This window comes from Mytilus californianus, unplaced genomic scaffold (genome assembly GCF_021869535.1).
Source record: "Mytilus californianus isolate M0D057914Y unplaced genomic scaffold, xbMytCali1.0.p SCAF_4, whole genome shotgun sequence".
Classification (NCBI taxonomy): domain Eukaryota; kingdom Metazoa; phylum Mollusca; class Bivalvia; order Mytilida; family Mytilidae; genus Mytilus; species Mytilus californianus.
Window position 1 is genome coordinate 121918153 of NW_026262690.1, and position 72089 is coordinate 121990241.

General features: G+C 32.6%; 4 protein-coding genes across 7 annotated transcripts; 2 read left to right on the forward strand and 2 right to left on the reverse strand.

Annotated features, from left to right (window-relative positions):
* Positions 1-6180: 6180 nt before the first annotated feature.
* On the reverse strand, positions 6181-21320 carry LOC127739279 (zinc finger protein 830-like). Its single transcript, XM_052250936.1, has 9 exons — positions 21199-21320; positions 15475-15574; positions 14860-14947; positions 12932-12959; positions 12145-12302; positions 9611-9720; positions 8874-8951; positions 7273-7349; positions 6181-6348 (listed from the first exon to the last, which is right to left on the reverse strand). Exons 1-9 carry the CDS (start codon positions 21312-21314, stop codon positions 6186-6188), a joined length of 918 nt encoding a protein of 305 aa, XP_052106896.1. The 5' UTR covers positions 21315-21320; the 3' UTR covers positions 6181-6185.
* A 208-nt stretch (positions 21321-21528) lies between these two features.
* On the forward strand, positions 21529-30188 carry LOC127739278 (mitochondrial genome maintenance exonuclease 1-like). 3 transcript variants are annotated; one of them, XM_052250934.1, is made up of 5 exons: positions 21529-21651; positions 24649-25274; positions 25783-25999; positions 28304-28439; positions 29739-30188. In XM_052250934.1, the coding sequence occupies exons 2-5, from the start codon at positions 24659-24661 to the stop codon at positions 29931-29933; spliced, it is 1164 nt and encodes a 387-aa protein (XP_052106894.1). In that variant the 5' UTR covers positions 21529-21651; positions 24649-24658; the 3' UTR covers positions 29934-30188. The 3 variants fall into 3 exon arrangements, with proteins under 3 accessions (XP_052106894.1, XP_052106893.1, XP_052106895.1); XM_052250933.1 differs by having other exon boundaries at positions 21529-21631; XM_052250935.1 differs by lacking the exon at positions 21529-21651 and adding an exon at positions 23121-23139.
* A 9193-nt stretch (positions 30189-39381) lies between these two features.
* On the reverse strand, positions 39382-50716 carry LOC127739281 (protein max-like). 2 transcript variants are annotated; one of them, XM_052250942.1, is made up of 5 exons: positions 50582-50716; positions 50393-50443; positions 48740-48847; positions 46539-46662; positions 39382-42067 (listed from the first exon to the last, which is right to left on the reverse strand). In XM_052250942.1, exons 1-5 carry the CDS (start codon positions 50618-50620, stop codon positions 41931-41933), a joined length of 459 nt encoding a protein of 152 aa, XP_052106902.1. In that variant the 5' UTR covers positions 50621-50716; the 3' UTR covers positions 39382-41930. The 2 variants fall into 2 exon arrangements, with proteins under 2 accessions (XP_052106902.1, XP_052106901.1); XM_052250941.1 differs by having other exon boundaries at positions 48725-48847.
* An 8503-nt stretch (positions 50717-59219) lies between these two features.
* On the forward strand, positions 59220-63378 carry LOC127739283 (uncharacterized). The gene is made up of 2 exons (XM_052250943.1): positions 59220-59366; positions 60615-63378. Exon 2 carries the CDS (start codon positions 60760-60762, stop codon positions 62125-62127), a length of 1368 nt encoding a protein of 455 aa, XP_052106903.1. The 5' UTR covers positions 59220-59366; positions 60615-60759; the 3' UTR covers positions 62128-63378.
* The last annotated feature ends 8711 nt before the right edge of the window (positions 63379-72089 follow it).

Here is a 72089-nt window from a genome sequence, read left to right on the forward strand (position 1 = left end):
TATTTGGCAATCGCCCATGGCAGTCAGCAGGGTTTAAGAACATCAGTTGTTCGACCTGCTAGTCAAATGCGTTTTGTTAAAATATACTTTTTCACTCATTTGGTCTTTTGGAAAATGTTGTTTGTGCTGTATTTAGACCCCTCTACCAAGAAATTTGTTTTGCATGCACACGTATAAAAATTGCGGTTTTTATTCAACACAATCATAGGTTTGAACGTTGTTTTCAATTTAGACTTGTTTATATATATATTCAACACAATCATAGGTTTGAACGTTGTTTTCAATTTAGACTTGTTTATATATATATATATATATAAACAAGTCTAAATTGAAAACAACGTTCAAACCTATGATTGTGTTGAATAAAAACCGCAATTTTTATACGTGTGCATGCAAAACAAATTTCTTGGTAGAGGGGTCTAATTACAGCACAAACAACATTTTCCAAAAGACAAAAAAAGTGAAAAAGTATATGTAAACAAAACGCATTTGACTAGCAGGTCGAACAACGGATGTTCTTAAGCCCTACTGACTGCCATTGGCGATTGCCAAATAAACGGATCATTAGATGTAACAAAATGGATCTTTATTATTAATTTAATACCAAACAGAAAACAATAAACTTGCGGAAAAGACGGTATACCGCAAACATGAGGTGCAAAAATTGGTTCACCATATCCGGATTTCGACAATTAATTTTAATGTGCGTATTGTTATGCGTTTACTTTTCTACATTGGCTAGAGGTATAGGAGGAGGGTTAAGATCTCATAAACATGTTTAACCCCGCCGCATTTTTGCGCCTGTCCCAAGTCAGGAGCCTCTAGCCTTTGTTAGTCTTGTATTATTTTTAATTTTAGTTTCTTGTGTACAATTTGGAGTTTAGTATGGCGTTCATTATCACTGAACTAGTATATATATTTGTTTAGGGGCCAGCTGAAGGACGCCTCCGGGTGTGGGAATTTCTCGCTGCATTGAAGACCTGTTGGTGACCTTCTGCTGTTGTCTGTTCTATGGTCGGGTTGTTGTCTCTTTGACACATTCCCCATTTCCATTCTCAATTTTAATGTCTCTTCAGTGATGTTAGAAATCGAAACGATTAGATATATATAAACAGAAATCTTTAAATGACAACATAAATTATTGCAGAATTATTTGTTTTTCAAATGATTAAATGTTTGTAAGTCATTTATTTCAAATAATTAACCCGTACTAAAATAAGGAGATGTGGTTACCAATGAGATAACAGTCTAAATAGTGTGGCTGTTGGCAGTTATAAGTCACTTTCCAGACCTCAACAATGAACTAAACCGGTTCATTGTTTTCATGCACCATAGGGAAAAATAGGATTTGTGGCTTGGTGGCTAACAAGAAAATATAAGAAATATAATAATAATATTAATAAGGAAAAAAAAGACAGGACTAAGCCACTGGACTATATATAAAGTGTTCCATTACTAATCCTCAGAGGAGCTGCTGATCTATACTAGTACTAAGAAAAGAAAGATGTTGAGTTCTTAGCCAGGGCAAGCTGAATTTTGAGACTTAGGAACATCAGAGTAGATGTGGGACACCACATATATAAGCCAATCTGCCCTATTTGCTGCCACCTATTAAAATTAATGCCTAGGGTGGTAATCAAACCCATGTGCATTTAATCTTGTTCTCTATGTACATATATGATATATAAAATTAAATGCAAAAAATGCAGCGGTAATGTAAATATGTTAATTTACATCATTATAGCCTCATTTTTTATAAGGACCTAGCTAGACCTTTTTCTTAGGCAAGGTGTATTATATAACTCTGAAAGCAATACAATCCAGTGTTCTCCCCAGGATTTATTTTATAGCACTGTGGTATTTAGCGCCCGATTTAAGATTGATTCACCTTAAGTTTCGTGTTTGTGACTTGATGTTACATTTATTTATAACTACCATGTTAGTTATATTATATTAAATAGACAAAAACCTGGATTTTCTATACATGTGCCATGTGCATTAACAGAAATGCAAATAAGTGACATTTTAAATATTAATTAAACTTTAAAAATTAAAATGACTAGATAACTTAAATAATTTGATTTTATTTCCACCCATCCCCAAATGTAGCACAGTAGGTATATCTTTTTTTTCTCATTTTCAGTTGTTTGACTTATAAACTTGTTATATATCCTTTACAGCTTCATAATTTACTTACACATATTAAGGAGGTTTTCAATGACAAAATTGGAATTTCTTCATTTGTTTTTTATTTACATTTATCAAATTACAATTTTGCAATTAAAATTGGTATATCCTTTAATATCAAAGGAAGAAATGGAATAACTCTTTCCATAAGTACTGAAATATTATTAAAGACATGTTTAAAACAGGCTAACATATTTGATCATATTCCAAGATGAATATGATAGAAATCTTTTTTTTTAAGAAGTTTTTTTTATTATTAAAGGTGGATTATCAATAAATAAATGTGTCCAATTGAAACATTACAACCGCCGTTAAAAGTTGTGTTTGGTAATTTTATGAAATTCATTGAATATGTGAATTATTGCCACTAGAAATATTTTACAAGATTTGACAATACTGGTTTTAGCACTTTTGCCCACTGAAATTGTCTCCCTTCACAACTTCCTGTTTACACATTATTTGCTGTATCTCTAGGAATCATTAAATGCCATTCCTTATCCAAGCCATCCACTGTTAACATTGATTTTAAAATAATATTTAATTAATAGTTATTGAAAAGTGGATGGCATATCTAAATATTTTTTATTTATTTTCAAGTAATTTTCGTATCCGATTTTGAAAATAGCGATGCAAGTACAAGTAATCGTAAAATACGGGCTTGTAATGAACACCTGGACAATGGGAATGCTTTTCTCAAAACAATACAGGTTCAATAGTTTAGTTGTTAACTCGAAAAAGTAATGAAATAATCGTAGATGTTTCAAAAATGGACAAGACCACGATGTCAGAGAAAAGGGTAAAACTTTCCTTAAATACTTTTGGTATGATTTATTGAGCACTGCCTACTCCTTTCATAAAGTTTCTGCATCTTTTAATTCTTTTTAAAGTGAAAAAATCCAGAAAGAAATAAAGTCTTTTTGACAGAAAAACTTCTGCAAACTGACCTCTGTTTGATATTTGACCTATATTATGTCTGCAGCAGTAACTTTGTAAACAAAATACATACGCACCGCGTGGATATAACCGTATTACTAATTTTCGATTCTTAAAAACTTCTTAGATCTTGATAAAGACCACTATCTTTCGTATGATTTCAAGATGATTCCGATTATTATTTTTTGAATGATTTTAAAGTTCAGCTGACAAGAAAGGTTGACATTCTTTCAAGAACTAATTTGTCTAGCGATAGCGATTTGTTATCATTGGTATGTAAAAAGTCCAAAACCATAACAATACGGATCTATTCAGATCTATTTATATTCTGATTTTTTTACGGATTATAAAGATATGCACATAAAAGAGAAAGCTCATATAAATATGATAAATATACCAAAGGGATAGCTCAAAATACCATTTAATAACAATAAACGTATGGACAGGTTAAGAATGAAATTCTGTACAGTACATAGGTATGTAAAAATACGGAACCGAGTTCGGAAGGCGGCTTGGACGCGATAAAATGACATCTGGACAATGGTATAGGAAAATTGACGCTTTGACAACGTCATTTTCCAAAAATCGAAACATTTAAAGAGCTATATAACCAAAAAGGACCTAATAAAATAACCAATTACATGTACATCTAAGGTCAAATTTACCTGAGGAGTTGAAATCTGTTTCTTTACAAAATCAAAATTTATAAACGGTCAATTTAAGAAAGATCTGTTATTAATCATGTCAACACAGAAGTACTGACTGCTGAGTTGATGATACCCTCAGGGATTGTCTACCAGCAGAGGTATCGATCCATTGCTGTAAAAAATGGAAACATCAGGTTATAAATTTTATGCATCCGATTCGCTCTTCTGGATCTTAAATTTATCAGGAACCCTATCTATTTTTTCATCTAAAAATCTAAATTTCTGAAAACGCTTGCACCTCATTAATCCCAGTGAACTTGAAATAAAGGTCAGGAAACTACTGAAAATAGGTCCGATTCATAAGTACATCATTTCGTTATAATGGCAAAAACTTCTAAACTCGGATCTATAACAAACGTGTCGATTTCATTTTCCACATTTCTAATAGTGACATTCACTCCTCCCAATTAGGTGGCGTGTCTATATCTCAATTGACATATTACGTAAAGGCATGTTTCCATTATAAGGAAGTCATTAGCAGAGGATTACTCCTAATGCAAAGTCTCAATTAGCAGATTTATCAGATAAAAACAACTGAAATCGACCAACACAACTCCAGGTCAACATCTATTATATGTGTTCAAAAATATCATCAAAGATCTGTGGTGTGGGATATAGTGGTTAATAAAAGTGAGGATGTGGGATATGAATGGGGCAAAAAAGTGGGAATGTGAAATATAGGTTGTTAAAGAAAGTCGGCATGTGGAAAAGAAAGAAAAAAGTGGGAAGTAGGATAACAATTCCAAAAAAAGAGGGATTTTGGAATGGGGTGGGGGTATATGCAAAATAGACTTAAAAGAGTTTAGAACATTGGTATACTATATGTTGCCTCTAATTAGATAAACATTTTTTTTTACATTATACTGAAGTCACGAGATAGTTTACACCTTATATAAATATTATGTGCAAGTTATTCTCTACCTTTTATTGTATTAACAAAAATCAAAATGAAAAATTCCTCAACAATTTCAGTTGATTTGAAATTCATTGTCATGGACCTATAACTTTATTTCGAATTTCTAGGTCTTTCCAATAAACTCATCACAGATAACAGAATTATAATTTTGTACGCCAGGTGCATGTTCAGTCTAGAAAAGACTAAACAGTGATGCAGGCTCAAAAAGATAAAAAGGCAAAATAAAGTATAAAGTTGAAGAGCATTGAGGATCCAAAATTTCGAAAGGTTTTGCCAAATACAGGTAAGGTAATCTATTCCCGAGATAGAAAAACTTTAGTATTTAAAAAAAATTAGAGTTTTGTAAACAGTTAATTTATAATTATGACCATACCAATGATATTTCATGTCAACACAGACAGAAGTCCTGACAACTGGGCCGGTGATACCCTTGGGGAGGAAACCTCCACTAGCAGTGGCATCTTCATTCAGATATAAGAATAAGTATAAGAAAACTGACAATGTCATTAATGAAAGAGCTGAAAGACAAACTAAAAAACTGAGCAACACAAATTCCACCAAAAATGGTGATGAACTCTGGTGTTTTGGAAGGGTTAGCAGTTCCTGCTTAATATTTGTTATACAGCTCAGGTTGATATATTCATGCTAATTAAATCATGGTGTGAAATTCCTTTATTTTTTTTGTCCTTAGTTGTTAATTTTTGTAGTTCACAAATTAATAGCTGATAAATGTACTTGCACAAATGTAATGTAATGACAACAGTAACATACTTTGAGCTATTCCATTATCATATGAGTGGACTTTGAGCTATTCCATTATCATATGAGTGGACTTCGAATATTCCACAACAACCATACTTTCTTTAATTTTGAGTACATCAAATAAACATTCTTTTCTGTATTTTTTGCTGTGCAGGTACTAATTTTGTGTCATGGATGGTTTACCTATATCTGTAGTTTTTATATTCTTAGTCTGGGATACTATGAATTGTTTATTAGTTGTTATTTACTTTGAACTAACTTTCAAAAACTGTGAGTACTCATAGATTAGCGCTTAGAGTCTTTTGTCTGAGTTTTTTTGGGGGACATTTGTGCCAATCCAAGTCACAATGTAAAACTTCCTTTCCTTGCTAGCCCCATAAATGACTGTATTTATGACTCTGTAGAAATAAAAATGAAATTCATTAGTTTTCTCGTTTCTCATTTTTTATATAGATTAGACCGTTGGTTTTGCTGTTTTAATGGTTTTACACTAGTCATTTTGGGGCCCTTTATAGCTTGCTGTCAGTGTGAGCAAAGGCTCTGTGTTGAAGACCGTACTTTGACCTATAATTGTTTACTTTTACATATTGTGCCTTGGATGGAGAGTTGTCTCATTGGCACTCATACCACATCTTCTTATATCTACAGACAGTTTGATAATAACAACAAAAGTGATCTTGTCATTTCTTTATTTTGACTTTTTTCGCCCGCCAATCTAACAAATCCTCCATATTATCAATGTCTATATCACTATCATTATCACTATCAGAGGATTTATTGTCACATTTATGAGGCATTTCTTCCTTTTTTATTGTTAAATCGTTCACTTCTTTCCAACGATTTCTGCAAAGAAAAAAATATTGGTATTATCATAAGATTTTTTTTTAATTTCATTTCAGATAATATGTACAACTAGAGAAAGGATTATTTTGTTTCTGTAGCAGCACACTGTACACCAAATATAGTAAGCCTATTGCTTATAGTATATGAGAAACAAATTTTTATTATGAAAACTAACCATTAACCAATGAACTATTAAAATGAGGTTAAGGTCAGATGAACCCTGCCAGAAAACTTGTTCACCATGCTATCATTCCATACACTAAATACAGGTGACCTATTGCTTATAGTATCTGAGAAGTATACCTAACTATGGAAACTTAATATTGACCAATGAACCATGAAAATGAAGTCAAGGTTAGATGAACCCTATCAGACAGACATGTACAATGAAGTCTTAATTTGACCAGGGAAGTATTTTGTCATTTTCCCAACATCCAGAGTGGCAATACTTCTAGATCCCTATGTTCACTTTATGCAGGGGCCTTAGTGACCGTGGTCTAAGTAGTTGAACTACTGTATCACTAGCCTGTCAACATTGAGGTTTTGAGTTCGAATTCTGCAGATGGCAGGTGCACTCCACTCAAATCTCAATTGACTAGGATTATCAGTTTTCCTATCCAAGGTCCAAGGTTTTCTCCGGCCACTCTGGCTTCCTCCACCAAAAAACCAGACCATGACGAAATTGAAAATTAGTGCTAAAGATGGATTTAACACCAAATAAACACTTTATGGATTGAACATGACTTGTTTTTAATCATTATGAGACTTGCACGTAAAATGCGATGAATAAAAATATTAAACTTTCGTATTCAATTTTTTTTCAAAATATGAGTTAAATAACACTGGACAGATGTGGGTGCCCACGGCAGGCAAACAAATCAACAAAATCCTCCTTAGCTGAAGTTGTGTTTTAAGTGTATTTACATTTGATCATCTATTTCCTCTATATTTCTGTCTACGTTAATCTGCTCATCTTCTTCTTCTACTATGGCTTCAGATACCTGACAATCATAAAGGAAAATGTGTCAGGGTTATTGTATTTCAAAAATAACATGCCAACATGAAAAAACCAACTAAAGCTAGTTCTTTTCTAGGCTACCGGTACCTAAAAAAATTGATCTTTACATATTAGAAGTCTACATAAATTTGTTGATAACTGAAGAAATGGACTTTGTTTTCCCTGGGTAAAAGTAAGTTTCAATAAAAAATCTGCAAGATAATAAAATGAAAATTAAATCATCATAAACTATAGTTTATTAACATTCACAAAGCTGATTGTAGTCGGTATATAAATAATAAGTAACGATATAAAATTTAGCTATTATCAATTAAATTTCAATCATTAATCTATTCTATTTCACTATCTTCATTCCATTAAATTAAAGAAGATATATTTCTACAATTTAAAATGATCTGAAACAATGCATTTGGTGTCTGAGATATGTCTGTTGTTCTCCTATAGTTCATGTAGCTAGGGATTCTGTGACCCTTTCTCACAAAAACTGATTATTTATTGTTAGTTTTGCCAAAATATTCATTATCTATGAGTATTTTTACTCTGAGTTTTTCCCTGTAAAAGAGCAGCTGGTCATTGCCAGAACCTAACACCTACCCATTTTTTTTTCAAAAGGCAAATGACAATTAAACTGTACACACTGGTAATCAATCTTGGACATACGAATTTAAAGGGAATGAGTGCTAAATTTTAAGTAAAAACTATTTTAAACAAGGTTTAATGAAGAAATTCTTTTTTTTTTTTTCATTGAAAATTCTAAATCATTTAATGTTGGTTTCAAGTAAAAAGAGAAATAAAACAGAAAGGTTGGTAAGCACAAAACCATGTTCCCTTGAATCAAAATAAGTTCAATCTGCAACATCAATGATTTCACATCCTTGTATCAGTGTTCTCCATTTTTCACTAAGGTAAGGTGGGTGTTTTGAAAAAATCACTTGCAACCGGGTGGTTTTTTTTTGTTTTAACATTTCCAAACCAGGTTTTTTTACTGTTGGAGGGGTCACACCCAGCTTAAATGCTGAATGGAAAACACTGCTTGTATAATAAGTAAGTCCTATCTATCTTAAAGAATTTTTTTTTAAATCAACACTGAATGTTTTTCTTGCATTAGAACAGATATTTCTTTTGACAACTGAAAAAAGAAAACTCATGGATAGTTTTCTACAAAGCCACTTTGTAGGCTGGGCCCTACAAACTGTTAATAAAATATCACTTAGCAAGGTTTGAAAGTTATGATATATTTGATTAACATGCCTCCTAAATTCAACTCTTGACTGAAACCAATGACAATGCTGGGTAATGTATAATTCTCTTTTTTGTGCAGTGGAATTCTGTTTGCTAAACTAATAATATAATTTTTTTTTTATTAAAATGCAGCATTTTCTCATAATCATCAAAGTTAAACAATTACTAACATGAATTCTTCCGTCAATGCTTTTCTTCAAAAATGATTAAAATTCAGCATTTTTACAAGTCCACTGATAATTATCATAGATAAACAATTACTAACATGAGTTTCTTCCTTCATTGCTTTCTGAAACATTTCCCATTCTTCTTCCATCTTGTCTTTATATTCCACTTTTCTAACCTGTAAAACAAAAAGTGGTATAATTTACACATTTCTACCATGTGATGTTTTTCACCGTAATGAACATATCATTCTATTTTACTCATACTGATATAAACATCAGATCTAATACATACTTTACAGAAAAAAATATTTTACATTTAGTCTGGAAGATTGCCTTATAAGTCTTACGAACTAAATTGCTTAATAAATTCATAACTGACTGGATAATCTATTTGAAACATAACATACCAATTTTAGATTTAGAAAGGGCAAATTTATAACCAAGGAACGATAATGTCCAATACCGAAAACAATCTGCAGCTTTTTTTTTATGTCCATAACTTTATCCTAAAACTTCAAAACTTCAAAAGATTTGGTTTTAACTAATTTGTTAAAAAGAGAAATAACTCAGATAATCAGACATGGATACTAGTCTGGTATCAAAAAGAAACACAACTATGAAAGAGATCCCATTGTATATCATATATTGTTTGTATGGTAAAGTGTTGATTGTATGCCATACACAGGAAAAATGCCACTTAATTTTTGTAATAATTTTATGGTCACATAGAGCCTTATAACTACCTGTTCTTGTTATGGACAGGCATACAAAACATTAGGAAAAGGCCCACAGGCTGCATGCACTCTTAAAGCCTTATAAATCTAGAATCACTGACCTTGGCGTCCTGTTTTGGGTTATCAAAGAATCCCTCAGGAAGAACATCAGCCATGACCTTTTCTTTGGGTTCATCTTCTACTTCAGGTTTATTACCACTGTCAAAAAAGTCTGAAAAAAAAAATATTGATTGCTGAAAACCCCTGCTGATTTTTCCTGACAAATTATGACTTTGATGGACCTAAAGCAATACCAGTATATAAATAACACAAAGCTGAGAGAGAGATAGAGCAGATTGGTACCCTGAGAAAACATTGTCAACCGAGGCAAAACATTTTATACTAAATGTTCTTTTATTACTGTCTATCTAATTTCAAATTCAAAGTAATAAACTGTGCTTTCTTTACCTATATATAACAATCATCCATATTTAAAAAAGGGCACAAGCCATCAAGTGTCAATAATGCCAACCTTTGTAGGTAGAAATTTTTTTGTTATTGTCAACTTGTCGACCTTTGTAGGTAAACAATTTTTTTTAATTGCAGAGCTTAGGATAATATCAACCATATCACTTATATATTTAGAAAACGAAAAAAAGTCTGCAAGTGACTATATCAATTTGTCCGTATACTCCAGTTGACTCAGAAGTAGTTCTAATTTATATGTTGGAAATGAAAAGTTATGAAGATTTGTTGTTAGTCAAAAGAAAAGGGAGGCAATCCTTATTTCATAAAGTAATCATCAGAGATAATCCAGCTTTATTGATGGTACATGTATATTTAGGTAACTTATAATTCTACGTCGAGGGATGTCATGATTGTGCCGTAAATTGGGTTATTTTGGTTGTAGTTTTATTTTGGTTTATTTGGTGCCTCCAATGAAAGTGCCAAAATTAAACACACGAAAATAAAGCAAACACTAAACACTAAAACACCAAAATCGCGTACCGGTACGACAATATCGTTATGTTAATTGTTGGGGAAAATATTTCCTACAATTCTATTCATAGCCAAATCTGCAAATAAATACCTGATATAAATGACAACAACACTATACATTTATCCTTAATTGTCAATATTCTAAATTTGTTAAGAAAACACAACATGAATTTTTATTCACACATTTCATAAATCTGCCAGGCTGTTGCTGATTAGACGCCGTTATTGGTAATTTGAATATCAAAACTGCTTGTAATCCTTTATCTTCAATTAGTTAACATGTACTGCCGGAGGCATAAGGATTAAAATTTAAATCCTTGATCGTCAATAGATTAACATGTACTGCAATAGAGATGATTAAAATTTATTTCATATGATATTTGTAAAAAATAAACAGTGATCTCCTCGGAAATTTCTTATATCATCCTGGTAAACAGGAATTTATGAAATACCATCTTGTTTCTAGAAACTATAGCATCACATCCATAACACTATCTATAAGAAACTAGTTTCAGATAACATCACATTCTAGCAATATAGCATCACATTACCATAATGCTAAAAGGCCCTGGGGAGAACACTGAATAAATAATCTATTTAAAAAGTGATTTTAATGTTAAAAATTTGATTTCATATTTTCTTTCAGTTTTGAATCACGGTATATGGAATTATTTGCAATTGCATCCATATCCGATTCCTTCATTAAGTTAACTTTGTCAAGTTTCTAGTTTAAGAAATTCAATGATATTTTGTCAATAAACGAGTAAAAAAAAGCAAATATGAATGAGCTTGCTCACTACTGATGTTCCAAAATTAAACATATCAATTGGACGAAGCACCAAAATTACACACACCAAAATAAAACACATGCCTTTTAAGAGAAAACCGCCAAAATATCCTGAAGCCAAAATTTCCCAATTTACGGTAGTTTAGAAACAAAGTATGAGAAGTGATCATCCTGCTAATTAGAGCTAACTAGGTATCCAAGAATGACTTGAAGCTTTTTATTTAAGGGAGATAATCATAATCAATAACTACTTGGTACTAAGGAAAGTTTTACAATTTGTATTGCATCTCAAGTTATGGCAGGTAATTCATACCTAGTTTACCTGGTGGTAAACTGAAGGGTCTGTGAGATTCGATGTTGTTGTTATTGATATTTTTGCTTCAGATTATTTGTAAAGGGAGATAATTATAATCTAAAGCAACCTGTATCTAAAGTAATGGGAGGTAATTAAAGTCTAGTTTACCTGGTGGTAAAATTAAGATCAGGTTTGATGTTGTTGTTGTTTTTTCTACAGATGATTTGTAAAGGGAGATAGTCCTAATCAATAGCAACCTGTGTATAAAGTGATGGGAGTAATTATAGCCTAGTTTACCTGGTGGTAATGAAGGATGACCAAGGTTGGATGTTGTTGTTGTTGATGTTTTTTCTACAGATGATTTGTAAAGGGAGATAATCCTATTCTATAGCAACCTGTGTCTACAGTGAACGGAGGAAATTCAAGCCTAGTTTACCTGGTGGTAATGAAGGATGACCCAGGTTTTATGTTGTTGTTGTTGATGTTTTTTCTACAGATGATTTGTAAAGGGAGATAATCCTATTCTATAGCAACCTGTGTCTACAGTGAACGGAGGAAATTCAAGCCTAGTTTACCTGGTGGTAATGAAGGATGACCCAGGTTTGATGTTGTTGTTGTTGTTGTTGTTTTTGTTACAGTTGATTCATCTTCTTCACTTTCTTCATCAGACGAGTAATCAGCCAAACTTAAAGCTGTTTTCTTTGTAGTATTATCGTAAAAATCAGCTGGTAATCTAAAATTAAGTTCATCAAACATATTATTTAGGCAAACTGGCATAGAAAACATTATTGAGGAATATTTCAGATTTTTATGATTTTTTTTTATTCATTTAGAACAGGTGATGTGCATCTGAATTATGGAAAAAATTGATTCATGCAGCATTAATATTTCCAGTGATACAATCAAATAAGTATTTGTGAAACAGATAAATTGTACAGAATGTGCTCTTAACTTTATCTTACATGTTTGATTTAGGCAATTAAACTTATGGAAAAACTGCACAAATGGCCTCTGAAATAGACCTAAGGGTCAATGACATTTTTGTAAGAAACAGAGACAAGTGTAACAAATGTAAATTCTGCATTAAGTGTGAAAAGGTAGACCATCATATTTATTCATAATGTTATTGAATCGTCTATAATCTTGATATTACTGAATTGAGTTCAGCATGGTTCAGTGCAGTATATCTACATCAAGTTAAAATTTGTAATAGAAAAACAAAGGATATGGGGTATCTATCCATGACACAAAATCAGTACATGCACAACAACAAAAAAAACATACAAAAGGCAAAGGAACAGCACTTTTATAATGAGAACTAAATCTTTCTACAAACTACCGGTACCACACATAAAATCTTACCCAGCAGTCCCCTTCGTCTTTCCATTATCTGTAAAATTGAAGTAAGCGATTTGACATTTATAAGTTTTTGTTCAGAACAATTGTGGTATATCTGACATCAATAATTTTAATTCTAATGCAACAATTCATGTAATGCAAATTTTGATATGAGTAAAAGTCATTGTTCACAACATATAGTGCAATCACATTTCATATTTCTGACATATTCGAATTGTTAAATTTTGAGTATAGAATAGGAATAACAGTGCAGAATTTAAAAAGTTGTAACTGTCGATTTTAGGATTTGACAGTCACAAATACAAATTTTACTAGATCCACTCTTTATCCCTAGTTAAACTGCATTTGCAACTATGAAATCTTCAATTGATGCCAATGATGGCCAGTGTGACTACTCTTCAAAATACAGTACAATGTACTACATTTATTCCTCAAATTGAAGTTGTGATTCAATGTTCATAAATACGTATGTTTCAAATGATTCTCGAAAGGCCTGATGGGGGGTCTCATCACGATTCACGAGTTGATTTTTTTGTCAATCGCGATTCACAGAAAATAAATTTCCATGATCACGGATCACGAAAATATAAAAAAAAAAAACTGTAGAAAAACGGATCACGATAGCGAAAATGCGCCGATCACGAAGAACGAAAATATCCCATCAGGCCCCTCATTCTCATGTTATAAATGCAAATGTCCAAAACTAAAAGTGTATCAATTTAAAATTGACAAGACATACCTTATAAATTAACTTAAGTATCACATAATAAGGCATAATTGTAAAAGATATATAATTCCCTCCACAAAAGCTTAGAATGAAAAAAAAAAACATCAACCAAGTATAAATATGTCAAAGAATTGTTTCTTTTTGATCCCCATACTGAATGAAAGAATTGCCAACCCTAATTAAAGAACCTTAGTGAGCACGCTCACATACCCCACGTCCCCACATTGTCACTGGAGAAATAAAATAACTGTAAGAAAAAAAAAATTGTATAAGAAAAAAAAATTGAATCATAATTTCCTGTCGATATGCACATCTACATAGTATGTCCTTATTATCTACAAAGTTTCATGAAATTCTGTTGTGTGGTTTCAGAGGAGTTGGGATGACAAACTGTTGCAGAGGTATATTGAAGCAAATAAGTTAAAAAGGGGCGTAACTCCAAGAAATAAAATTGAATCGTAATTTCCTGTCGATATGCACATCTACGTAGTATGTCCTTATTATCTGAAAAGGTTTCATGAAATTCTATTGTGTGGTTTGAGAGGAGTTGCAATGACAAAAGGTTGCAGTAGTATATTAGGCAAATAAGTTCAAAGGGGCGTAACTCCTGGAAAAAAAATTGAATCGTAATTTCCTGTCGATATGCACATCTACGTAGTATGTCCTTATTATCTACAAAGTTTCATGAAATTTTGTTGTGTGGTTTCAGAGGAGTTGAGATGACAAACTGTTGCAGTAGTACATTAAAGTAAATAAGTTCAAAGGGGCGTAACTCCTAGAAAAAAAAATTAAATCGTAATTTCCTGTCGATATGCACAACTACATAGTATGTCCTTATTATCTAAAAAGGTTTCGTGAAATTCTGTTGTGTGGTTTGAGAGGAGTTGTGACGACAAGAAACAGGACTGATGGACAGACAGACGGACAGACGGACGGGTCAAAAACATTATACCCTCCGCAACTCGTTGCGTGGGGTATAATAAAATTGAGAATGGAAATGGGGAATATGTTAAAGAGAAAAAAAAACAACCCGACCAAAGAGCAGATAACAGCCAAAGGATACCAATGGGTTTTTATACTGTTTTACAATAAATGAATGAATGAACATCAGTTCACGGTATTGAATGACAGAGTATTCATATATCAGTACACAGGATTTTGTTATATTTGATGTATTGTAATGATCCAGCAAATATCAGCCTACCTTTCTGTTTTTTACTAGGTATATCAGGTTCTGGGGGAAGTTTTCTCTTCTGCACTGCTGGACCGGGTGCTTTTACAAGTTCAACTGTCTGTAAACAAATCATTAATGATTATAATTAACTTCGAGAGCACTCCTTTAGTTCAATTCAGGCAAAAAAATAGAAGCAGTATTTTACTTGACTGTAGAACTTGCAATTTTTACTAGACATCTTGTCAGGTCTAACAGTCACTTTTACTACAAGTACACACATAAATGTTCAAATAACTTCCATACAATGGGCTGAAAAAAAATCTGCTCAAAATTAATTCTCAAAGAAAATTTGAGAAAATAAATATGATTAAAAGTTCAGAGGCAATATTAATAAATGAACAGATGTTCATCCTCTAAACCAGGTCTCTCTGTGATCTTTGGTGGGTAACTGTCTTACTTACAATGACATATCACCTTACATTCATATCTAAATCTGTTTTGTTTGTTTAATAGAGATTTAAACTTTACTAGTCTTCATATCATCAAATGTCAATAAACAAAATTAATTAATTAGTTGGACCTTTCTTTACTACATGTGGTAATAGTTAAAACTAAATCAAATTTTTAATATTGTGAAATCTTTACCTCTTTGTGTTGACGGCTTTGTAAATGGGGTACCCACAATGCATCAGACTTAACAACTATATTACACAAAGCACATGTTAATTGGTCCAAACTGTTATACCTAAAATGATAATGTTAGAATTATAACTGTGTACATATATGTATTCCAACTACAATGAAGTGATAATTTTTTTTGCTATATTCATTCCAGTACAGAAATGATTCAAGTGAACTTATAACTTTAAATACAATGTACTACATGTATGTCTAATAGACACCCAGTCTTATACCATTTATACCGGTATATATCTTTCATCATGGTGATATTTGTTAATTAATCACTGAATCTTCAATGAGATTCTGTCTAGTATTTTATATTAACACCCAGTATTGCCCAGTATCACAAGGTACATATAAAACCCAGTATGTCCCACTAGGCTGAGCAATACTCAGAAAACCCAGGTTTTTGCCTTTATCCAACCCTGAATTCATTTCTGTACTGGAATGAAAATTTCCCCCAAGACAACACAGACACTTTTGAAGGAAATACAGAAAATTTAAAAGACTACTTGGAGCACTTTTCATATATTATAGCTAACAATGTAAAGATATATTAGTAATTTTATTCATTTTATTAATGTATCTTTTCATGTGACTGTTTTCTAATTAACGTAAAACATATTATTTAGCAACCAGGTTAAATTTGTAAAAATCATCAAATTAGTTATTGATTATGCAATGATCATCCTTATTTATCTTGTTAGGCATAAAATAATTAATAGTACATGTTCAAGATATAACAATCAAATGCATCAATGGAACTCAAATCAAAGGAGGTGTCATCATTTGAATGTGACCAAGCCGTCTGAATTAGTATTCCCTACCGAATTCGGACGAGTATTTTTGGTCAATGTTATGTTCGACAAATATAGTCACTTTGGGAAAACTGAGAAGGTACCATAAAAAGAAGACCTGATCAACCAAAGATATGATATAACATTAAATCTCCATGGGGGCTTTAGTGAGTGACCAGATTTTTAAGAGTTACTATTTTTGCAGCGTTTCTCTTGTAATAGTCTAATATCTCTTCTTTTCTCTTTTGGTATAATGATGATAAGATAATAAGCCTTGATTTTTTTATTTGCATGATTCTTGTACTTATTAATTGGCAAAATAATTTAAGAATTGAGATAAATGGCCTAAAAAAATAAAGGATAAAAAGTGAAGTCCCCTCTTTCCCAATCCAAATACCTTCTTATCTTTGCACCATGACTCAAAAGACCTTAACCTAAATGTCCTTTAGTTAAAAGTATGAAGACAGATCTTGAGTTAGTCTATCAGTATTAATGAGAAAATGAATAAAATTAGATCTATCTTTCTTTGAGTTCAGAGGTGCTCTTACCGGCTGACGCTTATACACAGTAGAAGTGAATACAAAATGGCATCAATTTTAAATCAGAACTGGACAGAAACATGTCTTATATATTATTTCAAAAATGTTCACGGATTTTAAGATAAACGCTGTTTACTAATGAGTTCATTACAGTTTTCGTCTTTCGGTTAATTACGATTTTGTCCTGAGACTACAGTAAACGTTGCAAATTGTGATCATATGATAAATTGTTTAAAATTGAAATGCTGACTGACCGATTCTGTTAACAAATGAATTAATTTTGAGGATCGTTATGACCCATCAGAGAAGCAAATCAGGATTTTGACTTGTTTTCCGTTTCCAATATCAGGTTGAGGCATTAACAGAATGATACTGCCAAAATTGGAGTAGTTGGCCATTGCCAGTCTGCATTAAGTAACTTTAAGAATTAGGTAGGGATATGACTTTTTTTTGTTAGTGGGGTGATTTGGTAGGTTTAAATTCAGCGGGAACCTTTTTAACAGTCATGACAGTGGGGCAACTACAAGTTTGTAAACATGAGTAGGGTGTATTGGTAGAAAGCAGGGCAGGTTGATAGAAAGTTGGTCGAGTTTGTCTTGGACGAGTTGTCTTGCTTCCGACCTAGACTGTGACAGTAGACTGTACAGTAGCCAATTGTTTAAGGTTCAACATAACAAATGGACAATAAATAATATTTGAAGAATTTTTCTTTTTAATTTCTGAAATCTGAAATGAGAAAAAATTGACCCCCCACAATTTCTTTTTACCCCCGCCCCCCCCCTTTTTCCCCAAAAAAAATTCTTTCCCTCAAGATATGGTCATAATCTCAATTCAAATTTCCAATGGAGTTTGCAACCATAATTACCCATTTAAATTTACCATAGTGCTAACTTAATCTATTTCATAATAGAATTTAAAATATGGTGTCAAATCTTTCATATGGATTTTTTGGTAAAAAAAAAAAGATGCAACATTTGCAGATATTTTTACTGGTCTTCCTTTATAAATATGCATTTCTTTTTGAATTACCTCCCTTACACTGCTTTAAATTATGTTTTGTACTAATGTATTTGTCCATTAACCAGGACACCCTTGTTTTTCCCCTTTTTTGCCCCTTATTCCTAAACAGTTTGAGCCATAACCCCCCAAAGCAAATCCTAACCATCCCTTTGTGGTATGGAAACTTGTGGTATAATTTCAGAGAGATCCATACACTTAAACACAAGTTATTGTCTGGAAACTAGAAAAATGCTTATTTTTGGCCCCTAATTCCTTAACTGTTGGTACCATAACCCCCAAAATCAATTCCAACCTTCCTTTTGTGGTATTGAACCTTATGGTAAAATTTCATAGAGATCCATTCACTTAAACTAAAGTTATTGTGCGAAAACCAATATGTCTTCATACGACGACGAAGACGACGATGCCAGCGTCATACAAATATACGACCACAAAACTTTTTGCGGTCGTATAAAAATGGCTGTATTTACACCTCTAAAACTACTCTTAGTACAGACTTACCTGTTCAGTCGGAAAAGTTTTAAGGCCTGGCATCCACTAGATATATAAAAGTTAAATGCATTTTGCATTTCAGAAAGATAAAATCTTTTTTGGATTTTACTGGGCATTTTTTTTTTTCCTGCAGAAGGTGTAAAAATAAACTAAGTTGGGATACAACTTTGAGATTGTCCCTCTCACTCTCAGGTAACACCTGTTTTGTATTGTATTGATTGTCCTTGATTGGCATGGACAATAGATATCTACACATCTATACATAATAACATTGTAGGTGTGTTAAAGGGTGCAACTGAGTGGACAGTATCAAATGCAATTCAGGTGTTTGTTTATTTTTACGGGTCTCACTAATTAGAAACAAGAAGTGTCAAAAAGCATCAAGAAGCGACAAGATGAAACAAATTAGTGACAAGAAGAATAATATAGCGACAAGAAGTATAATTTATTGACAAGAAAACAAATTTAGAGTAAAAAATCTAAATGTCAATTATTCAAAATAAATAATTTTTTTAATTTTTTTTACATGCGAGAAACAAGAGAATAAACTTTTTTTTTTCATTAATACATGTATATGCTGGGAACAGTATATCAATATATATGTTCTTGATATATGTTAAAGATAATATACCTTCAGTTTACAGCATAGTATATAGATGAATGAATCAATATTTATGTAGAGTCGGCATGGTTGGTGTATCAAAGTTAAGATTCAAACCAAATTATAAGATAATATAATCTAGATTTATTTCAGACTCAAAAGGGCAATACATATATATATATAAATACATGACACAAATTTTTCTGTCATAACAGGATAAAAGGTTCAAATATTTGCATTATTAATAAAAAAACATAAGGTTTTCATGAATGTTTTGATAAAAAGGGGGGTCATTTTTTAATTTTTTTTAATTTTTGATTGCCATTTTACTCTATTTTTTATGGATACTTAGTATAATCAGATGATTTATTTTCTATAAATCTATTGTTTTGGGAGAAAATAAACTTTCTTGTCGCTTCTTTGCGCTTCTTGTCGCTAATTAGTGAGACCGATTTTTACACCTTCTGCAGAAAGGAAAAAAAATGCCCATCAAAATCCGAAAATGATTTAATCTTTCTGAAACACAAAATCATTTAACTTTTATATATCTAGTGGATGCCAGGCCTAAAAACTTTCCAATGTGCACAGGTAAGTCTGAGGAGTTTTTGAGTTGTAAATATTACCATGATTACATTTATAAGCATAATTCTTTCCAACGTGTATTTATTCCGGGTACCTGTTTTTCACTACAGAATATTGGATGTAAATAGTGTGAAAACGTCGATCTTGATATCATTGTTTTGTTGATATTAGACTGGTTTGTTTATTGTTAACATAAATTAATGGGTTATAATTAGAATAATTTTCAAGGAACCAGTTTAATTAATCTGAATTGTTTTATGGTATAGTACATGTAGTATTAAAAGTCGTACAACATATAAAATGTAGGTTTTCACACTTACTTTCGAAATGGATGAGAAGGGATATGAAACACTTCTCTAGTATTTAAAATTGCAAAAATATCCTGAAGATTCATGTGAAAATGAAAAAAGAAGAATTAAGAGCGAAAAAAGACGTATTTGTAATCAATACAAGCCATGGAATGGATTACACAAAAAATGAGGGACAGACAGTTTTAATGGATGCGAAGAAAGAAAGTGTGTTGAAAATGTTCAATATTCCCGGTTCAAGATAACTAGTGCAATCTTTTCTGGTTCAAAATCACTAGTGTAATCATTCCTGGTTCAAAACACTAGTGTGAATTCGAACATTCCTTGGATGAAAAAACACAAGTTTACTTTGTCCATTTTTTACCTAAATCAACTATCCAAGTTTTAGTTAATTCAAATACCCCCCCAAATATACCAAGCAATATTTTTTTTTTATATATTTCCCCTTCAAAAACCATCTTTAGAATCTATGTTGAGTGGTGGATATTAATATGAGGCAGGCATTACCTGTTAAAAGGGGACGAAGTCTATATAAATTTTTTTTTTTTAATTCAAACATATTTTAAGTTCTAAATCTGTTAAAAAAGAAACGGAAATACCGTAACGTTTCCGATTTTGGTTCTGTTGTTAGGGATTTTAGTTGTGACGTTATTTAAGTCATGACGTCATATTCAATGTAAACAAAGAAACGCTATCCTCAGGTAACGTTTTTTCATATCAAAGAATAATTAGAAATGAAATTGTTATTGTGTTCCTTCCTATATTTTACTGGGCTGATAAATATATGTTTCACTCAAAGTCTCATGACAAACGAGACCGGAAGAAGGAAGTAGATTTCTGCGCAAATGCGGGAATTAAAAAAAGTCTGAAAAAAAAAGTTAACGATTTTGAGTTCATTAGTACAATGAAAATTTCGGGAAATTTTCCCGGATTTTTTTATTTTTTTTTTTTTTTTATTGATTTTTCTACTGTAATAGGGGACTTCGTCCCCATATAAACTGGACCCAGATTAAAAAACCTAGTGATTTTTTTGTTGGTGGATAAAAAACACTAGGAATTTTCATCCTCCGGATAAAGTGCACTGGCACTGGCGGAATCAAACCACTGTTACTACAGCCATATTTGTCCATTTGTTAAGCTGTCGATGTGAAAATCCATGGATGGTACTAGCGGGATTCGAACCCTCAATCTCGGGATCTAAAGGCAGCGCTCTAACCAATTGAGCCAAAGAAGATCTTCACTAACTCAACTAGTTTGACGTACGCGACTACCTTTATATCTCCAACACTGTTTATCCTATGTTCTGTCTTTTTAATCACAAGGTTTTTAGCATACAAAAATTGCCTTACTTTGCTAACGGGTGTTCAATCTTTTTAGACACTCTTTTAATGGAAAAGGTCTTTTCTTTCATCAATTTTCTTAAATCATCTTTTGAGACAATTTTTTGCTTCTTTTTAGTAGCCATTTTGTATGATTTATTTTCGTATTTAAGAATATTTTATAAAAACAAGAGAATTTTGGTGATAAAATAGAACTTGTAAACTTATTAAATAGCCTATATGCTTATGAAATACAATTTTTAGTGTATAAATCTAATCTTTACTGGGAGCAATATCGAAATCCGAAAAAACATATATGTAAATTGTTTCGGATCAGATTATCTCCCTTTTTATAAAAAAAAGCACCCTGCACCAAATTATATTTCTTGTTGAAGACTGTAATCGATTGCAAACCAATGCGGGCACGCAGGCGTCAAGATTTTATTTGTTCCAGTAGAAAAAGGCATGATATCATTACAAAGTGTATATACTATTATTACTATTACTTTTGTAAGAGTTATGTCCCTTTTTCACAAACACCCCCCCCCCCCCCCCCCCCCATAAAAAATAATAACAGTGTTGTAATACCTAGATATATAAAGGTAGTCTGACTAGTTGAGTTAGGGAAGATCTTCTTTAGCTCAATTGGTTAGAGCGCTGCCTTTATGAGTCAAGTTTAGATCCCGAGATTGAGGGTTTCGAATTCGCTTCTACCAACCGCTATACTATGCTATCAGTATCAAACCGTGTTTTTCACAACACCAGTTTGATACTGCATGATAGCATAGGCACCTCTATCATGTCTAACAGTAAATTTCAGAGCTCTGAGTCTGAGTGAGATAAGCTGCGTTATTGCGTTATAAATAATTGAAAACCCAATTCAATTGACAAATGTAGTGTTCATTAAAAATAAAACCCAATTTTAAATGTCAAAACTATGCATTGTCAACCTTACTTGTCCCTATCTTGTGCATTATTTACCCTTATTAATAAATTGTTTGTCGCGTAAAGCAATTTTTGCAATATTAGGAAATCTACTTTCGTTCTAAAATAGATTGTTACATATAATGATAATAAATCATGACAGCATTTTGTTTACCATATAGATATAAGAAGATGTGGTATGAGTTCCAATGATCGAGACATACCTGGAAAAATAAAATGCTAACAAGCATTAATGTCAACAGATTGTTATTATAACCACAACAATACCAGGTGTAATGGTACATGTATGTGCTCTAGATGGGTTATCAGTTACTCCATCACTAGTAACACCAGTTTAAATAAATTGACAGAAAATACAAAACGGGGGGAAATTAAAAACAAACCAGACACAAATCAAACAAAAAAATTGCTCATCAGTGTTTAAATCAAATAAAACGACTTTCACATACATACTTGAAAGAAACATATTTTAAGATAACCGTGGATGAACATCTTAATGTTTGATATGATTATATTATGACATGCCTTCAATGATCAACTCAAAATTTAGATGATGAAAAAAACCCAATACATTGATTCAGGAGCTTGGTGATGAAAAACCCAATTTGATATTTTCATGAGGGGTGAATAGGAATTAATTATGCAATTGAAATTTTTTTTTCACATAATATTACATCAAAATTAGTGGGTAAAAACCCCAATTTGTGAATTCTTATCTGGAGCTCTGATTTAGTTAAATAATAAATGAAAGCATTGCCATCATGATACAAATTGTACAAAGAAGCTTTAGTATAAATCAGGAAGTCTGAATTCAACATCATAGTGTAACCATGGTGTTAAAGTTGAGAGAGAGAGTGGAATGTAAAATTATAAATAGAATAAAATTGAGAATGGAAATGGGGAATGTGTCAAAGAGACAACAATCCGACCAAAGAGCAGAAAACAGCTGAAGGCCGCCAATGGGTCTTCAACACAGCAAGAAAAGAGAGGCATGCTTCAACTGGCCCCTAAACATGCTAAACAAATGTGTGTACTAGTTCAGTGATAATGGACGTCATACTAAACTCCAAAACATATAAATGAACTAAAATAAAAAATCATACAAGAATTACAAAGGCCAGAGGCTCCTGACTTGGGACAGGCGCAAAAATGTGGCGGGGTTAAACATGTTTTGTTAGATCTCAACCCTCCCCCTATACCTCTAGCCAATGAAGAAAAAACAAACACACAGAAAAATTGTTTCTAGAAGTACCAGTAGCAGGTGTTCCTTGTGAAAGTATAAACCTGTAATAGTAATTAGGTATTTGTTTTTTTTGTGACATGCAATTTCTTACATTTGAAATGGTCTGCATGTGCCTGATGTGACATCTGTGCTGTGCAAGTACTGCTTTACCAAGTTAGAGAATGAATCATTATAAATAGATTGCCAAAATGACAAGTAAAGTAAAAGGAATTGTTCATGTATAAAGTTTTTGTTCAAATGTGTATGCCTTTAATAGTTATTATTTACTAAAAATGTTATACAGGTAGGGGATTATCTCCTAAATCTATATTTTCATTTTTCAGTTCAAAATATCTGTTTTCTTTTTTTTGGTACTATCATTCAAAGTATTACATTATCAAAATTATATGAGTTTGAGAGAATTATTTTTCCCAAGCATTAAAGAAACATCGAGTACATCTTAGGTGTAAGTAAGAAGTATTGTATTTATATAGCCATCATAGGTTAGTGACGTTAGTCAGAAAAAATTATTTGTGTTTTCCTAATTACATTTTACAAAGATGTAACATGGGAAATAATCCTGGAACCATTAAAAACGTGTCTGCAGTTGTTCTTTTATCAATTTGTATGGGGTGCATGAAGATGAAGATGTTTGGACTTTTAATTTATTAATTACTTGGGTACTTACATATTTGTATACATGTTATGAAATAGAATGTTTGCTAGATTGATCTCTCTTAAAATTTTCATAAACAATCAGATATTCTCAAAAGTTTCCAAAGATTCAAAATACGGTTGTTGCACAGTAAATTTATATCCAATAATTAGCAATATTGTATCCTTAACAGGCTATTAAAGCCAATTTGCATGATTGCTTGATCCCAACTGGTAAACTAAATGAGATGAGTAATCAAAAATTAGACCGGTTTGGTTAGTCACCAGCATATCATGAATATGCCTGTATGTTTCAAAACTAATTGTTAGCTGGGTTTTTAATGCTAGCAGTTGGGATTAAATTACATTTACTGGTATACATATGATTTCCTACAAAAGTTTTTGCCTCAAATTCTGTTGGTTATTACAGGTTTTTTTCATGTTTTAGAAAGAGCAGGTGTTCACTGTGAAAGTCATTAAATTAGGAATTTGTTTTTTGGTGATATGTGATTTCTTAACATTTGAAATGGTCTGCATGCATGTGCCTGATGTGAAATCTGTGTTGTGGAAGTATTGCCTTACCAGAGGTGATATTTGAAAATACTTTTAAAGAATATGAAAATATCAATTTATGAACTGGGTGTTTTTTTTCATTTCAGATTGTGAAGAATGGCAAGGTTGACAGGACAGTTGTTATCAAAGTTAATGTGTAGTAAATCTAATCGGTCTGTTTCATTCAGTATATCATTACGATTCAAAACTACAAAAACTTATGATGTCAAAGAAATCATACAACTTAATTATGATAACTTTAATCTTTACGGTCCAAAACTTAATAGAAAAAGTAAAAAATTGACTAAAAGTGAGGAAAAATCAGAATATCACACATCTAGTCCAATAGAATCAAATAAACAGAGTGAAAAATCTGGTAAACTGACTAAAAGTAAGGCTTCAAATAAACAGATTAACAGTGATAAAGAGAAATTGGATAAAAACAGTGAAGAGTCAAATAAAAACAATGAGAAGAAAGGAAATAAAGAAATTAAGGTGCCGTTCCAGAGGAAGATTGATCCTGCTATAGACTACATTCTTACCTATCCTATGGTAAGATCTGAGGCAGAGGTTGACAATTCTGTTTTGGTACAATCAGCAGGACATTTAATTCCATCAGTGACACGTATAATAAGTGAGACAATGTCTGATTTGTCGAGGTTTTACTTGGAAAGGTGGAAGAAGAAAATGATCAGCGAATTAGGAGCTGAAGGGTTTAAAAAGCATCAAGAAGGTATTTTTTATTATTTCCTTGAATAATGTAAATTCAAAAACTATTGCAATGTTTTTATTTATGGGAATATTGCGACTTGGTGAGTATCTCAATAATAAGAATTCTCATTCTGATATATGATACATATATCTGTGTTCAGATTTTCCTGAAATCGCAATAATTAATCTCGCATTTCTGCCCATTTTCCAAAAATTGCAATAATAAATGCACGCAATAATTTCTGAATTTACAGTAGTCTCTTAAAAACTATCGCTAATGTAACACTCTATAGTTATAAAAGTAATTATGAAATCATAAATAAAATCTTGCAGAGCTTCCCAAACTGTCTCCCAATGAAAATTATAGTGGTATGCTTAAATTGAAGCCAATAATATCAATTAACCTAAAACATAGAGAGCATCAAAATTATAAAGCCTAATCAAAACAAGCAAAACTATGTAGGGTCAATAATGACAATTTTGCATTAGGGAACAGTGACCTAATTTGCAAAAAATATCTTTTTTGACAGAGACTTTTAGAAATGGATCCAACCTTCATGCAAACATTCAGCATTTTTTATCTGGAATTCCTGAGTCTGAGTTGAATATTTATAAGGACAATACAGGACATTGGGATAGTATACGAAGGGTATTACAAGATGTCAAAGAAGCGGTTGCCATAGAAGAAGCAGTCAAGCATAAAGACCTGTGTTACCAAGGAAAATTTGATTGTGTAGCCGTATATAAGTATGTAGAAGTGCACAGGTCTTTCTATAAAGTATTTATTAATTTGATTTTAAAATTCTTCAGTAAACCAGAAAATTTAGTTTATTTTTACCACATATCATTTTCTTGTAATATTGAAAGAAATAATAACCCCCTTCCCTTTTTATATCACTTGGCGTCCATCCTCCATCGTCGTCGTCTGTTAACTTTTACAAAAATCTTCTCCTCTGAAACTAGTGGGCCAAATTTAACCAAACTTGGCCACGATCATCATTGGGGTATCTAGTTTAAAAAATGTGTCTGAAGACGCCGCCTGCCAACCAAGATGGCCAACATGGCTAAAAATAGAACATAGGGGTAAATTGCCAAAACTGTCAGACGACTTCTTATAGGAGTTATTGCTCTTAAATGACAAATTTTTCCATTTTTTTCATTTTTGCCTATTATCTTGAAAACTATAATAGATAAAGAGAAGCTTTAAATTGCAATAATGATCAGCAAGACAAGATCTACTAACAAGTCAAATTTTGCCGATATAGTTATTAGACTGTCACTCTTTATAGGAGTGATTGCCCTTAAAGTAGGATTCATTTTTACCCTCTTTTGTGTTTTGAGGAAAAACTACAGAAGATAGTAAGAGAGAAACTAAACAGCCTAAATGATCAGCAATATAAGACCAACAAAACAGAGATTTTTGTCATGAATTCTATTCTCTCTACAATGTTGAAGAGTGTCCTTTGTTGAATATGCATATAGACCAAGATGAGCCACACAGGCTCTTTAGAGCCTCTAGTTTTTAAACTGATGTTCCCCTTAAAAATGTACGAAATTGGCAAAACCTCTCTGGTACCCAGGTATAATTGTCAAATGGGAAAATTCACTATATGTACAGAAAATAAAAAGGAAGGAAAGTGTGCTTTTATTGTTGTTCTACATTTCAAAGTCACAGTGGTTTCTTCAACATAGAGCAAAAAAATTAAAACCTTTCAGCCTCGTAGGTTTTGTTTATGCCCCCGCCGTAGCCGAGGGGGCATTAAGTTTTACCCTTGTCCGTCTGTACATCCCAAAATTGGTTTCCGTTCTCTAACTTAATTTTGCCTCAACCAAATGTTATCAAAATTATACACAATGCTCATTACCACAAAACACAGATCAAGTTTGAATCTTGGTGGCATCACTTTTATCGTTCTAGAGTTATGCCCTTTACAAATGGAAAAATTGCTGAAATATTCATTTCTGTTCTCTATCTTTAGTTTGCCTCAAACAAATGTTATGAAACTTATGCACAATGCTAATTACGACAAAACACAGATCAAGTTCTAATTTTGGTGGTGTCACTTTTACTGTTCTAGAATTATGCCCCTTTATAATACAAATGGAAAAATTGCTGAATTTTTTGTTTCTGTTCTCTAACTTAAGTTTGCCTCAACTAAATGTTATGAAACTTATAAACAATGCTTATTACCACAAAACTCATGTCAAGTACAAATTTGGGTATCGTCACTTTACAGTTCTTGAGTTATGTCCCTTTATAACGTTATTTGCAAAAGGGGGGGGGGGGGGGGGGGGCATAATCTGTGTCCCATGGACACATTCCCCATTTTTTTTTTTATCCAACACTCTATTTTAAGAGTATGTCGGAAGTTTATTTGACAAATATATTATACAGAGAAAAGTCCATGATAAAAATAAAAATAGAAATTGATTTATTGATTGTTCATTGTTTTATGTCCTGTGGCAAATATTTCATGCATGTTCAGGAAGAAATAGAAATTGAAAGGCAGTTTCTGAAATTGTACATCAGACAAGTAAAAATTTGTTTTTATAAACAAATGAGACCAAAGTTACTTTATATTTACTTCCTACAAGACTTATTCTATCTTTATGATCTTCACTATTCAATAAATAAAAAAATATCTTTCATATACACAGAAGTTTTCTTGATTTCTCAACATCCATCATATGAGTAAACTAAAACAAAGATCAATAATGGTGTTTTTGAGTTATCGATTTTCATGAAATCAAAGTTCTATTGAATTTTTTTATGAATTAATTTTGAAGCTTTTGCAGTCAAGATTTCTGTCTTTATCCAGAAGTGGTAGGGGGTGGGGTCCCCATCTTGCAGAACGTACTTATTGTATTTATTGTCAATTTGTACTCTTCCTCCTAAATATGCATGAAATAATGTCACCGGACAGAAAGCAAGTAACTCATGAGAATTGGTAATTTTCCTAGGGCAAATACAAGACCAGTATACAAGGGTAAACTTATTCTTAAAACATTTGATGATTTGTGCCTCTTTCAAGTTTATTTTACAATCTTTAGAGACAGACTCTGTTTGGTGGATTGGAAGACGTCAAAGAAAACCAAACCTACAATTAAGGATACCTTTGACAATCCAATACAAGTAGCCGCCTACATAGGAGCCATTAATAATAGTCAGTTACTACAAGACAGAGGAGTAAGTTTTCAGTGGGGTCACAATCCAATACAAGTAGCTGCCTACATAGGGGCCATTAATAATAGTCAGTTACTACAAGACAGAGGAGTAAGTTTTCAGTGGGGTCACAATCCAATACAAGTAGCTGTCTGCATAGGGGCCATTAATAATAGTCAGTTACTACAAGACAGAGAAATAAATTTTCAGTGGGGTCACAATCCAATACAAGTAGCTGCCTACATAGGAGCCATTAATAATAGTCAGTTACTACAAGACAGAGGAGTAAATTTTCAGTGGGGTCACAATCCAATACAAGTAGCTGCCTACATAGGGGCCATTAATAATAGTCAGTTACTACAAGACAGAGGAGTAAATTTTCAGTGGGGTCACAATCCAATATAAGTAGCTTACTACATAGGGGCCATTAATAATAGTCAGTTACTACAAGACAGAGGAGTAAATTTTCAGTGGGGTCACAATCCAATACAAGTAGCTGCCTACATAGGGGCCATTAATAATAGTCAGTTACTACAAGACAGAGGAGTAAATTTTCAGTGGGGTCACAATCCAATACAAGTAGCTGCCTACATAGGGGCCATTAATAATAGTCAGTTACTACAAGACAGAGGAGTAAATTTTCAGTGGGGTCACCAAACCAAATAATGTACTGTTGGATGTTTGTTTTGGTTACCATTCACTGTAATATCCTTGTGTCAGCACCAACTGATTAAACCACAAAAGCTAATGTAAATTTTTTGTTTTGTTAATAATAAAAGCACACAAGTTCTGGGAAGTTTTACACTCCTACCTAGGAGTTTACTCTCGTATTCTGAAGAAGAAAATATTGTTGATAACCATAATTTCTTATCGGTATGCATAATTTACAGTCATCTGTGGAAGTAAAATTTAACAATTTGTACGATAATGTTTTTTATACCCTGAACTATAAATTACCATATCACTAATGGGGTTAATGTTAAAGAGTTATGTCTTTCACAATGAATATTTGAGTCTTTCTCCTTTTCATTGTATACATAACAGTTAGACCAGAACTTTTGTCAGACAATTTGGAGTTTGACTGATTTACTATACATTTTCAGTTGGACCAGATCCCCTGTGGTGACCCTGTGATATTTAGGACTACAATGTATATATATTTTGGGATGCAATTTGATTATCATTTAGACCAATCAACTGATGATGCTTTGGTCCCTGTATTGCAAATTGGACTTTTTGACTGGTTTCTTTGGTATCAATGGTATTACTATGGTTATCTCCCCTTTCTTGGACCAAATTGATTTTGTAATTATTTTTTTCCAGATGGACCAGATCACCAATGGTGCCATTGTTATAGCCTATCCAGATGGACAACCTGCACATGTTCACACTATGGACCAAAAATTATGTGAGGAAAACTGGAAGATATGGCTAGAACGATTACATATGTACTGGAAAAAGGTTCGGGAAACCAAATTAAAGTGTGATGATAAAAATATATTGACAAAGAATTTGTAACCAAGTACCAGCACCAGTGTATTACTGTCAAAATGGTATATGAAACTGAAATGTTTGTAGAGAGGACATTATCGAATATGTCCAAGAATAGTTTTTTTTTCAAGATCTGAATTAAACAGAGATAAAACAATAACTCAGCAGACGTCACAATAAATGGACTGGTTTCATATATAATACTTTTGTTGTTGTTGATGGATACATGTTACCCTTTTTTTTTGAGAATACGACCTACCAAATAAAGAGTATTATAATATATGTATGTTAGTTATTGTTTGATCCTTTCTATCCTGAATATGCATGATTTGGTTATATGTTATGTTCCCTTTAAAAGTCTAAGAAAAAAACTCTAATTTGGCTTTAAAATTTGAAAGATCATATCATAGGGAACATGTGTACTAAGTTTCAAGTTGATTGGACTTCAACTTCATCAAAAACTACTTTGACCAAAACTTTAATCTGAAGCAGGACAGACGGACAAACAGACGGACGGACGGACGGAGTAACGGACGCACAGACTGAAAAACAAAGGTGGGGCATAAAAAATAGAAATATTACGATCAGGTTGTAATCATTAATAAAATGCTCTGCAGGGCGCAGCTTGATACGACCGCAGAGGTCGAACCCTGAACAGTTGGGGCAAGTATGGACACAACATTCAAGCTTGATATAGCTCTGAATTTGGATTGTGATTAAATATTTGACACAGCATAGGTTTCTGACACAGAATGAATGTGGTCTAAGAACTTAAAAATTTTAAATTGGACATTTTCCTATTATGGTTAAATATCCAAAATCTAAATTCATGGTTCAATTCAGCATATCAAAGAACCCCAAGAATTCAATTTTTGATGAAATCAGCAAAAAACAAAAAAATTTGGACCCTTTTGACCTCAATGTGGACCAATTTGATAACATGGCCCAAAAATCAAAATACAGGTTAGATTCAGCATATCAAAGAACCCCTGTAATTCAATTTTTGATGAAATCAAACAAAGTTAAATTTTGGACCCTTTGGACCTCAATGTGGACCAAAATCCATAAACTTAATACACGGTTAGATTCAGCATATCAAAGAACCCCATATATTCAATTTTTGTTGAAATCAAACAAAGTTTAATTTTGGACCCGGTTTTGGACCAACTTGAAAACTTGAAGGCATATCAAAGAACCCCAAGAATTCAATTTTTGTTAGAATCAAACTAAGTTTAATTTTGGACCCTTTGCACCTTAATGTAGACAAATTTGAAAAGGGGACCAAAAATTAAGAATCTAAATACACGGATAGATTCTGCATATCAAAGAACCCTAATAATTCAATTTTTGATGAAATCAAACAAAGTTTAATTTTGGACCCTTTGGACCTCAATGTGGACCAATTTAAAAATGGGGCCCAAAATCAAAAAACTTGATACACGGTTAGATTCAGCATATTTAAAAACCCCATATATACATTTTGTTGAAATCAAACAAAGTTTAATTTTGGATTCCGATTTGGACCAACTTGAAAACTGGGCCTGTAATCAAAAATCTAAAACATGTTTAGATTCAGCATATCAAAGAACCCCAAGAATTCAATTTTTGTAAAATCAAAATAAGTTTAATTTTGGACCCTTTGGACCTTAATGTAGACCAATTTGAAAAGGGGACCAAAAATTAAGAATCTAAATACACGGTTAGATTCGGCATATCAAAGAACCCCAATAATTCAATTTTTGATGAAATCAAACAAAGTTTAATTTTGGACCCTTTGGACCTCAATGTGGACCAATTTAAAAACGGGGCTCAAAATCCAAAACCTTAATACACTGTTAGATTCAGCAGATTAAAGAACCCCAAGAATTCAAGAATAAAACCCCATTGAAATTAGTAAAGAAATAAGCAATTTATACAAAGTATTAGAAAAGTATTGTTTTTGGCCCCTAATTCCTAAACAGGTAGGGCCATAACCCCCAAAATCAATCCCAACCTTCCTTTTTTGGTATGGAGCCTTGTGGTTCAATTTCAGAAAGATCCATACACTTACACACAAGTTATTGTCTGGAAACTAGAAAAATGCTTATTTGGACCCCTTTTTAGGCCCTTAATTCCTAAACTGTTGGGACCATCACCCCATAAATCAATCCCAATCTTCCTTTTGTGGTTTAAAACCTTGTGTTTAAATTTCATAGATTTATATTAACTTATACTTAAGTTATTGGCAAATTTCCAAGGGAGTTTATTATACTAAAGTTATTGGCAAATTTCCAATGGAATTTATTAATACTAAAATTATTGGCAAATTTCCAATATACATAATTTTAAAAGCAGTGTAAGTGACACATTTGAATTACTTCCCTTTTGTGTTTTGAGCAAAAACTAATGAAGATAGAGAGAAAAAAAACAGACTAAATGATCAGCAATACAAGATCAACAAAACAGATTTTTGTCATGAATTCTATTCTCGTCTACAGTGTTGGAGAGGGTCCTTTGTTGAATATGCACATAGACCAAGGTGAGCGACTCAGGCTCTTTAGAGCCTCTACCGTAGTTTAAAAAAAAAAAAAAAATTTGGAGATCTTGGTTGATGGTAGATCTTTTAGTTTCTGATTTAGAGCTTGATATATTTTATGCAATTTGATTAAAATATAGATCACGTGTCCAAGCTTTGCTTATAGGGATCTGAAAACAATCTGAGGCAAACTAAAGTTAGAGAACGGAAACGACAGATTTAGCTATTTTTCCATTTATAAAGGGGCATATAACTCATGAACAGTAAATGTGGTGCCACCCAATTTTGAACTTGATCTGCGTTTTGTGGTAATAAGCATTGTGTATAAGTTTTATAACATTTGGTTGAGGCAAACTTAAGTTAAAGAACAGAAATGAATAAAATGCTCCGCTGGGGCGAAGCTTGATACGACCGCAGAGGTCGAACCCTGAACAGTTGGGGCAAGTATGGACACAACATTCAAGCTTGATACAGCACTGAATTTGGATTGAAATTAAATATTTGACACAGCAAAGGTTTCTGACACAGAATGAATGTGGTCTAAGAACTTAAAATTTTTAATTTACCTATTCAAACCATATTATTATGATTTGCTTTTATATATAAATCAGATATAACCAATTTAAAATGGAAAATTTTAAAGAAAAAAAAGGGAAAAAAAATCCCCCCCCCAATTTTTTGAGCCCCCTTATGATTCATCACCCCCAAACTCAATTCCAGCCTTCCCTTTGTGGTATGGTACCTTGCAGTACAATTTCAGAGAGATCCGTACACTTGAACACAAGTTATTGTCCGGAAACTAGAAAAATGCTTGTTTTTTTGCCTCTTTTTTGCACCAAATTCCTAAATGTTTAGGGCAATTACCCCCAAACTCAAACCCAGCTTTCCCTTTGTGATATGGAACCTTGCAGTACAATTCCATAAAGATCCATACACTTACACACAAGTAATTGTCCTGAAACTAGAAAAATGCTTGTTTTTTTGCCCCTTTATGGCCCATAATTCCTGAAATTTTGAGGCAATTACCCCAAAAATCAATCCCAGCCTTACCTTTGTGGTATGGTACCTTGCAGTACAATTTCAGAGAGATCCATACACTTGAACACAAGTTATTGTCTGGAAACTAGAAAAATGCTTATTTTTGGCCCCTTATTCCTAAACGTTTTGGCCAATTACCCCCAAACTCAATTCCAGCTTTCCTTTTGTGATATGGAACCTTGCAGTACAATTTCATAAAGATCCATACACTTACACACAAGTTATTGTCTGGAAACTAGAAAAATACTTGTTTTTTGCCCCTTTTTGGCCCCGAATTCCTAAAATTTGGAGGCAATTACCCCCAAAATCAATCCCAGCATTCCCTTTGTGATATGGAACCTTGTGGTACAATGTCAGAGAGATCCATACACTTACACACAAGTTATTGTCATGAAACTAGAAAAATGCTTGTTTTTTGCCCCTTTTTGGCCCCCAATTCCTGAAATTTGGAGGCAATTACCCCCAAAATCAATCCCAGCATTCCCTTTGTGATATGGAACCTTGTGGTACAATGTCAGAGAGATCCATACACTAACACACAAGTTATGTCTGGAAGTTACATAAATGCTTATTTTTGGCCCCTTTTTGGCCCCTAATTCCTTAACTGTTGGTACCATAACCCCCAAAATCAATCCCCACCTTCCTTTTGTGGTATTGAACCTTATGGTAAAATTTCATAGAGATCCATACACTCAAACTAAATTTAGAGTGCGAAAACCAATGTGTCTTCGGACAACGATGACGACGACGCCAACGTCATACCAATATACGACCACAAAAAATTTTTTTGCGGTCGTATAAAAATTCAGCAATTTCTATGTTTATAAAGGGGCATAAGTCATGAATTACATGCTGCCGTCTTGGGACAAACACATGAAGAATGTGGCCAGTTAAACATGCTTGTGAGCAACCCGGGACAGTGATGTGACAGAACAACATTTAAACAAACTATAACTATCAGTTTAAAATGGCTTGATTTATCAGATTGGAACATAGCCCAAAAAACAACATAAACAAGCATTCTGAGAGTATTACATGGCAATACATAGTTCCCTACTGGTTAAAAATTCACTGTACTGGAACAAAAGGCTAATTTGATCTATAACTTGTCATGGTGTAAATTATATAAAAAATATCAAGTCAGTATCTTCAAGCATGAAGAAAAAAAGTGTGAAAAACTGATTATTTGAGTGAATTTTGTAAGTCCAAGGACCATAACCCTGAACAAAATCATCAGACCAGAACAAAATTCAAACTTGACCTGTAACTTATCATGATAAAGCTATATACCTATTATCAAATCAATATCTTCAAGCATGACGAAAAAAAGTGCAGAAGACTGATTATTTGAGTGAATTTTCTAAGTCCAAGGACCATCATAACTCTTGACAAATTCATTACCCCGGACCAAAATTTGAACTTGATCTGTAACTTGTCATGATAAAACTATATACCAAATATCAAATCAATATCTTCAAGAAGAATAAAATGCTCCGCTGGGCGCAGCTTGATACGACCGCAGAGGACGAACCATGAACAGTTGGGGCAAGTATGGACACAACATTCAAGCTTGAAACAGCACTGAATTTGGGTTGTGATTAAATATTTGACACAGCATAGGTTTCTGACACAGAATGAATGTGGTCTAAGAACTTAAAATTTTTTAATTTACCTATTCAAACCATATCATTATTATTTGCTTTTATATATAAATCAGAAATAACCAATTTAAAATGGAAAATAAAAAAAAATAAAATGCTCCGCAGGGCGCAGCTTGATACGACCGCAGAGGTCGAACCCTGAACAGTTGGGGGAAGTATGGACACAACATTCAAGCTTGATACAGCTTTGGATTTGGATTGTGATTAAATATTTGACACAGCATAGGTTTCTAACACAGATTGAATGTGGTCTAAGAACTTAAAAATTTTAAATTGGACATTCACCTATTATGGTCCAATATCCAAAATCTTAATACATGGTTAGATTCAGCATATCAAAGAACCCCAAGAATTCAATTTTTGATGAAATCAAACAAAGTTTAATTTTGGACCCTTTTGACCTCAATGTGGACAAAGTTGATAACGGGGCCCAAAAATCAAAAATCTAAATACATGGTTAGATTCAGCATATCAAAGAACCCCATATATTCAATTTTTGTTGAAATCAAACAAAGTTTAATTTTGGACCCCGATTTGGACCAACTTGAAAACTGGGCCCATAATCAAAAATCTAAATACATGTTTAGATTCAGCATATCAAAGAACCCTAAGAATTCAATTTTTGTTAAAATCAAACTAAGTTTAATTTTGGACCCTTTGCACCTTAATGTAGACCAATTTGAAAACGGAACCAAAAATTAAGAATCTAAATACACGGTTAGATTCGGCATATCAAAGAACCCCAATAATTCAATTTTTGATGAAATCAAACAAAATTTAATTTTGGACCCTTTTAACCTCAATGTGGACAAAGTTGATAACGGGGCCCAAAAATCAAAAATCTAAATACATGGTTAGATTCAGCATATCAAAGAACCCCATATATTCAATTTTTGTTGAAATCAAACAAAGTTTAATTTTGGACCCCGATTTGGACCAACTTGAAAACTGGGCCCATAATCAAAAATCTAAATACATGTTTAGATTCAGCATATCAAAGAACCCTAAGAATTCAATTTTTGTTAAAATCAAACTAAGTTTAATTTTGGACCCTTTGGACCTTAATGTAGACCAATTTGAAAACGGAACCAAAATTTAAGAATCTAAATACACAGTTAGATTCGGCATATCAAAGAACCCCAATAATTCAATTTTTGATGAAATCAAACAAAGTTTAATTTTGGACCCTTTGGACCTCAATGTGGACCAATTTAAAAACGGGGCCCAAAATCCAAAAACTAAATACACGGTTAGATTCAGCATATTAAAGAACCCCATGAAATCAAGAATAAAACCCCATTGAAATTGGTCAAGAAATAAGCAATTTATAGGAAGTATCTTCTTTTGCACAATCCTGTGCTATTAAATATTTCTTGCTATTCTTAATGTAGACCAATTTGAAAACGGAACCAAAAATTAAGAATCTAAATACACAGTTAGATTCGGCATATCAAAGAACCCCAAGAATTCAATTTTTGATGAAATCAAACAAAGTTTAATTTTGGACCCTTTTGACCTCAATGTGGACAAAGTTGATAACGGGGCCCAAAAATCAAAAATCTAAATACATGGTTAGATTCAGCATATCAAAGAACCCCATATATTCAATTTTTGTTGAAATCAAACAAAGTTAAATTTTGGACCCTGATTTGGACCAACTTGAAAACTGGGCCCATAATCAAAAATCTAAATACATGTTTAGATTCAGCATATCAAAGAACCCTAAGAATTCAATTTTTGTTAAAATCAAACTAAGTTTAATTTTGGACCCTTTGGACCTTAATGTAGACCAATTTGAAAACGGAACCAAAACTTAAGAATCTAAATACACAGTTAGATTCGGCATATCAAATAAACCCCAATAATTCAATTTTTGATGAAATCAAACAAAGTTTAATTTTGGACCCTTTGGACCTCAATGTGGACCAATTTAAAAACGGGGCCCAAAATCCAAAAACTAAATACACGGTTAGATTCAGCATATTAAAGAACCCCATGAAATCAAGAATAAAACCCCATTGAAATTGGTCAAGAAATAAGCAATTTATAGGAAATATCTTCTTTTGCACAATCCTGTGCTATTAAATATTTCTTGCTATTGCGCAATACTGTACAATTGACAATTTCTTGCTATTGCGCAATATTGTGCTATTGGATATTTCTTGCTATTGCGCAATACTGTGCAATTGAAGATTTCTTGCTATTGCGCAATACTGTGCAATTGAAGATTTCTTGCTATTGTGCAATACTGTGCAATTGAAAATTTCTTGCTATTGCACAATACTTATTATATAATAATTTACACATCCTGTTTGGTGTGTATCTCCTACCATATCATTATTATTTGATTTTAAATATAAATCAGAAATAACCAACTTAAAATGAAAATTTTTAAAAGAAACAGAAAAGGAAAAAAAGAAAAAAAAGGAAAAAAAAATAAATCCCCCCCCCAAAATTTTTTGAACCCCCATTATGATTCATCACCCCCAAACTCAATCCCAGCCTTCCCTTTGTGGTATGGTACCTTGCAGTACAATTTCAGAGAGATCCATACACTTGAACACAAGTTATTGTCTGGAAACTAGAAAAAAATGTGTTTTTTGGCCCCAAATTCCTAAACGTTTAGGGCAATTACCCCCAAACTCAAACCCAGCTTTCCCTTTGTGATATGGAACCTTGTAGTACAATTTCAGAAAGATCCATACACTTACACACAAGTTATTGTCATGAAACTAGAAAAATGCTTGTTTTTTTGCCCCTTTTTTGGCCCCTTATTCCTAAAATTTGGAGGCAATTACCCCCAAAATCAATCCCAGCATTCCTTTAGTGATATGGAACCTTGTGGTACAATGTCAGAGAGATCCATACACTTACACACAAGTTATGTCTGGAAGTTACAAAAATGCTTATTTTTGGCCCCTAATTCCTTTACTGTTATTACCATAACCCCCAAAATCAATCCCAACCTACCTTTTGTGGTATTGAACCTTGTGGTAAAATTTCATAAAGATCCATTCACTTAAACTAAAGTTAGAGTGCGAAAACCAATGTGTCTTCGGACGACGCCAGACGACGACGACGACAACGTCATACCAATATACGACCACAAAAATTTTTTTGCGGTCGTATAAAAAATCCGTCCCCCAAATTTTTTGAACCCCCTTATGATTCATCACCCCCAAACTCAATTCCAGCCTTCCCTTTGTGGTATGGTACCTTGCAGTACAATTTCAGAGATCCATACACTTGAACACAAGTTATTGTCTGGATTCTAGAAAAATGCATGTTTTTAGGCCCCAAATTCCTAAACGTTTGGGGCAATTACCCCCAAACTCAAACCCAGCTTTCCCTTTGTGATATGGAACCTTGTAGCACAATTTCATAAAGATCCATACATTTACACACAAGTTATTGTCCTGAAACTAGAAAAATGCTTGTTTTTTACCCTTTTTTGGCCCCTAATTCCTAAAATTTTGAGGCAATTACCCCCAAAATCAATCCCAGCCTTCACTTTGTGGTATGGTACCTTGCAGTACAATTTCAGAGAGATCCATACACTTGAACACAAGTTATTGTCTGGAAACTAGAAAAATGCTTATTTTTGGCCCCTTTTTCCTAAACGTTTTGGGCAATTACCCCCAAACTCAATTCCAGCTTTCCCTTTGTAATATGGAACCTTGTAGTACAATTTCAGAAAGATCCATACACTTACACACAAGTTATTGTCATGAAACTAGAAAAATGCTTGTTTTTTGCCCCAATTTGGCCCCTAATTCCTAAAATTTGGAGGCAATTACCCCCAAAATCAATCCCAGCATTCCCTTTGTGATATGGAACCTTGTGGTACAATGTCAGAGAGATCCATACACTAACACGCAAGTTATGTCTGGAAGTTACAAAAATGCTTATTTTTGGCCCCTAATTCCTTAACTGTTGGTACCATAACCCCCAAAATCAATCCCAACCTTCCTTTTGTGGTATTGAACCTTATGGTAAAATTTCATAGAGATCCATTCACTTAAACTTAAGTTAGAGTGTGAAAATCAATGTGTCTTCATACGATGACAACGTCATACCAATATATGACTGCAAATTTTTTTTGCAGTCGTATAAAAAAAGTGTGGAAAACTGATTTGCCGGACTGACGGATGGACAGACGGACAGAGTGCAAACCTAAAGTCCCCTAGACTTCGTCGGTAGGGGACTAACAAAGACAAAAGTACCAATCAAAGAGTACATTTTAAAATCAAAAGAAAAATCGTAGTATTTCATCATTTATTACAACAAAAACATTTCATTATACTACATATCTGTACAAATTATAATGTATATCATACAATCATATAAAAAAAGACTAAAAACTCAACAATTTTCCTCCTTAATTACATACATAAAATCTCAATATATTTTTATTTATAGTTGCCTTGCCCTGTTTTACAAACACTTTAAAGAGATCTATTATTTAATGTAAATGTGCAAGTGTAAAGGATTTGTCAATCAACTGTTTCTGCCTTGTGATGAATTCCTTCCTCCCCCCAAATGAGACAGAAAACGAGATACTTTTGAGGTAAAATATAAAACAGATGACTAAGCTCAGGTATTTCATGTCATATTATTATAAAATACTAAAACCTACAATAAAATTGCTCTTGAAGGTCTATACTTTTACACAATACAAAGGCAAGCAAATTGAGAGCTTGCAGCCTTGGCATGTTGGACAAAGCATCTCTCCATTCCTAATCTAAAGTCTTACTAAACCCAAATGAACTGTTACACTTTAATACATTCCCAAACTTTAAACAAAATTATTTTAATAAGTATCAATAAAAACTGGGTAACAAGATTAAAATTAAGTAAATTTTGTAGATGCACTGTGGTTTATATTAAAAGCATATTTATACAAGAAAATATCTGCACCAATTTTCACCAGACTTCTCTGACATTTTATTTTAAAACTTAAATAAAAGCTACTTGTGCCTTTTCTTCTGATTATAGGTAATGAACTTGATTTAAAGTGCCATTCTTTTTCTATAAATACAAGCTTGGGGTGTGGTGTGCCCCCCATGTAAATCAGCATCAGTAGACCCTTCAAAATTACATATATCTTCATTATCAAACTTATTAAAATACAATTGTAATTTTTGCCTTGAATAATGGATAAGTTGAATTAAAGTCATTAAAATTGTTTCTGTCTTTTTTGTAATGCTTTTTTTTTTTGTTTGAATTAATTGTTTAATAAATTGAGAAAGAAGCTTTTAGGACAAAGTTCAACACTTTACAGTTGTATGCAAACAATGTATTTACACTTTATACCTTAATATCATGTAGAAAAATTATATGATGACATCAGAACAAACATATTTTATTAATATAAAAATTCAGATTTATACCTGTGTACATATCTAAAATACATTTTTAAATTAAAATACCAATACATATAGCAACAACTAAATATCTATGGCTATAGAAAATTTGCAGGTATTTTCGACAAATTTGAGAGGATAGAATTTTTTTTATTAATTTCTTTTCTTGATATTTGAGGATATAGTCATATACTATAATCCTGATTATTCCCCCCGACTGAAACTGGATTACACTGCATTTAATCTTTACAGGAGGGGACAAATGTATGGGAGAGGAACTGTACTTAAACATACATCAAAAAAGATTTGTTCGCAAAACACATCAGTCAAAACCTATTAGTACAAAATGTAGATCAAATTCAAAAAAATGAAACAAACAATGTTTGTCATAAATTATGACCTTTTAGTGAGTAAAATAAAAAATACTTTTGTCCTTAATTACACTGACCTTTTATATTTTAGAGGAAGGGATTTTTTTTTTACTTTTATGAAGTAAATAACATTTCTTAATATACAGGAACTAGACATTTTTTCTGGTAACACAATGTTGTTATTCTTATTTAACTATATTCAAATGAAAACAAACTATTTTTTTTCACTTCCCTTCTGAGGCAAATTATGTTTTTTTCCCTGAAGATATTCAAAATCAAACAATTTATTTAAAGATAAACATGTCCCACAAAGAATAATAAGTTGGTGCCTTTTGGTTTAAACTATTTTTAAAAAGAATACCATAGTTTACAAACATTTTAACACAGAGAATCAATATTTCATATCTTTAACTGCTCTTTAACATATGTATTCATATGATTATAGATTGATGTAAATGTGTATTTACATAATTCTGTTAAGAATGGTACATACATATATTTTACTTGTTTTATACATGATTGCTGTCTATTTAGTTTTAAAAGTTTCTTGTAAGCAGTAAGACTTTAATAAACCATTGATTAGAATTAAACCATGTTTGTATTTTGACAAAGTACATATGTTTTCTCAATCATTTCTTTGATTCAATGGCACTATAAAAGGGCTTTTGTCCAGGGCAAATTCAAGTGCGGCATTAATAGTAAAAATCTGTTAAGCCAGGGCTCATCTATACATGACTAGCAACTGTCTGAATTGTGTGCGGAATGTTGGTGATATGAAAAATTTACAAATGCTGTAGTTCTTGTTAAACATCAATGTATTTTGATGTGTAATTCTATGAATTTTCGATTTTATCTTCAATGTGGATGACTTATGTGAATCAGAAGAATCCACACCTTGACACAGATTAGAAAATAGAAAGAGATTTGGCAAATATAAATGAGCCCTTTTGCATACAATTTGATCTTCATATAATATAGACCATACATGAACATTTTTATAATTTTACATTATAAAGGTGTAAATCATTTTCTCCCTCGACAATACGAGTACAAATCCATACACAAAAGGTTAATAATTAGGCTGTCTTTAACTTTTTTCTTCTAACACCAGCCAAGTCCCCTTCAACTGAACTTTCTGATTCAGAGCCATCAAAGCCAACACTACTACTCTGAGCAAATTGTCCTGTGTTTCTGGCTTTCTCTAAGGCTCTGACTGAAAAAAACACAACACAGAATGTTATACACACATTACAATTATGCAAATAAAAGGTAATGCTGGTTAAATGTCAACAATATTTTTCTCATTGGCAATCATACCGCATCTCCTTCTTTTCACAAGACAGCAACTTTAAACACAAATAAACGTAATGAAATCTATGTAAAAAATTTATTTCTTTATATTTCATCTTGTTATGCAAGAAAAATGTGTTAAAGAGCATACAAATTTTCATACCCTGCACCATTTGTCAATTTAGCTTACTGCCATAAATACAGATAGATGCAACCAGTAGAATTTTATTTTCTCTTTCAAATCATGGCCGAGTTACTGGTGATTATGTTTTACATTTGATAAAGTAATAATTATACTTTATAAAAGGAAATAGGGGATGTGGTAATGAAACAACTATCCACCAGATAATTGTACTTTGAATATTTTTTCTTTAAATTACTTTAGTTCTCAATTTCAAGACAGTTTCATACCAACAGCTATTAAACCGATTAAAAATAAAATGCTCCGCTGGGCGCAGCTTGATACGACCCCAGAGGTCGAACCCTGAACAGTTGGGGCAAGTATGGACACAACATTCAAGCTTGATACAGCACTGAATTTGGATTGTGATTAAATATTTGACACAGCATAGGTTTCTGACACAGAATGAATGTGGTCTAAGAACTTAAAATTTTTTAATTTACCTATTGAAACCATATCATTAATATTTGCTTTTATATATAAATCAGAAATAACCAATTTAAAATGGAAAATTTTATACAAAAAAAAAGGAAAAAAAATCCCCCCCCCCCCCCCAATTTGTTGAACCCCCTTCTGATTCATCACCCCAAACTCAATCCCAGCCTTCCCTTTGTGGTATGGTATCTTGCAATACAATTTTACAGAGATCCATACACTTGAACACAAGTTAATGTCAGGAAACTAGAAAAATGCTTGTTTTTTGGCCCCTTTTTGGCCCCAAATTCCTAAACATTTATGGCAATTACCGCCAAACTCAAACCCAGCTTTCCCTTTGTGATATGGAACCTTGTAGTACAATTTCATAAAGATCCATACACCCACACACAAGTTATTGTCCTGAAACTAGAAATATGCTTGTTTTTTGCCCCTTTTTGGCCCCTAATTCCTAAAATTTTGAGGCAATTACCCCCAAAATCAATCCCAGCCTTCCCTTTGTGGTATGGTACCTTGCAGTACAATTTCAGAGAGATCCATACACTTGAACACAAGTTATTGTCTGGAAACTAGAAAAATGCTTATTTTTGGCCCCTTTTTCCTAAACATTTAGGGCAATTACCCCCAAACTCAATTCCAGCTTTCCCTTTGTGATATGGAACCTTGTAGTACAATTTCAGAAAGATCCATACACTTACACACAAGTTATTGTCATGAAACTAGAAAAATGCTTGTTTTTTGCCCCTTTTTTGGCCCCTAATTCCTATAATTTTGAAGCAATTAACCCCAAAATCAATCCCAGCATTCCCTTTGTGATATGGAACCTTGTGGTAAAATGTCAGAGAGATCCATACACTAACACACAAGTTATGTCTGGAAGTTACAAAAATGCTCATTTTTGGCCCCTAATTCCTGAACTGATGGTACCACAAACCCCCAAAATCAAACCCCACCTTCCTTTTGTCGTATTAAACCTTATGGTAAAATTTCATAGAGATCCATTCACTTAAACTAAAGTTAGAGTGCGAAAACCAATGTGTGTTTGGAAGACGACGACGCCATACCAATATACGACCGCAAAAACTTTTGCGGTCGTATAAAAACATGCTTTTGGGACAAATCGATAGGAAAACCAGATCAAACCTATCACAGAGTTCTGGAAAATGGCCAGTCCATATCATTTGACTAATAAACAGCTGCGCCATGAGCGCATGATACACCCGTCGTCTTGTGTGTGAATTTTTATGCAATAAGCATAAATAGTTTCTGACATACGGCGTGACATGTGAAAACCCCCCTTTTTTTTTTACAAAAAACTCAATATCTCTAAAATAAAATTTTGAATCAAAACCAAAAAGTATACAGATCTTTAGATTAATATAACTAAGATGTGTGTAAAATTTTAAGCAATAATCATAAATTGTTTTTGAGATACGGCGCGACATGTGAAAACCCCCCTTTAAAAAAAAAAAAATCAATATCTCAAAAATAAAATTTTGAATCAAAACCAAAAAGTATACAGATCTTTAGATTAATATAACTAAGAAGTGTGTAAAATTTTAAGCAATAATCATAAATCGTTTTTGAGATACGGCGCGACATGTGAAAAACCCCTCCCCTTTTTTTACAAAATACTCAATATCTCAAAAATAAAATTTTGAATCATCACCAAAAATAAAACAGATCTTAAGGTTAATATAACTAAGAAATGTGTAAAGTTTTAAGCAATAATCATAAACTGTTTTTGAGATACGGCGCGACATGTGAAAAACCCCTCCCCCTTTTTTAACCAAAATACTCAATATCTCTAAAATAAAATTTTGAATCATCACCAAAAAGTATACAGATCTTAAGATATATATAACTAAGAAGTGTTTAAAGTTTTAAGCAATAATCATAAATTGTTTTTGAGATACGGCGCGACATGTGAAAAAAAACACACACCTGTTTTAGTTACTAAGTCCCGTAACTCAAAAAGTTTTAATCTTATTTTCACCAAAAAGTATACAGATCGTTTGACCATCATAAGAAACAACTATATTAAGTTTCATGAAATTTGGATAAGTCATTCTCAAGTTACGGTGCGATATGTTTACGCCGGACGGACACCGGACATTTGTATACCATAATACATCCCGTCAAAAATTGACGGGCGTATAAAAATTTGAAATGTCTGACATACATGTATGTTGTTGTTGTTACAATGTCAGTCCAAATGTCTGACACAAGTCTTAGAGAGTGAACTTTTCAATAGAAATATAGGATTGGATGGACCAAGATGTCTTTTGGACAAGAAATTCCGTACAGTGTCAGTCCAAATATCCCTTAAGACAAAACTATTTTCAAGAACTCTGAAGTTTAATAATTTGTAGTTAGTGCCAGGAGGTTGATTATAAAATGATGGACCCAGTAGCCAGTACTTCAGTACTGACATGAAAATACAGATATTTTTTTTATTTCAATATGCTTTTATAAAATTTATAAATTAAGGAATGTATATCCTTTAAGCAAAGCTCTTTATATTTGGGTTTAGGTTTACTTTAGGTCCTTTTAGGTTTTATCAGCTCTTCAACATTTGTAAGTTAGGTTTTGGACTTTCAAATATTTTGGCCTTGAGCACCACTGAGCAGACATATTTCGTCAAAATGTGCATCTGGTGCAGTAAAAGTTGAAATGTTATGTTATTTAACAGCTACAAGTTTTCAAACATTATGACAGTTTGCCTGACCACTATCACTATACTCAGGGCTTTGTTTGTATGCAAGGCTTAAAAACATATTTGTTATGTACTATTGGACTTTATTTAATTTTAGTGAGTGTCTTTTTTAAAAGCTTTGATATCTGTTTACATTGCTTTTTACTTTCTCAATTGTGCAAACTTTGACTTTTGTTTTTAACACCACCATCCTTTGAATGAAGCATACCTTGTCTTTCAAACATAAAAAAAAACATCAATGGCAAACTGATGACCTTGAACTGAACTTACTTTGTTTTTCTACCGTAGAATTCTGATTTTTTTGTTCAAAATAAATGTGAGACTGATGATTTTGCATTTAACTTAATCAGTTATTCTTACAAACACCACTGTCACATGTAAGGGGACGGTTGGGCGATCACAAACATTGTTTAACCCTGCCACTTTCTGTATGTGCCAGTCCCAAATCAGAAGCCTATAATTCAGTGGTTGTTGCTGTACATTATATTTGTTTTTCCTTTATGTTTTACATAAATCAGGCCGTTAGTTTTCTGGTTTTGAATTGTTATATATATTTGTCATGTCATGTTTTAAAGCTTTTATGCTTTGAGGTATGGATTTTGCTCATTGTTGAAGGCCCTACAGTGACCTATAGCTGCTAACTTTTAGGTCATTCAGTCTCTGGTGGAGAGTTGTCTCATTGGAATCATGTCAAATTTCTTGTTTCCATATAACAAATGTAGAAATTTTTATTCTTCAAATCATCAATGACCTACTGATGACCTTGATTTCACTTTACTTTGATGTTCTTACATAACCTATGGCTTTATCTAAATCACAGATGTTCAGTGGTTCCCAAGGCTTTGAGAAATCAACTGGACATTCTTTTTAACTGGACCAGACTCTTTTTTACAGGACATTTACACATATGATTTGGACAAAACTAAAAATTTTGCTGGTCATTTAGTCTAGTAATGCATATCACTTTACTGGACCAAACCAATTTTTACTGGTCTTTGCCCAATGTCTGGCGACAATTGTAATGACTGGATGATCTTACTACTGATCTTGGTTGATACTTACTTTGTTGTTCTAATGTAGAATTCTGTTTTTTTAAATCATCAATGTCCGATTGATGACCTTGATTTTTGCGTCTGATGAACTGAATGTAATCTGCTGCCTTTTTTAAAATTTGTGCTCTTGACACCTACAAATAATAAAGTTGCGACAAAATAAACCAGCATGATAAAAAAACAACAACAAAAGCAAATAAAACAGCATATGAACAAAAGAATGTTTATAAACTTAAGTGTAATTCAAGTAGATAATCAAATCCTATTTTAAATAGATGTAGAATACATATGTTTTTAACATATTTTACAAATAAAGTACATTATCATGATTATCAACATTAAAATATTTCAAATGACCCTGCTTTATAAATGTGAATGGAATTAATTTCCATTTTCATATTTGGCTTTAATATATCTTACTACAAAAACCAAAAACACACAACATTATAGACATATGTCATGACTTCAAAAATACATCAGTCACATGGTGAGTGCTTACAGTGTAAAAATAATATGGTGCCCAACTGGCTTAGCTCCTTTTTAAAATTACTTGCTCTCAAAGAAATTGCTTTTTTTGTTTGTTTGAATAAATGACATATATAGGAAAGTTAAAACTTTGGTAAAACCTCTTGAAAATCTGCTAGTTGAGGGCCAGCAGGAGCTCTTATTTCTACCCATGTGCTTATCAAAATAAAATGCTCCGCTAGGCACAGCTTGATACGACCGCAGAGGTCGAACCCCGAACAGTTGGGGCAAGTATGGACACAACATTCAAGCTTGATACAGCACTGAATTTGGATTGTGATTAAATATTTGACACAGCATAGGTTTCTGACACAGAATGAATGTGGTCTAAGAACTTAAAAATTTTTAATTTACCTATTCAAACCATATCATTATTATTTGCTTTTATATATAAATCAGAAATAACCAATTTAAAATGGAAAATTTTAAAGAAAAAAAAATCCCTCCCCCAAATTTTTTGAACCCCTTATGATTCATCACCCCCAAAATCAATCCCAGCCTTCCCTTTGTAGTATGGTACCTTGCAGTACAATTTCAGAGAGATCCATATACTTGAACACAAGTTAATGTCAGGAAACTAGAAAAATGCTTGTTTTTAGGCCCCAAATTCCTAAACGTTTAGGGCAATTACCCAAAAACTGGAACCTTGTAGTATAATTTCATAAAGATCCATACACTTACACACAAGTTATTGTCCTGAAACTAGAAATATGCTTGTTTTTTGCCCCTTTTTGGCCCCTAATTCCTAAAATTTTGAGGCAATTACCCCCAAAATCAATCCCAGCCTTCCCTTTGTGGTATATATGGTACCTTGCAGTACAATTTCAGAGAGATCCATACACTTAAACACAAGTTATTGTCTGGAAACTAGAAAAATGCTTATTTTTGGCCCCTTATTCCTAAACATTTTGGGCAATTACCCCCAAACTCAATTCCAGCTTTCCCTTTGTGATATGGAACCTTGTAGTACAATTTCAGAAAGATCCATACACTTACACACAAGTTATTGTCATGAAACTAGAAAAATGCTTGTTTTTTGCCCCTTTTTTGGCCCCTAATACCTAAACTTTTGAGGCAATTACCCCCAAAATCAATCCCAGCATTCCCTTTGTGATATGGAACCTTGTGGTACAATGTCAGAGAGATCCATACACTAACACACAAGTTATGTCTGGAAGTTACAAAAATGCTTATTTTTTGCCCCTAATTCCTTAACTGTTGGTACCATAACCCCCAAAATCAATCCCAACCTTCCTTTTGTGGTATTGAACCTTATGGTAAAATTTCATAGAGATCCATTCACTTAAACTAAAGTAAGAGTGCGAAAACCAATGTGTCTTCGGATGACAACGACATACCAATATACTTTGCGGTCGTATAAAAAAATCTGAACAGGAAGTTTGAGAAAAACTTTTGTCCAAAGAAAATCACAAGAAGACTAAACAAAATCTTTGAAAAGTAAACACAAGATATAATTCACAAACTTAAATATTAATACAGAGAAATTCCAGGAAAAAATTTCATTAATTGATTGGAAGTCAAGATAACTTACAAATATACACTAAAAATCATGATTAATTAAAAAATTGAAGATTTTTATATTTCAATAACATTTCAACCTTTCAATATTTTTTTTCCTGGAATAGCCTTTAGTTGAATTTGAATATTTACTTTGACTGATGATACCTTTTCCCCTTGCAGAGATGGTATTGAATCTCGTAGACTTGAAAAGCTGTCTTTTATATGATCTCGCCTCTTTCTCTCTAATGCATTGTGATGAGCACGCTTTTCAGCCTAAAACAAAACAGATGAATAATTTGTAATGCTTTAAATAGGAATAAAAAATGCATGTTAATATGTTTAGAAGGTTTTTCTCATTGTTGAAGGCCATACAGTTGCCCATAATTGCTTACATCCACTTTATTTGAACTTTGGTGGATAGTTGTCTCATTGACAATCATACCATCCACATCTCCTTATTTTTAAAGTGGTTGCCTTGTGTCATATCTAAATGTTGTTTTTGATCACTTTGAGTGACAACTCTTTGAAAGTTTCTGTTTACTGTATTCACCATTTTAAGTCGGAGGATGATTTTGATCTCATTTATACTCTGTAGACACCAGTTTATTGTTGAATGACCATAAATCTGTCTCTGAATAACCTTCTGGCTTCATGAAACAATCACATTTAAATTATTAAGTCAAATGTTTTAAATTGTGATGCAAAATTTTACAGGAGCTTGTTTGACTAAGTAATGATGGACAAATTTGCATACAAATGTAAATATGCCTTTTGCAGAAATTGATCGACAAATAAACTTACAGCAAGGGGACTTGGACTTAGAATAGATATCAATCAATGGTTTATAGCTTTATTTTGTACTAAATATACACAAATATATAACTGTCTTTGGTCTTAGGTTGATGGTTGTCTCACTGGCAATCATGCCACATCTAATATTTATCAAATATCAGGAACAGTTGTAATCAGTGTGACTTCTGATACATGCAGGTACATTGTTACTTATTATTTATACAAATGTGTTTTTTTATACATTGTGTATCCTAAATAAATATTTACCCCAAGGCATAGATGTCAATAGCTGTATTTGGCAAAAAAAATTGGGATTTTTTAATTCAGTGCTCCATAATTTCTTATTTGATTTGACTTTTATGTTTTGGGTGCCACTGATGTGTCATATGTAGAAGAAACATGCGTCTATCATACCAAATGAAAAGCCTGGTATCTTTGATGAGATTTTACCAGATCAAGTGATAAAATTTAGATAATACATCTAATCGCTATTTATTCGAAGTCAGATAAGTTCCGAACCTATACAATTTTTTCAACACGAAACCAGTTGAAGCTATCTGGTGCCCTGTTTATTAAACAGTAAAAAAAAAAAATTTAAACTAAGCATTTTATGACTTTAATTTGTGTTTGAAATTGTTTGATCATAATCTATTAAAATTTCAAAATGTTCACTTCCTAAACTTTTATCTTCCTCTGCTCATTACTGATAACCTTTGTTTTTGCGACACTTGACACAAACAGGAAGTTGGCTAAGTGACTAAGTCGGGATAAGGTGTGTTGCTAAAGGTCCAGTGACAAATATTTCAATCAACAGATGATGCTTGTGTAGGAAACTTCAAAACCTCACTTATTTAAAAATATTATGGTTGTAAGAGGGATTCACAGTGTCATAAAATTAATTATAAACAGGATTATACATATATATATATTGTTAAATATGTAATGTATGCATGGTAAGCTGTTCCATACCAATTTCTTGAAAGATAAATAAATTCTATCACTGATACCGTTGTTTATTAGTTATACCTGTGTCATAAACTGTGTATTGGCATTTGAGGATAGTTCGTCATCGTCCTCCTACAAAATCAAAACGAGACAACATTGTAATGTATACATTGAGGAAATTTTGAGGTCAAATAAAATGTTATCAAGACGTCATGCTCACGATTAAAAAACTAGGAAATGATAAAAATGGTGGACATAAAGGTCAATTACATCGCTTTCTATATCAACATCCCTGTCTTCATCGCTCATGATGGTATCCAGCACCCATTCAACGACGAAACCCGTTCGAACAACCAGGTTACGACCTAAAATGGCGAACCAAACAACGCCACGAGGGATACCCACGTGCAACTTCCGGCGTGATGTAAACAATGTTTATGTTTGAAACGCGCGAAATTTAAATGCTTTCTTCTTGTAAAGATCTGACCATTTGATTTTGATAGGAGCTGGGAATTATAATAAATTAATTATATGTTGGTCCCAGACGTGGGGTACGGAAGAAATCGGGAAAAAAAACCAAAGACTCTTTTAATGTTTGGTGAGAAAACCCAGGTCAGATCCAACAGTTACATCTACTTGATCAGTTATATTCAAGACATTCTCAGTCACGGTTTTGTCTCTATAGGCTATTGCCTAAGACTCGTCAGTGGTGCTCCAATAAAAACAATCGGAGGGCTAAAAAACAGGATTTTAGTCATTTACGCCTGTAGGTTGGAAAACTTAAAAGTGTTTTTAATGATTATAAAGTACATTTTATTAAGGATTTATATTTTATAAATTTTATAAAGTAAGATTTTACCAGAGACATAAATCCTTGATTTTATGAACAGAAATTTTACAGAAAAATAACGATGTAATGATATTTATAACATATCAAGGATTTGTATAGTATTATATTATATGTAAGATCCTTGAACATATGTTGCGATGAATTACCGTGATTTCCCAGTGGAAAAAAAACGATAATTTCAAATGTGAAATCAGAGACATATATACACATGTGTATATGTCTCTGGTGAAATAAACCCGATAATTTCACTCCTCTGTCGTCATATGACGTTGCATCAAAGCAAATTGTGAATGCGTAGAAAAAATATAGTTCCTTATTAAGTTCTACTTTATTTCCATTGAAAAGCCCATTGTCAATGTAATAAAAAGAATAACTAATCGACGAATTCAAATATAGAAAAATATTCAACGAGTGACCGGGCAACGCATTAATTCACGAATTGATGGTGGACAGTTTTGACTTTTCAACTCTTTACACTACACTTCCATACAATCTTATAAATCTTATAAATCAAAAGCCCAGTTTCCTATTCAACTGAATAATCGTTTGAAAAATATGATTGCAAATGTATCTGCTGCAACTCATATAAGGCATTCTTCTGTTATGAAAAAGGTAAATATGCTAGATATACTTGCTCGAAATGTGATGAGATAATTAAAAGCTAAAATTTTCTCCTTGACAACATTTATGTACGTTTCGGCAATACAGTTTATTAACAGGTTGTAGCCTAGTAGGTATTCCAGTACGGACACCAATTGCGCCCCTTTAATAGCAGACTTGTTTCTGTACTGTTATGAATCATAGTGTATGGCCAAACTCAGTAAAGACCCGTCTATATTCCATTTAATTGATACATTCAACAACACTTACCATTATTTTGATGATATTTTTTTCGTTAAATAATCAAGAATTCTCTAAATATACAGATGAAATCTACCCAAAGGAACTGATTTTAAATAATTCTAATATAAACACCAATATGAAAATAATGAGATGTGGTATGATTGCCAATGAGACAACTATCCAACAAAGTTCAAATGAAGTGGATGTAATAATAACTGTTCTATACTAGATATTTTAGTTTTAAACGAGAGACTCAAAAGTTTACGACAAAAGGAACGATTTTTCGTTCCGTATTGTTAATTTTCCTTTTAAGGAAGGTGATTTTCCTTTGGCTGCATCTTACGGTGTTTATATACCCCAACTCGTTCGCAATGCCCGTGTCTGTAGTGACTTGGACATTTTGGATTTCAATGAACGTAATCTATATATTACTGGCAAATTATTAATTCAAGGATTTCGTAACCACAAATCACTTAAAATATGTACTTAATTCTTTCATCAATACAAAGATTTAGTTTGGAAGTTTGGCTGTACCTGTAGAGAACTTATTACAAACAGGATAGCACATCCTAATTTTTACGGTGATGTTGTTTACATAGTCCGTAAATTTAAACACGATCCGGGTAAACTTATCGATCCTTTAACAACTTATTATAACAGGTTACCAATTCAACATTGCTATTAGATCTTTGAATATTGTTTTTATCGGTAAACATATTGATTTTGTTATCAATAAATTAAAACCCAACTAAATTTTATGTCACAAGAAGCACGCGGCAATTAGAGACATTAGAAGTAAGAGCAGAGACTGGTAGGCTCGGAGACAGAATAATGTGTCCGGGTAGTGTGACATGTCTTCCCGTGGCATATTACCTTGTGAACTAGCAAGTTAAAAAATCTGGATCAGCGTGTCGGTCTAGTACAAAGCAGGGTTTATATTCATATCATGTTATCATGTTCTCGTCCTGAATATGCTTTCAATTTGCCACTGGACATTGATCAGCCATCCATCCACCCATCATACTTATCCACTGCAATAAATTCAGTAAGTACTGTGCAGAAATTTCGCTTGTAGTAAATTCAGATCTGTTCAGATTATGTTCAGATTGTTCAGCTTTTGTTATTTACTTGAACACATTAACATCATACTAAATTGTCTGAAAAGCTACTGAACAGTACTGAATTCATTACAAGCGAATTTTCTGAACAGTACTGAATTTAGTCTAAAATTCGACTGAAAGACTAAAATTGATTGAATAAAAATTGTTCATACTTTTTAAAAGATGTTAAGATCAAAACGACCGTTTAAGACTAAATGATATACATAAATGGTCAGAAAACAGATTTTACCAAAGCCGGTATCAAACTGTTAAAACAAAAAGGCCTCGAAAGCTCAATTGAAAACTTGATACTTTACATACTTCATGAACCCTATACCAGTAGTCGCTTATGCATTATTAACTATCATTTTTTTCTGAAAAACGTCTTTTCAAAAAGTACGTTTCCTTTTCAGAAAATTTAAACAATGTACAATGTAAATCAAAGTTAAACTCGGCACATTTTACCTCATATCTTATTTGGTGTAAATCTCTGATGGTGGACTGTAAAACCCCTCGGGTGTATCATCTGCAAACTATTCAATATTTCGGTATTTGCAATATGAAGCATAATATTATGCACATTTTTATGAATTCCTATATATAGATAACTATACGTATCATATAAAACATACAAAATATAGCAGGAATTATAAATAAATAAGCATTTGAACACACTACACTAACAACCAATACTCGCCACTCTCCTAAAAAAAAAGGCGATTTAGAACTTGACATTCCGTATAGACACCGGTCTAATTTTGTATGTTACCGTCTAGACGTCTTTTTGTTATTTTTGGGTTGCTGTTTCTATACAGTATACCTACATATCCAATTTCCAATGAACATGATAAAACAACAACGAAAAACACAATGTCCAGATATAATTAAGCCAAGTTTTCAAATTAATCTCACATATAGTTAACCTGGTGTTAACAAAGTGGCAATTCTGTTAATATATATATATATATAGCTAGACATATATTACAATTCAGCTTTACAAACTTTAAGCTCTGATCGAGCAATCTTGGTGAAGAATACCGAATTATATGGGAACAACACGCTTAAATTCAGAATTCAAATATAGCGGTCTTGCGTCGCCAACGGCGTCTAGCAACCGCACCACTCTCTCCGCCCGTCTGTCCGCCCGTCCAACAGACATTGGGTACTTAACTTTTGTCAAGCTTTTTATGGCTTCTATGGAATGATTTCATATTTGGTCTTGATCTTGATAATGTTGAGTTGTACCTAGTGAGCAAATTTTTCATCAGCTGTGTAGCCACTTCTTGTTAGCCGATAGTTTGAAATTTTACAACACTCACTGTACATATAAAGACAATTTTCATAAAGCTTCTCTTGGCTTCTATGTAAGGGAAGTATTTTATTTTTGGTCTGGAGCTTGATTATGTACAGTGGAAGCAATTTTTACATCTGCTGTGCAGCCACTTCCTGTTTGCCGATAGTTTTGAAATTTTACAACACTCATTGTACAATGATAGTTTGTCAAATTTTTCTTGACTTCTATGAAAGGGAATGTTTTAGTATTTGACGTGCAGCTTGATAACGTTGAGTTCTAGGGTACATGTACACAATTTTTACGTGCAACCATTTACTGTTTTTCGATAGTTTTAAAATTAACAACACTTATTGTACAAGGAAAATTTTTGTCAAACTTTTCTTGTCTTTTATCGAAGGAATTTATTTAATATTTAGTCTGGAGCTAGGTACAGCGGATTAATGCGGAGTTGTAACGTGTAAGTAATTTCTACTTCAGCAGTGCAACCACTGCATGTTTGCCAATAGTTTGAAATTTTCGACAACGTTTTCTTGGCCTCTATAGAGTATACTGCAGTATGCTACAGTATACATGTTACCTTAATCAAATGCATGCATCGATGCAGGTCCAGTATTGGTCTTGTTTTTTTTTATTGGATAACGCAAAAATATTTCAGAAATCATGATACATTTGAAACAAATATTTTGTGTGTCAGATACTACAGTAAAATGAAATTGATGTTTTCCTTGAAACGGTTAAGTTAACCTTTTTCAAAAGAAGGTTTTGTTAATTTCTAATAAAAATTGATTGTGAAAGATCAGGCTATGCGTTTGATCGTGAAAACAATGTGTGACCATACCAAATTTTAGGCTTTTGCTCATCACTGGAAGCCGTATGGTGATCAATAGTTAAAATTGATAATGGAAATGGGGAATATGTCAAAGAGACAACAACCCGACCAAAGAGCACACAACAGCCGAAGGCCACCAATGGGTCTTCAACGCAGCGAGAAAATCCCGCATCCGGAGGTGGTCCTCAGCTGGCCCCTAAATAAAATTGTGTACTAGATCAGTGAAAATGGACGTCACCCTAAACTCCAAAACATATAAATGAACTAAAATTTAAAAACATACAAGACTAACAAAGGCCAGAGGCTCCAGTTGCTTACATCTACGTTATTTGGTCTCTGGTGGCATTGACTCTCATACCACATCTAACCTGTATCAGAAAATGATTTTAGTGTAGGATGTCTTAATCAGAACATATATATGTACGTTTCGGCGATAAAGTGTATCGACAGGTAGTAGGTATTCCTATGGGCACTAACTGCGCCCCTTTAATAGCAGATTTATTCCTGAATTGCTATGAATCTCAGTTTATAACCAAACTCAGTAAAGACACGTCATTGTTACATTTGGTTGATGAATTCAACAATACCTACCGTTATCTTGATGATATTTTTTCGTTAAATAATCCAGAGTTCTCTAAATATACTACCGAAATTTACCTAAAGGAACTTACTTTAAATAAATCTAACATAAGCAGCAGTAGTTGTCCTTTTCTAGATTTAAACATTTCAATTTCTAAAGGGAAACTCCATACTAAAATTTACGACAAAAGAGACGATTTTTCATTCCCTATTGTTAATTTTCCTTTTTTAGACGGAGTTGTTCCTTAATAAAATTTGGCTCCATCATACGGTGTTTATAAATCTCAACTCGTTCGTTATGCCCGTGTGGGTAGTGATGTCATAGATTTTAACGAACGTAATCAATGCATCACTGGTAAATTATTAAGTCAGGGATTTCGTTAGGTACCACAAATTACTTAAAACTTTTACTAAATTCTTTCATAGATACAAAGATTTGATTAGTAAATTTGGCTGTACCTGTTGAAAACTTATTAAAAACGGTATTTCACATCCTAAATTTTACGGTTATATTGTACTAAAAGCGCGGAAATCACTATTTGATCCGACTAAACTCAACGAACCTTTAAACAAACTTATTAGTAAAGGTTATCTTACCAATGTTGTAATTAGATCTTTGAATATAGTTTACATTGGCACAAATATCGATTTTGTCATCAGCAAATTAAAACATAACTAAATTTGTATTCTTTTTAAACGTTTTTTTGGGATGTATAAATACACACCCACGTTCATTTTCTATATAGAGATTACTCTATCTATATATAACATTAAACATATTTATTAAAAGGTTAACTCCAAACTATCCTACTGCCTGTCGATACTTTTATTTTGGCATTGCACACGTCATGTCTTCTTTGACTATCCATGACGTTAAAGCTCTCAATCCCTGGGATGTGTTTTAGTTGATTCTAGTCTCTGATGCATGATTTTTTATTATCAATTGTTTTTGGCTTTTAACTAGCTTTCAGTAACTGCGAGTACTCGCAAATCGTACTTTCGTGTTATTTGACCTGTTGATACTATTTGTAATGTATTTTTGTTATTTAATGTTTACTTATTTAGTATATCTCGTCTCACTATTTCTAATATTTACCACCTTTGATAAGTGTTTAGTATGACGATAAATTTTCACTTCTGTTCTCGTACTATGAACAACAAAATTATTTATTTTGTAAAACTATTTCCGTACTCCATGTATACCTTACAACAAATTTAGTTTTATTTACCTGTGTATGTTATTTTATTTGGCGGCATTTTGTCCAAGGTTATGGTTGTCTTTCTGATATTGTTTTACATCTAACCCCCTTGTTTTATTAATTTTGTATTTACATTGTGTCATAGATCAAATCTATTCGTTCAGTGTATGTTCACTTGTTTTTGTTAATATGTCTTTTGATTGAGTTAAGCCATTGCAATTGATATTTTAAAGTGTGTCTTTCTATGTAAGTTATGATGTAACACTATTATTTCAGGTTAGGGTGAAGGTTGTCGCCTATTAAAACGTTTAAACCCGCTGCATTTGTTTGCACCTGTCCTAAGTCAGGAACCTGATGTTCAGTGGTTGTCGTTTGTTGATGTGGTTCATAATTGTTTTTCGTTTCTCGTTTTTTATATAGATTAGACCGTTGGTTTTCCTGTTTGGATGGTTTTACACTAGTCATTTTTGGGGCCCTTTATAGCTTGATGTGGCTCCGTGTTGAAGGCCGTTCTTTGACCTATAAGGGTTTACTTTTACAAATTGTGACTTGGATGGAGAGTTGTCTCATTGACACTCATATACCACATCTTCTTATATCTATATATTTTGTTGTTGGTGTAATTGGTAATTTGGTAAATTATAATACCTCATTTTCTACAAAACTTTAGAAAAAAACTCAAATATGAAATAGTTTTTATTATATTCATATACAAGTGTACTTCCATAGTCATTCACAGAGAAAAAAAAATTAACAAACTTGTATGTTAAAAGTCTTGCAATTTCATCCTTCACGGGACATATGGATAATTCTGTTCTCCACCAGCGGCCAACTGATGTAGAAGGCGCGGTTAGTAGCTGTAGGTCACCATACGGCATTCATCAATGAACAGAACCCATACCGCTTATCAAGCTACAAAATGCCCCAAAATGACAAATGCAACTTGATACATTGAAATAAGAAGATGTGGTATGAGTGTCAATGAGACAACTCACCATGAAAGTAACAATGTGTAAACAGTAACCAATTATAGGTCAAAGTACGACCTTCAACACGGAGCCTTGACTCGCACATATATATTACATACATTCTCTATTGACCTTGGGTGTGTTTTCTCTATAAGATTTCCTTCACGACCCTTTACCAGATCTTTCCAGATTATGTCGCAATACTTGACCGCCATTACTTATTCTTCCACGATCATTTTTCTAGATTAACCGAAATTACAACAATGTATACAATATATGTCAAGTCTCAAAATCGAGTATATCGCCTGATACAATTCCGTCAAGGAACACCATTTGTATTGTCCCTTTTTGAAAAAAAGCTTTCGTATATTTAAATGACCAAAGAATCTCAGAGAGAAGATATTATTTCAAAATGATTGATACGTCTGTGTGGTAAAAGAACAGACATTTTTATCGGTCCCAGATTTGGTTTTAATTCAACAAAAAATATTGCATGACGGAGCAAGGTTAACTCCCCTCAAGGTGAGTTTATCTAATAGCAATCCTATGATATGTTTGCTTTTATAGCTCAATAGATATAAGAAGATGTGGTATGAGTGCCAATGAGACAACTCTCCATCCAAGTCAAAATTTATAAAAGTAAACCATTATAGGTCAAAGTACGGTCTTTTGCAATGTCCAGACTATCTAAGAATCAATATTGTATTGGAGAACTCAGACTACAGAATGTTAACAACTCCCTCTTTTGACTAGCACGTTCATGTTAGTTTGTTTGTATTGACAGCACTGCTGATGTATTGTGTATTGTTGTTATTGTTTCTGGTGGGAGGGGGCGTTACTAGAAATACAGAACTTTGAACTTTGGTTTATAATACTAAGCAAACACACAGCATGTCAATATTCTCGTGTTTACGACCAGGACGACGTCCAATATTCGGATAAAACGTAGACAGAAGTTCTTGTCAAATTTATACGAGGGTCTTCATAGGGATCCTTCAGGTCTGTATTGTTTAATTTTTTAAGTTTTTTTTCTCTTTTCTTTATGTTTTTTTGTCCATTATTCTCTACTCTTTATTTTTGTGACCTTTTTCTCTCTATTCTTTATTTTTATGGACTTTTTTTTTCTCAATTTCGTATTTTTGTGGATTTTTTTTCGCTATTATTTATTTTCTGTCCCATTTTCTGTAGAATTGGACAATATTCTCTTTTCTGTAAACCCCATCCAGACCCTCTCATATGAATCGCCCTTGACAAAAGATTGATTTAAACTATGGTTCAATACGATTAAAAGTAAACTAGGTCAATGCTATATATAAAAGAGATAATAATATTTTATTTCAGGTTAACTAGTATAGTTCTAATTTCACAAGCGAATGTATTAGAAGAGATAGAGGTAAGGTCAATTTAACCTGTCCTTTCAAAAATATTGAATTTAGTTTCACTTTTGTACACGGTTAATTCGTACATTTTATGTTCCGGAACATACGTACGTTTTCATCCTATCCTAGCTGTGCCAAATAACTCACAAACCGAATAAAAGTATGGATCGGGGACTTCTAAATTAAATTCTTGAGTGAAAAACCATGTTTACACTTCAATAACCTCGAGAACAAATGTATTTAATGTTTTTAATTTTCAATGTTCCGAGTGCACAACTCGTGTTATACTGGAATCTGGATTAACCTTCATTAATACGCATGTTCATTACCAAAGAGCCTATCCCGTAATAGTAATCTTTGACTTGCGGAGTTGCGCGCGAGTTGCCACCTAGCATTCCATCCATAACGATTTGAAATATGGTAAGCCATTTTATGAATAAAATCTTAATATTGTTATTCTGAATATTAATAACGAACCCACCACTTACTTCACAATACTCAAAGTTTTGTGCATTAACTTACGTATGTAGGTTTTCAATATGTTATAGGAACATTAACCACGATTTAGGCAAACACTACGATTCTTTTTGTTTAAAGTATTAATATAAGCGGAATTTTTAAATAAAGTTTCGTTATAATATAAGCAGCCAGTTTCGGCCAAATTTATCAAAATTAGCTAAAAAAACCCATCGCTGATGTATTATTGCCTTGCAAGTCAACAATTTAACCTCATTGAATCCGTATTCTTGTGACCTTCAATTTAACCCCTTAGCTAGAGAAGGTTTACGCATGTACTAGGCGTGTTCAGATATTAAGTAAACGAATGTCAACATTGAAAGTGAAACAAGGGTGAACTATTTGGTTGACTGATTCAATCCACAAAAAAATCATTCTTATATACAGGTTAAAACTATGATTAACATATTTTTTAACCTTTAATAGGAAATCAAACAGACATAGAAAAATCCAGTTGCAAATTTATGTTTATATCGAGCTATATTACCGTCGGTAGTCATTGGAGGGCACCTGGATAGTTAATGAGATGACGTCTAGACTTAAATTCACACGAAATGTTGATACGTGTTATCTATGTATTGTTAATTGTTTATTTTATACTTTTTTGTAATTTGGATATACGTTTTAATATCTTATAAATCAAATATGAGAATTTGAGTCAAATCGGTGAACAGAAATTTGACAACTAAAATATAATGTCCTTTTAATGTTTTTTCTTCAAACATGTGTTTTTTTTTACTTTGTAGATAAAACACTATTAGTATTACGCTTTTAAGTTCTGCGTGTTAAATGGTCGATGTGTAGAGCACACTTTTCAAAATCAAGACGAAACCGATTTAAGAACACGTAGAGCATACAGCAAGATATCTAGTCTGCAAGAAGCATATTATAATGGAAGACGTTAAATATATATCTGATATAATTTCTAAAGCCTTACATTTAGAAGGACTAGGAATCAGCAGAAAAATTGCAAATATTCATAGAAACCACATCCACAGCATCGATGAATTCTATTTTGCTAAAAGCGAAATATTGCGACAGTATCACGGTGGAAGTAGCGCCGAAGGCACTTCTACCATAGAAAGTGACATTGATAAAATGATGGTGGTTCCAGGCGTTATCGTCTGCTCTGGTGTTAATACCACACAGAAAATGAACTGTCATATTTTCGAAATGAACTCAAACAGCTGTCGACCTGGATTCACAACACTTATACCAGTTCACATCGAAAACTCAGATTATGACTTATTTCAAATGTACCAGAAGGATATTAGAGATTTGCTTGAAAAAGATGAACGAGGTAATTTATTGCTTTCTAGTGAGAAGTTCCACCAGTTTCTGCTTGATATTCCAGCAAATATTCCTCCCGATAAACGAGCATTGCCGACTCATTACAGACACGGACCTGCTGCAACTTGCGTAGAAACTGATTCTCATGGGTATGTTGCTGGGGAGTCTGGTACTGAAATTGAAATAGACTTTTCTCATGGGCTTTTGATGGAAGAATGGCCAGAAGAAGCAAAAGAGTGGATTACGAGACAAAGAAATTATTGTTGGCCTGGGAAAGACTTGGTTGAGAAAATATCCAATTTTGATTGTCATCTTGTTCCAGTGGGGGACAAGTCCTCTAACCATCAGCATCTCGAATGGCGCATGTCATTTTTGCTATGTGAATTAGAGCTAGTTTGGAGTTTCAGTGATATTCAAATTCAACTGTACTTTTTGTTAAAACGAATTGTGAAATCAGAGATCGAACCTCTTTATCCCGATCAGCTCAGTTCGTATCATATGAAAACAGCAGTTTACTGGTACTCGGAAACTGACGATATAACACAATGGACTAGGTACGACTTATTAGAGCTTGTAAAACATTGTCTGATGTTTGTTTCAGGTTGCATAGAAAAAGGAGAGCTACACCATTACTTTCATCGAAAACGAAATTTGCTATTTGAGAAGTTCATCGATCCAAAAGGAAAGCTCGTGGTTCTAAATAAAATGAAGCAACTAAAAGAAAATGTTTTACCTATAGTCATTAAACTCCTAAACCAACCATATTTGGACGGAGCATTGGCAAAGAGCAGTGAGGATCCAGCAGGGTTTCTAGGATATTGTAGAAGTCTAGACTTTTTAGGACCCTCGTTTTCTAAAACATGTTATCAAAATGAATTATTTAGCTTATTTAAACAAGCCTTTAGTGTTTTCATATCAATGGTGGAATCAGAAATCGAAACTTTATGTCGACAATGGAAATATTTTTAAACAGAGAAAGCTAGTGATATCGATGAGGATTTTTTCTGTTTTCTGATCCAGTTTTTAGCTTTACGGCTTGGAATATCTTTCCAGAAAGAATCAAAGAAAGACAAAAACAGAATACACTTTGAAATGCTGAGAAAAGATGCAGAAGTTTTCGTTTTAAAAGGAAAAGAATTAGATGCACTGTCTGGGTATCTTTATCTTGCGACATTTTATCTGAATGTTAACAAAACCGAAATGGCAGTTACAGTCTTAGAATCACTAATGATAAAACATAATGGCGCTTCTTTTATATATCCAGGGTGGTGCTCTCCGAAGAAAGGGATCAAGGTGTCTTCTAGCATATGTCGTCAAATTGAATGCCCTTTTATACAGGAAGACATATGTCTAAATAATGCTGTAGGATTTGATGTAACATTTTCTGCGGATGATGTTTCATTTGTTCCTCACCCTGTCAAGTTTGAATGTATCCTCGTCCAAAACGAATTTGATGGCTTTATCGTGATACACCCAGTTGTGTATATGTATTTTATAATGACTATCGCATTTTACAACTGCGGAAACCTTAGCAAATCACTGGAACATCTGCAAAAACTAGACACGTCAGTGGATGAAGCCAAAGGAGGAATGCAACGATTTAGAGCTCTGAATTTACTAGGATGCTGCAACTTTCTTGTAGGACGATTCGAGTCATCATATAAATATTATATTGCGTCCATTGAGGAAACGTACGCATTCGGTAATTTTCAAAATGCTGCCATATATCACATTATAATTATGATATATTACTTAAAAATGATAGGAAAAATTGAATTTTGATAGCAATCTGATTACATCTATATTTGATGCTGTTTTTAGGACAAAGTATTATGATCATGTTTATAGATATGGTCAAAGATATATATTTGAGTGTTATGATAAAAAAGGATAACATATTCATTTTACAGTTCTATTTAGAATACTGTAAAAAAGATGTCAATTAGAATTAATCAATTCTTGTAATTGAGAACACGACATTGGAGAAAAGTTGGAATATATAAATGTACACAGTCCCCTTGACTATAGATATTGTATTATAAAAAAAAATATAATGATTCCTCTTTCGCAACAAACCGTTTAGGTGAATTTATTCACCGTGCTGAATTGGGCTCCTCCTTCCTTTATTAGTCTCAACTATTATGATTAAAGTTTAAATATTTTAGACTTTTTTTTATAGAAAAGTGTATGTTTATATCATTAAAATTTATTAAACTCAAATAAAATGTGGATTTTTTATGTGAACTGTACTCGTTGGTTCAAGTTAAAGCACTGAAAATGATATCATTCACTTGATATCCCTTGGGTCGTGTAACTACATAAGACAATGCAACACCCTGAAGATAATTATCACTTGGGTATATCATGTTATATTTTAATGAGTCGACAACCAAACAATACAAAAAACCATAACATCATACAATGTGACGTCATGTAACTCAAATTTGTGTCAAGGAACTCAAATCTGTGCATTCTAGTTTGCAATTAGGCTAGTAAGGCTTCGTCATTTTTTTTTGGACAAACTACAACTACAGGCTATACATAGTGTAAGGCTCGCCTGGATCAATGTGCATCGTCAACCGTTTCACAGATGATATCGGACATGTTCCTTATGTCGCAACTACAATACCCTTCCCTTTTCACGAATATGACCTACCGAATTAGACTATTTACCGGATTTGTAATAACATAAGCAACACGACGGGTGCCACACGTGGAGCAGGATCTGCTTACCCTTCCGGAGCACCTGAGATCACCCCCAGTTTTTGGTGGGGTTCGTGTTGCTTAGGTTTTAGTATTCTATGTTGTGTCATCTGTACTATAATTTGTCTGTTTGTCTTTTTATTTTTGGCCATGGCGTTGTCAGTTTGTTTTCGATCTATGAGTTTGACTGTCTCTCTGGTATCTTTCGTCCCTCTTCAACACTACCGATAATATTAACGGTATCAATTTTACTGCACCACATGCGCATTTCGACAAATCATGTCTCTTCAGTGGTGTACATTATATGAGAAAATCCAAAATGTAATACAATCATTGAGGAGCTTGGAAAAAAGAAAAAAGAAAGTAAAGTCAAATCCGGACAAGGAACCAGAGATATGCATTATGCACTAGAATGTAGTTCAGGGCTTTAATATCTATCCTCGTTGAATTCGTTTGCTGATATCTCTTTTATACAGTTTCTGCCCGTACCGGGAAAGGATTGGTAAACACATTTGTCATTTAATAGATATAAGAAGATGTGGTATGAGTGCCAATGAGACAACTCTCCATCCAAGTCAAAATTTAAAAAAGTATACCATTATAGGTCAAAGTACGGTCTTCAACATGGAGCCTTGGCTCACACCGAACAGCAAGCTATCAAGGGCCCCAAAAAGTAAAGTTACTCAAATGAGAAATGTACTGACATTTTTGTTTGTTTTTTGTAAACCTTTTTAAGACATTTTCTTCCTGATCAGATTTTGCTGTGACGATTTCTCATCATCTACTACAAATTTTGTTTAAAAATGCAAAATGGGTATCAATTGTCATTTAAATGCAAACCACCTGTAAGGCTTTTGTCGACTGGCAATTTTGGCTATGATGACGTTTTCAAGATAATTGAAAAAAAAGACAAAAATCTTCATTTTGTGACAATACCTGCAATTCAAAAAGTAGTCGAGTGACCATTTAAAGTTTCCTAGACAGATATTAGTAATTCATGAAGTCAGATAAATAAAAATAAAGACGGTTAAAGACCCCATTTAATGACATTCAGGAGTCATTTGACAATATTGGTAAAAACAAACAATTTTTAGATCGTGACATTCTAAATATTATCCATCGTAATTTGGCTTATAAATGTTCCTGATGAAGGTAAATCCAGAAAAGTACTTCGGACGAACGAATTTAATTGAGTGTTATTATCACTGAAAATGATCGACTTGAATTTTACATCTATATTCTATTCTTAGCCTTTTCGGCTATACTGGTTGGCAGGTTGGATTATCGAACATATTTTCAAACTTATATATCTAAAGGTTGGTTATTGCAAAGTTTGGCTTCAGTGGGGAAAACTGTTGAAAAATTATAACAGATGACAGACGACGAAAAAAGGATGAGACTCAACGTCGAAGGACTCAAGTGATGAGTATAGCTCAGTTGGTCTTTTTGAACAGGGTGTTCTAAAAACGGAGTAGAACAGTGCCGGAATTTCATATATCTTATTTATTGAAATCATCATTTGTTTCTGTTTCCAGTCCTCTAATCAATTACATTTAATTCGTGGTATCCGTAAATATACATATGCAATGACCTTCCTATATATGAATAATGTCTTAGTTCTGCGTGTTTTATGGGTAATTTTCTGTCTTGAAAGTTTACCAAATATGATACTATTTTTAAAAGCAAGCAATAATTTATTCTTACTAAGTAAATGCTTTAGTAATCAACACCTCAGTAGATAAAAAAAATGACCAATTGAAACATATGCAACTGAACATAACCATGACGACAGAAGATACAAATTTCTAACATTTGTGATGCAATATAGAAAAAGGCATGACTTTGGTATAAAAGAGGCGAAAGATACCAACGGGACAATAAAACTCATAGGATAAGAAGATACAAACCAAGGTTAAACAAAAAAGGAATGAGTCGCATAAACTCTAAAGAAGAGAGAAGGGGTGCAAGCATCACCCACCACGCGAATACATACTCAGTTAAAATGTCACTATCGGGAATGAGATACAATCTGTAAATCTAAAAATCAAATAACTATCCTAGTATCTAGAGATCTAAGATCGCAAAAGCATGAAAATAGTGATTTGAGACACAGATGCACCTTAAGATGTAGTGCCGATTTTAGTCGATCTTTTTCATAATAAAATTGAGAATGGAAATAGAAAATGTGTCAAAGAGACAACAAACCCACCAAAGAGCACCAATGATACTTCAACACAGCAAGAAAATCAAGCTTCCGGATGCGTGCTTCAGCAGGCCCCTTAAAACTGTAGTAGACCAGTTTTTGTATAAGGAGAACAAACTTGTGAAAAAAATCCTTATACAAAATCAGTCTCTTATTGAAATTTTGATAACCTTGCAGCATATAGTGCATAAATGTTACCCTGTTTATTTGAATCTTTTTATTTTTAAGTGAATTTTCGTTGTTTGTTTATTTCTTCAATGAAATTAACGTGCACCTCATATTCAAGAATTAAACAGTCAGTGTGTAACTTTTATTTTACAAATTAATATTAACAGAATTATGCGTTAGTTGCATTTTGATAACAAAGAAAATTAAAAGGACCGCAACATAAATCTAACTAATGTTACTTGCTTCGCTATAATGACTTATCTATAAATTGGACCATTTTTTCTCATCCTGAAATGACTATTGTTGATATATATAAATTGAAGAATTTCACCTTTTACGTTGAAATCTACCGGAGATAGGTCCAGAATATTTTCTTTTTTTGTTTCTAAAAATGACTCTATCAGCAAGAATATCAAGCGAGCACTGTAGTGTGAGCTGATATTCGAGTTGATTAACCCAGAATGAAAAAATAAAAGGCCATTATTCTTTTTATCTGCAATTTGTCTTAATAATATGTTTATTCTTGCTGAGGATGTGGAATAAATTGAAATAGTTAATAAATTATTTATACGCATAGAAAACGTTTTAGTTTTTTGGTTGTAATGAATGAAATTGCTTGCATGTCATAGATACATTGACATGAATGGATATGAACACGCAACGTTGCTGCACAGATACGTGACGTCATTGCCTTATTTTTTCAAAAATCAGGTCTTGTCCGTGATATCAAAAATGTTAGACAGTAAGATCGAAGGGATAATGTACAAATTGGCAAGAAACTAAAATCTTAAACAGTGAAAATGATAAGCAACAGAAGATTTATTAAAGTTAGTGTTAACTTTCGTTAATGACTTTTTATCATGATTTTAATGTTAACATCAATATATCATATTTTTTACAATATGAGCAATTAAGGCTTCCATGAGCCGTTAATATTTTTCCAAGATGCACAAAAAACGTTTTAAAAGTTTGCCTTTACACGATTCCTATCATTTTAGGCAATAATCAAAAAAAGAAAACACTATAGAACTTAAAAATCCATATTTTGTCAGCATATAGTTGATTGGTTATTGATAAATAATTTAATTTTGGAAGTAACACGTCTTCTGATTGGCTGACGTTGTTTTGTTTATCAGCTCATAGACATAATTTTGTCATGTGACCGTGACGTCTTCAACGTTTTTTCACTGTTTACTCTGGTTTAAAATGGAATTTAGAATTAAATTATAAGAAATGACTGTAATATTTTTTCTGTCTATTCGAAATAACATGAAAAATGTGGTGCACACTTTAAAATAACCCGCTACGCTGGTTATTCAGTGTGCACCACATTTTTGATGTTATTTCTTCATAGACAGAAAAAATATTACAGTCATTCCTTAAATACTTGCAAGTATATGAAGTTTTGAAGGTCTCGGTGGTTTGTTGTAAAAGAGGACAGTTACAAAAACGAATCGAAGATTTCAAATATGACCATGACCATAGAAAAAGATGTTTTAAAAGCAAACAGTCTACAAGAACTATTCAGGACTTTATTTATGTATAGGGAACAGTAAGATGCTTTCTTCACTTTAGATCTTTCCTAACAACCTTTCAAGGGAAGGAAAAGGTCAGTCACGGTGAAAATAAATCAATGTTATTTTCTATATTTCAAAATGCAGTCGACAGGGTTGCAAAGTATCAAATAGACATTTAGAAAATGTAAAGGAAGCCAATATTTATTTCACATACATTTTTTATTCCAACTGTAACACAATTAAGTGCTTAAACTAATTAATATGGTAATATTAATTAGCATAGTAAGCACACAACATTCCTAAATAGCATACTGTATAATTGGTTAATACAAGGGTTATATTTGGTCCAGCATATTGCTCAATTTTTTATAATTTTTAGATAAAATCATATTAAAATATAAAAAATGACAAAACAAAAATCGATGATTTAAATAAACTTATCAAAGATACCAGGATTGAAATTTTGCACGCCAGACGTGCGTTTTGTCTACAACAGAGTCACTAGTTAGGCTCGAATAGAAAAAGGTTAAAAAGTCCAAATAAAGTATAGTATTTAGTGCAATGATATATAGGATAAATAAAGGCAATAGTAGTATACCACTGTTCAATTGTAGTCATAAATCGATTTAACTGAAACCAATCCGGGTTACAAACCAAAACCGAGGGAAACACATCAACTATAAGAGGAAAAAAAACGAAACAATAGAAATACTGAACTGCTACAAAAACAAACGCCACCATACATAGATCGTTCAGCTAGAAAGCAAAATACCAAAGTTTCCTGTGGTGTATTACACTCAAATATTGGTGCTGAAACGGGATGATTAACTCATTTCTATTTTAACTGTAACAAAATTAAGCCCTTGCAATAATTGTTTCTATAATTCAGGATGGTGGCGTACAACATTTAAAAAAATATGTTAATTTATTATTAGATTATACAAGGATAGCATCTATTCTAACATAAGGATTACTGAATAACATTTTCAAATCGTGATTATTTTCACATAAGGAAAATTCTTTTATTAAAAAAGTATTAACAAAAATACCGAAGTGAATTCAAAAAGGGAAGAAGAAGTCCATAAAACTGACAAAATCAAGCGTTAGAATATGTCAATCAACGGAACGAGTGGACAACAACTGTCATGATTGTTATGTTTATATGATACATTATCACTATATTTTAATTGGCTTATAACTAATACTAATAATAGATAGGAATTAATAATCATCATATTATCAAATGTTTCTGTCAATAGTTTACAGCTACAGTGGTTTGTAATGAAATAGTCATCACTGGGATGGTTGTGATGTACAAGAGGTCATAGTTTAATTGGCTTATAATTAATACTGACAGTAAGGAATTAATTTTATAATCATCAGATTAGCGGATGTGTCTGTCAATAGTTTATTATCTCTAATCAAAGTTCACAGCTACAGTGGTCTGTAAGGTTTTATGGGCATAACTTTCCAATCGCATTAAATTACTCTTTGTTTTATGTATACTGATGTATTGCAAATTGTTATCATTGCGTGTGTAGATTGTACTTAAATAAACATATATACTCTAATGAAATAGTCATCACTGCAACATAACGATATTGTTGACTTGGTATACGCATTTCCCGACGAAAATGGTAGGTATAACCTGGTTTTATAGCTAGCTATACCTTCAAATAGGAAAATAAAGTCTTTCAGTTTTTAAAAAAAAAGAAAGAATTGATGTCATGGTTCAGCTAGCAAGTTTTGCACTTGTATGAGCTTTAAAGGCAATATCAACACATTTCGAGCTCAAAATATCAAAGCACTCTGATCATTTCATCTGATATACTTGTCTCTGCATCACCTAAAAAGCAGGTCTTGAATTATAAGGGGAAAAAAAGACGTGGACGCGGTTTATTTCGTTAACAAAAGGTACAAACTACGTCCATATGAAGAGACGAGGGAATTGGAACCCAAGCTTCTTAAAAAGTTCCCAATTTTTCAACGTACTATTTATGAAATTGCATATTTAGTAACATATTTTAAATCTTATCCGATGGGGTTAACAAATCAAAACCAAACAATCAATAATTTTAAAGACAATACGTTAGTGTACTGAAATTAAAGAGAAAAAAAATGATTTCATGGTTCATCCATTATGCAAGATAACAAAAAATTCAATCCCAATTTTTACTATACAAAATTCTTTTCGGTGTTGTGATAGAGCAATGAAATATAGATTCGCTCTGCATACCCGTGCCTCCGGATCTCTCAAATAGCAGTTTTTAATCAAAAATATATAATAAGAGCATTTTAACGAGGTTAATTGCGTTAACAAAAGGCACAATCTAGATGGATATGAATAATGAGGGTCTGGATGGGGTTTATAGAAAAGAGAAAAGGGCCAATACTACAGAAAAAAATGGGTCAAAAGTTAAAGAATAGAGAAAAATTGACTAAAAGACTAAAGAATAAATAATATGGGGTGCTTAATTATACAGAATGGAGAACAATTCGTCGTTAAAAATAGAGAAATATGGTTTACGAAATTAAAAAAAATACAGAATTGAAGGACTACCACCAAGACACTTGTGCGTATAGCAGCTATGGTGAAGGTAGTAACCCGTAAAACTAATGACTGATCAACACGAACCCCATTAAAAACCGGGGGGTGATATAAGGTGCTCCGGAAGGGTAAGCATATATTTAAAACATATCTATATTTGGTACAATTTAAACCTGTTATTTGCTGTTGAGTTGTACTCGGATTGATGTCTTATATCGTAACTCTCTAAATTTAAATCTTATATCGTATCATTATAATTCATGCTAAAATGCGGGATTCTGATTGGTTAATACGAGGGAGATTATATATTCTATTCCATGGCAAAAACTCTATTACCTGTCACAGAGACGGTTTATCATTTGTGTGCTTTACTAAATGGGATGGTTGTTGTGTACAAGTGGTCATAGTTTAATACTTTGAATTGGAAATTTAACAGACAATATTAACAGAACATTCAGTATAATAAAGTAAATAATACATAGCTGCGAGGGTGATAGAGTTGATTGTTACCCCTCGAAAAGACATTATCAACGTTGGCATCGCCGCGATTGATAATGTTTTCTCGGGGTTACAATCTGCTCTATCACCCTCTCAGCTATGTGTCATTTATATATTAACAATACGTGACACAATGAATTAGTTATAAGAGGGGAATTGTTAAATGTTTTTTATTCGTTTTGCCTTGCGCTAATATCTAGGCTAACTATCTTTAAGTGAAAGAAAAAGTAAGTCTCTTTTGAATTGAAGGTGTGTCAGTTTTCGATGTTTTAGAATTCAATTGACAGAATTGCAAACAATCCAATCAACATTTTCAAAATTTAAATGTCTTTACATTTAAGAATTGCAAAATAAGACAATATTTTGTGAACAGCATTACATTTTTATTCATATATCTTGCTTGTTACAATTATCAACATTATTTCGACCTTTTCTTGGCGAACCCTGATACACTTCACTGACTAACTCAACTGACTACTCAGGAAATGATGAGTTGAAAAAAATAATTGACATATACTTATGTTTTTAGAAAATAACACAACACAGAAATTAGTCATTGTTAATGTGTTTTTTTTATTGTCACTAAAATTGAATGTTCATATTATTGGTGCCTAACTTTTACCATAAAGGCAACAGTAGTATACTGCTGTTCAAAAGTCATAAATCGATTTCAATATTCATTTACAAAAAAAATCGGCATTTGTTGTTTTCTGCTTAGGTCCATACTTTGAGTTAGATATAGAAAAACAAAGTATCGGAATAAAAAATTCAAAGATTAATTTTTGCCTGTGATTTTGTATGAAATATAAGGTTTGTTGTTATTCTATTACAAAATCTATATTAATTCTTTTTAAGTGATCGTTTACTTGTTGCCAACATCTTGTCAACTATGAACAATTATAAAATAAAGAGTATAGTTTTCTTCTAGGTTACAAAAATTACACATATCGTTGTTTTTGAAATTCCCATTGTAATATAAAGCTTTATAGTTAGAATAATAAACTGTTATAATTTGATGAGATCTTGGAAAATAACAAGTCCTTCATGGCCTCATTGAATGTTTCATTGAGCAACAGATCTGAGGACTTACCTGGTTTGTATCAGATACCTAAACTTCACAAAACTCTGTACAAACAACTGTTCTTTGGTAGTTTATTTGCATATTCTGCCAAGGAATTGTCACTTAGATTGACGAAAATTATGTCCGAAGTGAAAGAAAGACCACAAAACTACTGGGATACTGTTTACTGTGGGTTTACCATAAGTTGATTCTTAAGAACTCAAAAGAACTTTT

Coding starts and splice junctions, on each gene's coding strand:
- LOC127739279 (XM_052250936.1), bottom strand. CDS start 21,314: ATGGCTACTAAAAAGAAGCAAAAAATTGTCTCAAAAGATGATTTAAGA. Junction 14,948..15,474: donor AAAGCCGTCAACACAAAGAG/GTAAAGATTTCA, acceptor ATTTGTTTACAG/ACAGTTGAACTTGTAAAAGC. Junction 7,350..8,873: donor CAATGAAGGAAGAAACTCAT/GTTAGTAATTGT, acceptor TATGATTGTCAG/GTATCTGAAGCCATAGTAGA.
- LOC127739278 (XM_052250934.1), top strand. CDS start 24,659: ATGGCAAGGTTGACAGGACAGTTGTTATCAAAGTTAATGTGTAGTAAA. Junction 25,275..25,782: donor GTTTAAAAAGCATCAAGAAG/GTATTTTTTATT, acceptor CTTTTTTGACAG/AGACTTTTAGAAATGGATCC. Junction 26,000..28,303: donor GATTGTGTAGCCGTATATAA/GTATGTAGAAGT, acceptor TACAATCTTTAG/AGACAGACTCTGTTTGGTGG.
- LOC127739283 (XM_052250943.1), top strand. CDS start 60,760: ATGGAAGACGTTAAATATATATCTGATATAATTTCTAAAGCCTTACAT.
- LOC127739281 (XM_052250941.1), bottom strand. CDS start 50,620: ATGAGCGATGAAGACAGGGATGTTGATATAGAAAGCGAT. Junction 46,663..48,724: donor AAAAGGTATCATCAGTCAAA/GTAAATATTCAA, acceptor TATTATTTGTAG/GTGTCAAGAGCACAAATTTT. Junction 42,068..46,538: donor TTCTACATTAGAACAACAAA/GTAAGTATCAAC, acceptor TGTTTTTTTCAG/TCAGAGCCTTAGAGAAAGCC.